Below are 72,089 nucleotides of genomic sequence, written 5' to 3'. Positions count from 1 at the left end.
ACATACTCTCTGGTCTTTTATAATCCTGCCCTCATCATGCAAAGAATATATTATTTTTTTTTGAGTGCTGGATAATTGTTTACTAATATTGATCTACATTTATTGAATTTTTCTGAAACAGGGCCTTGATATGTAGCCTAAACTGGCCTTGAACATAATCTTGTTGCCTCAGCCTGCTGAGTGTTAGGATTACAGGGGTGTGTGACCATGCTCAGCTCTAATTTAGCAATTTTATTCTTACACTTAAAACAGGCTTACAAATAAAACCTTCCAAGTATTCCTTCTATATTTTTATAGGCTTAGTCTATTTAGTAAAGTTACTTACTCTATTAGATCATATAGCACATTGGGTATATTTTAAATTTCTAAAAATGCTAGCTTGTTATTGTTATTGCCACTATATTCATTCTTATTTTGTGTATTTTTAAAAATTCTTTATCTTATTTTTCCTATAATATTCAATTTCTCTGAAACTTTTTCTATTAACTTGTTTCTTTGGGTGTGCATTGCATAGAGTGATGGGTTGAGTTTTATTTATAATTGTTCATGATATTGTCATGGGCTTGTTAGCTTATTTGAATAGAGTTCTCCTGTATATGGCTGGGCTGTGGCAGTATCTCTGCAGGATGATGCAGTTCTTTGACAATAAGATATAGCTATTACAAGGGCAGTATCTTCTTTCAGGATTCCTGTGTTGACTTCTTAACATAGGAGCTGTGGCTGTGACATAATACAGATGGAAAGGTGAAAGAATTCCTATCTGTTGTGATTTCAGTTATGGCGGCTTCCCATACAATGTGTGCCTCCTAAGTTTATGAAGATAGTTGTAGCTAATTGCAGTGGCTGCCAGTCTTTCTTTTAGGGAGACTTCACAGTTTCATATCCACCAAATTTCCTCTCTTATTATGTCAGTCAAATTGTTGTTCTCTTTCTCCTTTTCTATCTTTTTCTCCCCCACTGCCTTTGGTATGAAAGGTAAAATTAGTACCTGTATATTAATTAGTGCATATAAGGAAGCTGTGGCATTTTCTGTTTGTGGCTTCAGCAGGTATACAGTTACCCCTTCATACTGGAGTCTAAAAGCCCTTATCTGCCATTCTCACAGTCATGGAGCCCCAAGTGGAAAGCTCATGCCCTAGAGGACTAACTTCTTTAAGATGATTGTAGCATATTGTGAGAGAGCATTGGAATTATTGCCAACATCTCCTAAAATCTCCTAAAAGCTTAGGCTTTATTTTCATATTTAAGTAAATGGAATATATCTGAATGCTTCACTTCAAAGTCAGTCAAAGATTTTTGTCAGATAACTGTTTAGGGTCCTGACTGAAGTTCTTCATTAGCATGCATCGTTCTCACCAGTCTCTTCTAGCCTGGAATCTATGGTGATCTATTAAAAAAGATTTGGCAATTTCTTTTTTTAATTTTTTTGTTTATTATTTTTATTTATTTACTTGAGAGTGACAGAGAGAGAAAGAGGGAAAGAGAGAGAGAGAGAGAGAGAGAGAGAGAGAGAGAGAGAGAGAGAGAGAATGGGCATGCCAGGGCCTCCAGCCACTGCAGACGAACTCCAGATGTGTGCACCCTCTTGTGCATCTGGCTAACGTGGGTCCTGGGGAAATGAGCCTCGAACCGGGGTCCTTAGGTTTCACAGGCAAGTGCTTAACCATTAAGCCATCTCTGCAGCCCAGATCTGGCAATTTCTATTGCATCTAATTGCATTGTGTGACATGTGCCAGGTAATCCTTAGCTTCTGTTGCCACAATAGTGTTTCATATTAGTGCATCTTTCTGAGGCAATCCTTTTGAAAGCATGTTTAGTGACAATCTGGAATCTGAATTGAATGTAAATATCCAATGATAAAGCATGTGTGAAACCAAAGCAAATTTACGGAGTCAGGATCCAATAACAAGATTACCTCTACTTGGACAAGCTCATGAGCAGGCTGTGCCAGCTGCATCATGATTTACTTCTGAGACATTTTGAAGCATGGAGTGTGAAGGGTGTGTCTGAGAGTCAAGGGAATAGGGTATTTTGTGAAATATCTAGTATGCTGAGTGGAGAAGAGTCATAGGGTGTGCAGGGGCAATCACATGAGGCCACCTCTCTCTGGTATGATGTTTCCTGTGTTGGCTTCAGTCTCATGTAAGCTCTAAGCCTAACTTCTCTAAGATTCAAGTCTAGAGGAAAAGAGAGAAACTGTCCCCTCCAGCAGTTTCCACACAAATCCTGGGGACCCCGAACCTGGTCTCTTAGTACATGGTTTGCTTTCACTGGTCTGGAATAGGGTACCCTGGTCCCCAAAAGACATAGCTTTAAGAGTTGAGGTAGAGGAAAGAGAAGTAGTTCTCCAAGGAAATGTGTGCAAGCCAATAATTGAAAATAGGAGATGGGTATTGAGAACTATGAACAAATAAATGTTTTATAAACATGATTGTGTTTGAACAAGGCAGAAACCATGGGCTTTGAAGGTTTTAGCTCCCAATAGTAGAATTTGAATGTGCCTATAAATATCTGTTTTATTACAGAAAAAATATCAAATTACAAAGATGCTTGAAAGTCTCCTAGTTTTCAGCTGGATGTGGTGGTGGTCCATGCCTTTAATCCTAGAACTCCAGAGGCTGAGATAGGAGTCCAGTGTGGGGCAACAGAGTGAGTTCTAGATCACTGGGCTAGAGTGAGACCCTATCTCAAATAAACAAACCAAAAGCTTTAGTTTTCTGTGATCAGTCTTGCATGGCATTACTGGTCATTTCTATAAGAACTTTTACTTAGGATCAAACTGATAAAAAAAAAATAAAGAAAAGAAAAGAAAAGAAATACCAAAAGAGAATGTTTCCTTAAATTGGTTTAAATGTAGTTGACATGTTGTATTTATTACGGTGATCTGCAAATCTTGACCTCCATTTCTCCATTCAACGCTGGTGAGCAGGTTAAACAAAAGTTAAAAGGGGGGGCTGGAGAGATCGCTCAGCAGTTAAGGTCCTTGCCTGTAAAGCCTAAAGACCTGAGTTTACTCCCCAGGACACACATAAAGCTAGATACACAGCATCTGGAGTTTGTTTGCAGCAGCTGGAGGCCCTGCACACCCATTCTCTCTCTGTCTCTCTTCTCTGTCTCTCTGCTTGCAAATACAATAAAATAAAATAAATAAAACTAAAAAATTAAAAGTAAAAAACATTATCTGCTTGGAAACTAGGGCTATGCAAAACAACATGGTTTATATTTCTTGAAAATCCTGGATTCAGAGGGTTGTTTTATTTTATTTATTTATTTAATTGATTTATTTGCAAACATAGTGGGGGGGGGGGCAGAGAATAGACATGCCAGGGCCTCCAGCCAATGCAAAGAACTCCAGATACATATGCCACTATATCTGGCTTCACATGGGTACTGGGAAATCAAACCCAGCTTGTTAGTCTTTGCAGGCAAGTGCCTTAACCACTAAGTTATCTCACCAACCAGGCTGTTTTTATTTTTAATCATAGTTTAATTACTTTTATTTACTGACCTACTCAGTGACATAAAATATGTAAATTACAATTGTGATAGTCTATCCTCAGAACTGATCTATAATACCTTCCCTTGGAGATCTTAGCACAAATAAAACTGGAAAATTCCTAACCAGCACAACTGTTGTCCTTTCCATAGCATCCTTCCTCCCACACCACAGGCTTAGGACAGAGAAACGCACAAAACGGAGCTGTCCACTGTTGGAGTTTAAGGTCATAACTAGGCAGTGAGGATATCCGGTGCTCAGCCTCTCCTCATTGACTTAGGCTATAATAAATGTAAATTCTAGTCTGTCTTCGTGGTATTTACACTATAAAAGGAAATTCTTGAATACTCTAACTTAGTCCTAGGGACAGTCTCTGGGACTGTAGGAAAAATGTTTTGGAATGTTCTAACTCCACGTTGTCTGTGGAGCCGCAGAATCACCCAAGGGCTTTCTGCTGTTTCCCTGTTCAGAGATATAACCTGGCTGCTGCTGAGTACAGCCTCTTCTGGGCATGTGTGTTCGAATGACCTAAACATTCCAGCATCCTGCCTCTTCCAGACTGAGAGAGGGGGAATAAATAGAGACTTGGCAGCAGCGGTAAGGCTGCTGACACCTGCTCAGGACAAATCCCAGAGCAATGTGCTTTTTGTCTTCTTTGCATGTTCTGCACGGAGGACTCAACTTTGTTTATCCTCCATCCAGCTAACGGGATTATATTTCATGGCCAGCTGCTTCCCTTTGAGGCAGAATTTGGCTCCTTAAATATCATACTTGTTTCAAGAAATGTTTAAGTTTGTTAACAAAGCCCATAAAATTCACTATTTCTTGCTAGTTTTCTTCACTTTTCATTAGTTTAATTTGAACTATTCCCATTTGTGGACATGTCTTTCTTTGCCCTCCCCACTCGAAAGTGTCTAAAAGAATTAAAGATTTTATTTACGTAGATTAAATTCCTTTTGTTTTACCATTATTCATAGCACTTTCTTCTTGAGATTCTGAACATTATCATAATATATCTGGTGGGTTTTGGTCTTCAATGAATGTAAACATCTCAACTAATTAGGAAAGGAGGACACATTTTTTTTCTTTTGGGTTTTTTTCCTCTTGCTGTGGTGAAAACTTTCCAAATGCATCCCTGCCACTATAGTCATGTGTGCTTAGAATTCAAAATTTAAATCCCAATAAACATTCTTGCAGAGCTTTTCTGCTTCTCAAGACCCATAAGCAGATCCCTGTGCTCCCGCCAATCGTCACGCTGTCTCCCACGGCGCCTTCTATGCGGGACGCATTCTGACGTGCTTGTTATTTGAGTGAAAAAATGTAAATAGTCTTGAATCATGTACGTTACTCTCACCAGATTAAAAAAAGTGCATTGTAATATCACCTCTTTTCATGAGTCTTCTATTATGGCTTGTTTGGACATTTATGCTGCTCATTTCACTGAGTCCTAACCCATCACTGTGGACTCGGGTTTCATGAATGCAGGAGACTCAGATGTGACAAAGCTTCAGACTGTTTCATTAGGGCCAGTCTGCCTAGTTTCACAAACAACAACAACAACAACAAAAAAAAAAAAAAAAAAAAAAAAAAGGAAAAAGAAAACGAGCTGGGAACTGCAGTCCCTGCAGACAAGAAGGCAGCCACCTTGAACCAAGCTAAATGAGACACCTCTGATTTCTCGAGCATGACTGAAAGGATGGGACCGTGGCTGCGCTGGGTGAATGCGAATGCATGGCACTGAGGCCATGTGGAGCTCTGGAGTCTGCTGTCTGGGTTCAGGACTCACAGTCCTCATGACTTGCTCCTGTGTTCTTTTGCACAAGTTACTTAACATGTCCAGGCCTCAGTTTCTTCACTTGTGAAGCAGAGATAATTACAGTGTCTAACTCCACAGCGTCTGTGTGAGGATCAAATGAGCCAGTGTGCTGGAGCTCACCCACAAGGCACCAATACGAGCTGCTCAGGCCTTCTGACTGCCACAACTACTCCTTGACTTTGAACTCCTAAAGCTCCTGGCATTCTAAATACTCATGTTGGCAGTAGATGGTGCCTTATTGCACCCACCTCCATCTACTGAAGTGATGGTAACCCCCCCTTAGATTGCTGAATATGCCTTAAATGGTGATTAAGAAAGGGACTGCCTGCCTTACGTGGCTCACAATTAAATTGACTTCTAAAAAGTATTTATTCAAAGCTCTTGCTCAATACTTAATAAGCTCCAGGATTTTGGTACTTCATGAATGAAGAGAAAGTGTCCAGCTTATTAGAAGCTCTCTGAGAGTCTTTATTGCTAGAATACTGGATTTAATGATCAAAATCTATACCTTCAGAATCCTACTGATAACAGGAGACAAGCAGAGAAGGGCAGTTAGAGGGGAAGATTCTAGAAACCCCAAGGAATGTGAGAAATTGTGGGAAGAACTGGACAATGCAGCAAATGAGAATTACTGTTTCTTCAGGACCTTTGGCATGATTTGCAGCCTTTAGAATCCTATTTGCAGTAAAACCCAAGGGTTGGATGTGAGGTTCTCATTGTCCAGCTTTGGCAGTCCTGATGACTTTGTTTCTAGGTCAGGTTTACCATCCTTGCCATGTAGTTCTTTGTCCCTAGAAGTTCCTTGATCTCCACTAGCTGAGCTTAAAGGAGTGCCTACCATTTGGCCAGAGGGGCTAAGTTCTAAGGAACTCACTCTAAACTCTCTTTCTGCCAGCCTCAGCAAGCTAGGTCAGTGGAATAGAAACAACCAGAGCTAACAGACTATGGCTCGCCACAGGGCATTGGGGAGATTGTGAATGGATGTAAAGCCTGGTTGAGAATAAGCCCCATCTCTGGGTCTACTATCTACTCTGTAGACTTCCCTGGTCTCCAGGCTTACTGTGAAACTTACCTTGCTCCAGTGATTTTTGTCATTTAGTTCATTTTAAGTTACCAGAGCAAGAAAGAGAAGATGGTTTCTCTACATTCCCTTCCACTCTTGTGCCTTACGTGCATTATATATTTGATACAGGGACTAACTATATAAATATGGACACCAAAACTGTTGGTGAAAGCCTCCCAAATGGCTGTCTCTTATAATCTGATAATTTAGACTATAGATCTACGTACTAAAGACCACCGCCACCAACAACAAAACACAATAAGGATAATTATTTTAATCTTATGTTTATGTGTGCTTCTAAGTGGATACCAGTGTTATTTCAGACTGCTCTTTGAAGGTCTTCCTCAGCCCCCAGCATGCTTCCATCCTGGAAAACCTTCCAGTACCCTGCTACCTTCACAATGGTTTAGCTGGGTGCTTCATATGCTTTGTGGACAGTTCTAGCATGCTGTTTGTTTATTACAATGATCTCCCTCGTCACTTTTTGTTTTGCATTTTTAGCAACAGCTAAAATTTACATAATTATATGAAATTTGTAAATTTTCATCTCACTTCTCTGGGGGGGGGGCACTGAGTTGTTTGGGAGCACATGAGACATGGTCTTTTCACACAGTTATTTTCACCAAGGCCATATTAAGCAGAGGTAATTTTGTTTCTGAGGTGGGGTGTTTTCTCTTGTGATGGTTCCTGCAGGTTTCGTGTGTTCTGTTTTTAATCACTGCTAAAGGGTGACAACAGCTGCTGGAGTTTGGTTGTCAGACATTTGAAGCAGTTTTCCCCTTTGCATGAAGCTGCTGTCGAAAACACCATGCTGTGTATATGTTGAGGTTGCCACCCGCTGGTGAAAATAGAGAATTTCCATTTTAATGAGTAATTGGGGGGAAAATGTTTTCTTTTTCCGAGAATGAATTTGCATGTTGAAGTTCCTTAGAAGAGAAGTTTCAAATTTCAGTGGGAGAATGAGGAATTTCATGACTGGAAGCTCATTCAAAGCTCTGTTGGAAAAATAAAACAGTGATAACTATAAAGCTATTTAAGGACCTTTATTTATATGTTTGGAACTTCTGTAACAAAAAGAAAGTGCAGAACCTCTATAGACTTAAAAGAGTCAAAGTGCTTTCAGATGTGGCTGTTGAGTACTCACATGAAATGGCCCTTCTTTTCACTTTTATTTAGAGAGAGAGAGAGAGAGAGAGAAAGAAAGCGAGCATGCACACACACACTTGCACCCTAGATAGTAGGCATTGCCTTAAAAGATAAATTTGAAAAAAGCAGATAAAAGCTTTTGTGAAAATTGAAATGTCAGTCTTTAATAATCATGTTTTATGATGTGTGGGAGAAAACTGTGCCACCTTAAATCAGTGCCACATTTAACCGAACAGATACAAAAGGAAGAGAAGCCCTAGAAGTGAGTGGCACCTTTCGTCACTCCACTATCACAAAGTGAAATTCAAATGACATGTGTCAGAACGTATGATGTGATAACACACAGCAAGGATCTCTGCTTCCCTCACATAGGACCCAAATGCATTCCAGATGTGAAGAATGAGAAACTAAAGCAATATCGATATGAATATTTAGGTGCAGCAAGAATGCTAAGAAGTAATTACAAAGAAAATGTAAAGAGAAATATCTTTGTTTGGATATCATTCATAATTTGCTCTCTTATCATTTATGCATTTTAAGCTTTTTGTAATGAAAATTCCAAACATTCAGTCTATTCACACTGATTTCTTTAAAATCAGTGTACATACAATGTGTGGGGTGCCACTTGGGCACATACATGTGTATATTACACACACACACAGAGAAATGAAAGTCATGTCTAATAAGCTATTATTATGTTCAAATATTCAATTATTAATTTTTTATCACAGGATGATAATTTCTTATGATTAAAGAATATAAGCAAACAAACCAGCATTTTTTGAATTTTCAGAAAAACAAACTCGCTTAGACATTAGAGTTTTTCATTAGCATATCCTATGCTTCAGAAGTAATTTTATTGATTATGTGAACTGTTAAATAGTCCTTCTGCAATGCAAATATAACTGTATTTTTAAGTCAATTTATTTTTCTTCAAGCAACTTCATAACTAAATTAAATAAAGCCTTTGATTTGAGGCAGCCAGGGTTTTCTGATAAAAGCTTTCAAATATCCGGCATGTTAAAACTGTGCTGCTAGGTATGTGAAAAATGATTTGAGACAAAGAGTGACATTGTCTCAATCATTTTTTAATAAAGGAAAATATTTAGCTTTCCTGTGCAGCTGAATTCTGCTTGGCTGGTGGGCAACACTAATATGTACTAAAAGATATGGTGAGATGGCCAGTCGTCACTGCGCTGTATGCAGACCTCTTGCACCAGTGCTCCTGCGTGACAGCTGGCTACATGGTCTGCTCTGCCCTTCCTTCCAGGCTCACCATCAACAATCCGAGCAGATAATTTTTAAATACGAATGCATGGCACAGAGCTCAAGTAGGAATGGAAATATTCATCCCCAGGGCATGTCATGAGTTGATTACAATAGAAATTGCTTAATTATTTATTGCTAGTTGTTTTCTACATGACTCACTTTGGTTTTGCTATGGGGGGGGGTTGAGCTGTGATGAGAGAGGAGGGCTGGAGAGGTGAAAAAGGTAAGGGTCATAGTGGGGAAGGGTTTGCAAACCACACAGATGCCTTTGACTTTATTCTGTGTCATGGAAACAGAAATCTTTTAGCAGGGGATGGAAGGTCAGATATTTTATCTGTGTGAGTAAGAAAACATGGGTGCAAAGGGATGAGGACAGTCTAGGTAGTTAAGACCTTAAAAGTCTGAAGTGAGATGTAGGGTAGCTAAGAAAAAAAAGATGGGGAGGAAGCCCACAAATAGAAGCAGGTAGGAGAAATGAAAGAATTTGGGAACTGATAGGCTATGAGGGCCAGAGGTAAGCGAAGAATTGAGTTTTCTGCTTCATAAAATTGGGTAGCGAGAAAAGCCTTTCACTGACAATGAAATCACAGGTGCAGTTGGCTATTAGATGGAGAAACCTAAGTGGTTGATTGACCTAGTTTCCTAATGGATCCACACCGTCACCCAGAAATTTCACAAGAGCAAATTGTATAGACAAATGAACAATATACAAGGACTGTAAAATGACAGACAATGCCCTCCAACAAAATCACAAAAGGCCAGGGAAACATAAGAACCTTTTCACGGAGCGGATGCCAGGGAGAGGGACAAAGACAGAAACAATTAGATTGTGTTAATTGTATTTGTCATGTTGCAGTGGGAGTGATTTTCCTCGCTTCACTAATGAGCTCTGGTATAATGGCATTCTCTTTGCACCTCACCTATTCATTCATCAGAAGGAGGTTTATTATTTTTTTTTCTTTCACAGAGTAAATATGCAATAAGATCAAATAAATTTTGATGATTGCCAACAGATGGTGAGGGGCTCAACTTCAGGACCATCTGATCTTGTGCTTTTCAGTTCTTTCCGGCTATTCTTTCTACTTAATTACCTTCCCTTCACTTCCTAATCCTTCCCATGTAATTCTATACCAAGATTGGGTCTAGCACTCTCTATTAATTTTCCACAGTGTATGCGCTTTCTGATAAGATAGGCTGTCTTTGTAGCTGCTAATGGATCTAAGCCTGGGCTCAGTAGAACCTTCCCATTGGACTCGAACCATGTCTTTGCTCAGTTTATTAATTCAGTTTAATGATGAGAATTTAAAACTCACTTTCACAATTTAATCTCATCACCCATCTGACTCTGTGGCTCAACCCCTAGTCACTTAAACAAAGTAAACAAAGAAATTTAACTGACCTGTCTCTTAAATCCTTCTCATAAGAAGCATTCATATTTTTTCAGCCACGGAAACAGATTTGCTAGAGTGATACATGTGTTTCAGTTAGAAATTTCCCTCCTGACTTGAAAGTATCTATGTATATTTTATGAATGAAAGTACTGCTGTGATATGTATTTTAACAGTATTTCAGGGAGGTGCTTAAAGCTTAGGAATTCACAGAAGTTCAGAAACTACCTCCTAAGACAATTTTCAATACCTTTGTGTGTCTGTTTACACAATTCATATCTACTTGGATTCTTTTCTCCTTAACAAGTACCTTTTTTTTTTTTTTTTTTTTTGCCTAGCTCAATTTGAGGAGGCTTTCCCATGTCCTGTGTAGAACTTGCTAGATGTCCTGTCTTTCCAAAGCAGATTCATTCAGTCCTGAGTGAAACACCCTATACCACAGACAGATACATTTTTGGTTTTCTTTGTGAATAATTTTTACATATATGCTTTTTCTTTTGATCCAGAAATTTCACAGTAAAACATATGTTCCTAAGTATTTCTAACAAAACAAGGCTTAATATTAAGGATTCTTATATTTTATGAATGCCATTTAAGAATGCAGAAAGATAAAACACACTCCCCCCTTTTCCAGTAAAACTCCTCATTCCATCATTGATGGTAGTTATACATATTTTTGCACATGCTTTCTGGATTCTATGCATATCTGTGTAAGAGGAAACATTTTACACAAACAACTTAAGTTGTATAGAATTAGTTATATATATAGTTGAGACAATGAGTACACACTGAATGCCTTTGACATATACTTTGTGTGCTAAAGATGCTTTAAATACATTGTTTAAACCCTCTGTTCATTTTTCTGTAAAATCAGCATGACATGGGGGTAGAAATTTGATGTTTTTTCACTTTCAATTTCTGTGTGTATCTTGCTCCAATGACTGATTATATGAAAATTATATATATAATACTTGAGATTTTCAAGTGTAACGTTGATTTTAAGTTTGTTCTTCTCATCATCTGCTGATTTGAAACTGTAACTTCTGCACTGGAACTAATTCCATTATACTCTACTGTTTATTTTAGAACTCAGTTATTAATTTTTTCTACATCATTAAGTATACTTGGAAAACATTCTAAATAACTGTTTGCAATCCATCATATGGATGTTCTATATCTACTTCAACGAGGGCATCATTATTATACACTTGGTTATTTGCAGTGTTTGGCATACATAAGATCATAACCACTACCTCAGGATGTGATGTACAGGACAGGTCTTATTTTTGCACTGCTGCTGGGGCTGCTTCTCTGTCTTGAAGATGCTTCACTATTCACATGCTAAGACATTATGGGATGGAGGGAACAGTGACTTCCAAGTAACATGGATGGTTTTATACACCCTTTTGGTATTTTTGCAGATTCTTTTCTGTGACCCTGCTCAGGGGGCTAGATTGGCATTTGACCTCAATGAGTGCATTCAGAATGTATTTACTGGGCCTTTCTGAGAGTTGCTATGTTCTGCTTCTTTCTGCAGGCTTTCTGCTGCAAAAATACCCATGGCATTTTTCAAAGTTAGAAGAAGTGGATGAGTCATGTGTGTCTCTTGCAGACCTGTACAGCTCTCCCCAAGTTGAGCTGCTAGACAGCTGGAGACAGCTTTGAGTGGCTCAGATCTGAGCAGTGAAGCAAGAGTCACAACGTTTCATAAAAACTCTTCACAGGAATACTCTGTATTCAAAAAGCTTTAGAAAAATCAAGGTTTCCTTCTAGATTTGTAAATGTGGAATTAATGCTGGTTAAAAGTAGAAGCACTTGAGATTTTGACTATATGCTGATATACTTTCCAGGAACGTTGAATCACTTGTTATTCATAACAATTGCATATGAAAGTGAGTTTTTGGCTAACTTCTTAACAGTATTATTACTTTAAATATTTTTTGTTTATTTTTATTTTTTTATTTGAGAGTGACAGGCATAGAGAGAAAGAGGCAGATAGAGATAGAGAATGGGCATGCCAGGGCCTCCAGCAACTGCAAATGAACTCCAGTTGTGTGCGCCCACTTGTGCATCTGGCTAACGTGGGTCCTGGGGAATTGAGCCTTGAACTGGGGTCCTTAGGCTTCACAGGCAAGTGCATAACCACTGAGCCATCTCTCTAGCCTAGTATTATTACTTTTTTGTTTGGTTTTTTGTTTTTGAGGTAGGGTTTCACTCTAGCTCAGGCTGATCTGGAATTCACTATGTGATCTCAGGGTGGCCTCAGACTCACAGTGATTCTCTTACCTCTGTCTCCCAAGTGCTGAGATTAAAGGCATGCACCACCAGGCCCAGCTTATTTTGACTTTTTAAAAGAAAAGCATAGCCAATAAGGCCATCTCTTCCCCTTGTTTCTTTACCCTCCCTTCCTCTTCTTACTTTTTTTTTTTTTTTGTCAGTGTGTTGCTATGTAGCAGCTCAGGTTAGCCTTGAACTTAGCGTCCTGTCTCAGCCTCTTAACACCTGGGCTCACAGGTGTTTCCTAACATGGCTAAATTATTCTTATTTCTGCTTTTTTAACTAAAGAATTTGCATTAAATTTTTTTTTTTGCCTTCTGTTTTGCATATTCTTTGTACCTATCTCCTGCAAGCTTAAAAATGTTGCTGAAGATGTTTTTTTTTTTATTTTAAATCTTTATCTAGTGAGGGCTGGAGAGATGGCTTAGCAGTTAAGGCATTTACCTACAAAGCCAAAGGACCTTGGTTCAGTTTTTCAGGATCCACATAAGTCAGATTCACAAGGTGGTGCATGCATCTGGAGTTCGTTTGCAGTGGCTGGAGGCCCTGGCACACCCATTCTCTCTCCGTCTCTCTGCCTCTTTCTCTCTCAAATAAATAACTAACAACAACAACAAAAACTTTATCTAATGAGAAAATGCTCAAACCTGGTGAAGAAAGACACATATTTTTTTCCAGAGAAAGAAGTGGTAGGAAGAGTATGAGACGAAGACAGGCAGAGCGCATTAAATGAGGTTTCTATTTTATCTAGAACATTATGCTTTTGTGATGCAGCTTTTACTAGGGATGTCACCGTGGCCTCCATGGCCTCCATGGCTCTTCCCTTCAATACTGCCCTGCCCGTGGCTTCCGATGACTAGGTGGTTATGTAGTATGACTAGGTAGTAACCCATGACTGTTATTGTTTTTAAATATTTTATTTTTGTTTATTTATTTGACAGAGAAAGAGGGAGAAAGAGAAAGAGAGAGAGAGAAAGAGAATGGGCGTGCCATGGCCTCCAGCCACTGCAGACAAATTCCAGATATGTGTGCCCCCTTGTGCATCTGGCTAATGTGGGTCCTAGGGAATCAAACCTGAGTCCTTTGGCTTTGTAGGGAAACACCTTAACCATTAAGCTATCCCTCCAGTCCAACCCATGACTCTTATTAACAGATGTATACTCAAAGTTTACCAGTCAGAATTTGTAAAATTGGCCAGAATCTCTTTCACAGGAGTTAGAATAGGGGAAGGAGAAAAAATAAAAGAAAAGATTATTAGTTAATAGAGCATCTGGAAGAACAAACATGCTGAAGGTGAATGAACCTGATTAATGGTGGGGATTATTGAGAAAAGAGTCACAAATTTCTGCCACAGGTCTCTGAAACCATGCTGGAGAGGTATCTAGTCATGCAGTAGCCTGAGCCCAAGCAGCTTGTCTCTCCCACCCTTGTTCACTTCTCTATATATGTGGCTGTTACTTGAAGCTTCTTGTGTGGACCCCTGTTATTTACAGTTAAATAAACATGACAAAAAGAAGATGGTTCTAAGCAATAGTTGGCTATGCATTTAAAACTCCATTAGTTAATATTACTGTATGAATAAATCCTGAGTTGTCAGCGTCAGGACTATAAGCTAGTTCTTTCATTTAACAAGTGTGTGACATAGTATCATTGAGTGTACTAATGTCTATATTAGTTGTTAGGCTACAAAAATGGATCAGACAATCTCCAGCAGCACCTGGTTCACTTTTCTATGTAGCATGGCTGTTCACAAGCACAGATAGTCAGATCAATGGTGACAAGCTGGTTGCTAGGCAACTTGAAAGACAGGAATACAGAGCAAATGCAGCTTCATTCTGACATGAATTCTTTGAAATGTTTGTCAGGAGCTGTGAAGGATCTGAAATATTCTGGACTCTAATGCTAAGATATTAGCCTGCCACAGTTTAATAAATGCTGGCACAAGACATGTGACTTCTGGGTCACAGATACGAGGGACTTTATTATAGGAAGGCAAGGGTAGGCTTCCTTAGTCCCAAGTCCCATGAGGGTAATGTAGAGTAACCCAAGTGGATATGTCACAGTTGAGTAACACCATACATCAGGAAACCAAATCCTTTACAATGTGCCTTGAGCAAATCTGCCTGGCTTGTCCTTCAGGGAGATGTTATCTTTAATATACTGGACAATCACTTACCCTCCACTCTGGTGAAAAAACACGTACTCCTTTTTTTCAAGGTTGTTTGCTATCATTATACAAACATCCTTGAATAGACAGTGCAGAATAAATGTTGTAAGTGTCTCCCTTTGCTAGCAAGAAATGACAAATGTCCATGAGAATTATCTCCCAACAATGCTCTTTCTCTAGGTGCTACTTTTTGAGCTATTTCAAAGTATTAGATTACTTGACATTCCTCCATTTCATTATCTCCTGTTTCTGTTTTATTTAACAGAAATTTGTTCTTTCTTGAGCAAAAAGGAAAGTTAGTGGAAAGATACTGAATCATTTTATAACTTAAGACTAGTCCCAAACTTAGTGCTGTTCATGGACCTCTGGTACAGAAATTGATAACCATCTGCAGAGTGCTGTTTATAGCAAGTCTTTATACTATGAGCTACATTATTCTCTGCCATTCTCCACTCCCACTTTTAAATCCTCAGGAGACGAAAGTTGAGTGACCTCGTTTGGCAAAGTCTTTCCTCTCTCTTTACACTTATGCCCAGGAGGGAAGGGTCACAAATGCACAGACCTTGTAAATCTTGGCTGTTCTCACAGAAGGAGGGATGGTTTCTTTGCAGCTTGGAGGCCTTCCCAGTTTTTTCTATTATATCTGGACTCATGTTGCTTAATATTTCATTGCTCACAGGAGAAATATAGTTTTTGTTTTGAGCATTTTTCATTTTATTTTTCAAATCAATTAAACATTGTTTTACCATGTCATTTCCTTGGCCATCTTCTGCCATTTCCCAATGTTTTGGAATCATTTTGTGAACTGATCTTAGGCAATTTAGTTAGTCAGGGTTTTAGGGTAAATATAAATAGTATCTGGTATGGAAGACAAACAGGATGATAAGGCTTTTCTTATCAGTCTTGTTACTGAGTGCTACAAGTAGAGCAGGACATAAGAAAAACTTTGATAATGTTAAATATCTATTAAATAGCCATATATCTTTAAGACTATTTTTGACAATGAAGGAAATTATTTTTTAATGTTTTAATGCAAATTGACAGCCTCTAGCATAGATTTCAATAATTTTATTTGAAATGCCACAGTAGCCACCTCAAAAGATGTGGGTTTTCCTAATTGGGATATTTCCAAGGTGACTTAATCAACCCTCTAGGGTGAACTAATGCTCCCTTACTGCTCTGTGCACATACACACAGAAGATCTCTTGAAGATGGACTTTAATAGTAAATTACCAGGCATATAATATAATAGGCTAAAATTTAAGCACTTAGTCATGCACTCTTGCTAATTTCCATACTCCTTTGTAATTAACATTCCTCCTGACTGGATTAATTGGGTTTGCAATAAGTAATCACATTTGTAATATTGCAACTCTTCCCAAATTAATTGCTCACGTGTTCAATGAGCCATTGCATGCTCTCTTTTAAAGCCTCGTAGATAGTCGACAATTCGAGAGCTCTGGCCCTATACATTTTGCAAAGAGTGACACAGAATCACTAGGAATATGATACACTACACCAGTGCTGTTCCCAGACTGAGGGTCCGTGAGAACTATCTTGGTGTCCTAATTAAAAATGCATATATATCTTGGTTTCACTTCTAGCCATTCTTACTTGGGAGATATTATGTGGGGTCTAGAAAATGTTTGTCAAACATTGTGCACTGTCTTCCTAGAAAAAGGCAAATACCTACTTCCAAATTTGCCAGTGAGCTGTAGGGAGGATTTCAGAGCCCCAGCTTCTGTTAAGATATGTTGTGTTGCACATGACAATTGCTAAGGGAGTTTTAAACAGTATTTCAGACCAATTAAATCATATTATGTGCAGATAATGGTATAGGGTGGCTAACTATCTGCATTTTTTCCAACTTGAAATGGAGATTAGAGAGTTTTGTTCCCAATGTTTCAATCTATTTACTTAGTTTCAAGTGGCAAATACCTCACAAATGTGATGCTAAAAAATATGAAATCCTGTAAATCTTACAAAGTACACTATTTGTGTATTGGTGAAAAGGCACATGATTATTTTGGCATTGATTGTCTTTCTTTCTTGAAGGTTCAAAGGATTTAGTGGACTTAGTACTGTTAGTGATAGATAGCTCTCTTGTTTGAGGGGTGAAAAATTAAGCTTCATGTTAAAATTTATATAATGTTCATGTGGCTGTTTATTGTGTTATCTTAGTTGAAGAAAATCTAAGAAAACATATGGATCTTAGATTTTTAATAACATGTTGAACAGTAACTAAAGTTTTTCTAGACATTATGTGAGGCAGTTTAAAAATTTTTCTTTTGATTAGTTACAGTTCCTATAGTGAGGAGCAATGTAGTAGACAGAAACCTTAATTCAGTTTATTGGTGACATTTTAGATATTTCAGACTTCTGTATTATAGTGGAAACCAGATCTATAATCAGTGATCAAAAAAGCATATTGAAAATAATTATAATCAAATCTTCTATGTTTCTTTGAAGAGGATACACTTATAATATTACTCATATAGACATGCAAGGCACTGACAATGATAGGTGATTTAATGATGTTTAAAACCCTTGAGTAAATTCATATAGGCCAAGTAATTTCCCTGAGGACAGGAATTTAATAATTACAATCATTTCTTCTGCTGATAACACTTGAGTTAGGATTTCCACTGCCAGAGCTTTAGAAAATCAAATTGTAAAATTCAAGTGTCAGACGATGGGCAGACATGTGTGAGTTATAGCTCATTTGTGTAGAAAAACTGGTTCCAAGTAAGCAAAAAGGACATTTCTAGGCTTGGGAACCATTTTCTTAAAATGAAATTGACTGTCCCCAATGGCAACCAGCTAAATTCAAGTCCTTTTTTCTTTTTAATTTTTGGCCCCACATGGAAATCTTTTTTTATTTTGTTATTTATCTTTATTTTTTTAGAAATTTTATTTTTTCATTTATGAATTAATTTATGAATTCAAATGATTAATCCTGTCACTTTTAAAGGACACGAGGTTGTGGAACTGGGCTCATCAAAGTTGGTAGCATTTGGAAGTTTGTAGGAATCCCTCCATGGTAGAAATTGATTGAGTTCTAGATGGGCCATGATTTTAGTGCATTGTGGCCTGAGAAGATGGTACCTGGCTGAAAGGTGATTGTTCTTTTTGGTGATGGAGCCTGAGGCACTTGGGGATGCTCCAGCTCCAGTCTGGTGGAATTAGTGGTAATAATAGTCCTAGTGGCTGGGTGCCTGGGTTCCTGCAGCCTGACAAGGTGCTCTGCGTTCTTCTCTCAGATCCTCTCCTAGTGCTAGCATTTTAGAGATGAGGATCATGGATGGGATTAAATGTAAAATAGCTGTATGTCCTAAGCCTTTGTTTTCTACATTATCTTGTATCTGTTCCAAACAATGGATGCAATTCGGCCCTAACCCTTTGCTTAAATCCTGGGGTAACCCCAGGGTAACATTTGTAGAGTTGGAAAGCTGTGTTCAAGAGGTCATTGTTTCTGGAACTTATTTTTGTCCCTGTGTGATTTTTGCTTATAAGCTACACGGTAGAGATATTCAAGATAGAGGGGCAAGTGAACAAGGGAGAACTGAGTACCCGGAGGTAGAGCAGTATGGAAGTTGAGAAGATGTGTTTGCGAAAGGTAAAGAAACAAGCCCAGAAAGCTGTTGTGTTGTCCCGCAGAACTGCATTGTCCTCCGATGATGTGCATGCGGCAGAGAAATGGCCGGGGTATTCTTTTAGCCAGCCAGCAGGGGGAGCAGTGAACTTGAAGCGGGGCGAGTCCATCCGCTGGGTGGAGTAGTGTGTGAGTAGGTGCTCTTACCCTGCCTCTCATTAGCAGATTCCACTGGTTATTTTTTTTGGTCTTCTTTTCATTCTGCTCGTGGTAATCACACCATGGACATCAAAACAATACTGTTCCATAAAATAATGCTTGCTTTCATGACATAAAATGCATTTTGTGTCTATGAATTTTTTTAAATACATGGTGATTTGAAGTCATAAGTTTATTTTTCTAGGTTCCAGGAGGATTGTTAATTTTGGCCAAAATTAACTTTCTACCTTGGGCTCAGAATAATAAGTTTGCTTAGGATTAAGCAGCTGAGGAGAGTGGGTTCTCTGGTGTTTGACAGTCTCTAGAAAAAGCAATTCTTGCCACTTTTTTTTTTTTTTTTTTTTTAAAGGATGGCCTGAAGCACACAGTTCTCCTGCCTCTGCCTCCAAGGCACTAGGATTATAGACATATGTTACCAGTGTGGTAATACCTTATAGTACGAGGAACTGCAGTCATTTTGTAGGATAACTCCTATAATTAAAAAATTACCAAATTCATATTTTACATAAAAGAGAAATCTTACTTCACCTTGAAAAGAGATATCTATCTCCATTATTTAGTTTGTTTGCTCTTTTCCTGTGTATGTGTCTGTGGTGTGTGGGAAGATATGTGTGCATGCTTGTGGAGGCCAGAGGAAGAGGTCAGGTGTCTTCCTTAGTTGCTGTCTACATTTCTCTTAAGACAGGTCTGTCACCGAACCTGGAGACCAATGATTCAGGTAGACTAAGCAGCCAGCAAGCTGCAGGGATCCCCTGTCCCTGTCTCTCCAGTGTGCCCCACAGTGCCTATGCCTAGCTTTTACATGGGTCCTGGAGATCTGAACTCAGATCCTCATGCTTCGTAGGCAAGTGCTTTGCTGAGTGATCCACCTCCCCAGGCACTGTTTGCTCTTCTTTAAAGAAGTCCCAGGAACAAAGACAGTCACAGAACACAAAGCTGGGTCATAAAGTATGGCTCAAGCTTCCTAGCGCACATGACACAGCTCACACCAGGGATGGGGAAAAATTAAAGTCAAATATCTGCTTTCATTTGGGCTGGTGCTGGTTGGTTGCCTCAGGCCTTATGAAAAGCCTTACTTTTTTTGCTCATGTGTAAGATACATGTTCTATGTAGAGGAGTATTATGCAAATTGTGTTTAAATTCTGGACTCTAATCTTCCTGTATCAGAGGGCTAGTAAGAAACTATTAAATCAAGATGCTACTGTGCATGCCTGGACGTTTGGGCCTAATGATGGCACGGGCTAGTGCTTGTGCTTTGCTCACGGCTGTCATACTGTCGCACATGCTCCATCAGGTCTCCCCAGGGCTTCTGCGACCTAGGTGGAGTAGGTGCCAATGGAGATCTCTGAGGGCAGGAATGCCAATACAATCTCAGATAGCTTGAGAGACTTACCCAAGGAACCTTGGTTTGTCAGCGGTGGGGCTGGTACTGCTGTTGACAAATTACATGCTCATTTCACTGACCTTCAGGCATAAGTCAATCATCACAGGTGTCTGTGGCCCCATTGCTGCACTGACTGGTGCTCCCTGAGGGAAGAGAAGTGTTGAAACCCTGGCTGATCCAGTCATAGGGTCAGAAAACATATTTTAGCTACAAGATCAGGGGGTTAGGAAGCGGAGCTAACAAGTCAGCATTAGCTCTCTCCTATTGGTGCTATAATGCCAACATATTTCAAAACAGATAGAGGGCTCTGGAAGGGTTTAGATGCATCCATGTACAAAGAAGATTTACAATGAGTTATTAAATGGGAGTTCTGAAGCTGGCTTCATGAGACGTTCCAACCTCTCTTTCTCCCAAATTTCCCCTGGTGCCACCGGCCAAGGCAAAGTGCTCATCTAGATGGATTGTTGTTCTGATTTAAAATGACACTTCCAACTTTTCTTATCTATAATCTAAGTTCTGACTTCTTTTTCAGTGATTCTGAGTATAATAGCATAAAAAATATCTTTTAGCTTGGAAGATGGTAAGTGCATTCAACATTGCTCTGGTGTCTTGTTTTTACCAGTGCATTTGCTGATATTGAAATTCCAAATGACTATATTAATGTCCCCTCCCCAGATCTTGGTTCAATTCCTCTCTCAGGCACAGTCCTCTTTTCTCTCCCTACCTGCATGAGACTGAAGTGGTTGACTTCCACTTAGCCTCCACTCAGAGAATGTCCCCTGAAGTATCTGGTGAATATTTTAGAAGAGGGGACTGATCATGGAAGGGTCTAGACTTTAAGACATAGCTCTAGCTCCATTTTCTAAGCAGAGAACTCTGCAATACTCTTGGTGGACATGTTGCTTGGTTAGTTACAGATGGTTCCAGGATGTGGCTTCCAGAGCAGAAGCAGTTAGTGAGATACCCAGCAAAAGAGGCAACTTGACCATATTGTGGGAGACTATGAAATTTTTCTGATAGCCCCTCTAAGTATTGAACAGTGTTTTGCTGGCTTCTCAGGACAATTGGTTTAAAGTCCTGTCCACACATGGATTTTCTCCAGCTTTGCTACTGTCAGAATCCCAAGCATGCTGCTCCTTGTGCATCTCTGTGAACTTCACAAGGCTTTTCTAGGTGGTTGGTCCCCTCAGGTGACAAGAACAGGATTTCCCTCCTCTTTCAGAGCACAGGTGGGTAGGAAACTGGACACCCTTTGCCTGGAGATGTCTATTCCCCCACCAAGATTGTTTTTACTTGTTACTACTAATTTATTCTCATAATGCTTTGAGTTAATTCATTGTAAATTACATAAGCAATAAAACCACAGCATAGCAAATTCAGAAAGTTTAGAGCTTAAAGTCACTCATAACCTTATTGCCCTAAGAGCACACACTCTAAGTGTTTTGTTTTTTTTTTTTTTTACTTGAATGTTTAATACAGTTCTAGTGACAGTATATTTCAACATCACAGTTTACAAGCTGGATATATCATTCTAAACAGTTTGTCTTTTATTAGTCATCCTTATAAATAATATTAAAATATCAACATTTTAAATCACAATTTGTCCTATTTTAATCTTTTATATAACATGTTTCTAAATTGTTAGCTATCAGCTATACCATTTATTCTTTAGCAATTTTTTCTGTTGTGGCACACTGAGGAGTGAATGATTGAGACTGGTGGTTTGGGAGTGTATTGGTTCTGCTTCAGTTATAATTATTCTAGCATGGTATTTGGCCCATAGTTATACCTTCCAAATGCTGCTTTCCCCCTTATATCATGAGCCTGAAACTATCTTTATATATAATCCAAATATTTCTAGGTTTTTGTCATCTAAATTTGCCCGCACTATTTCATTTATTAACTTGAAGGAGTCCTAGCATTCTGATTTCAGATGTCCACTTTATGTTGTTTGACTAGGTAATATACTTGTTTGACATATGGTGCTACAGCCATAGCCATAAAGAACTATGAAGGTAACATTATTGGGTGGTTCCCCAATTGGTGCAGGATTAGAATTTTGCATTATATGTGGAAATACTGAATCTTTGTGGGATCTGAATTTGGTGGGTGAGAATTGTGCACCTGTATTTTAACAAGTACTCCAATGTTATGATTCTGGTGGTAGAAGGACCACAATTAGTGGTTACCTTTTGGTTAGTAAACCTTGCTAACTTTTAAGAGTTAATGTTAGATTTTTTCATGTTCAGTCTTTTTTTCTTTAAAAGCTAATTGAATCTTGAGATGACTTATAACAGGAGGCAAATATTACAATAACAATTATGTTCTGCAATAGGAAATAAGTTCTAAATGAATCTTAACATTTTACTTGACACATTACTATGTTTAAGTGTGCTAAAGATGTCATTGAAAGGTGCAGGGGGGGGGAATGAACTTGATTTGGCAGGTAGGTGTTCATGGTACTATTATCCACAACTGTCTATGCTGATTGACAGCACACACATTATCTCTTAACAGGCTTTGTACTTATTTGCATCAGATTTAAGTATATGGTATTTTTACTGAATATTTTAAACTGTTTTAGTTAATAATATTAATTGTGCATCGACTAACCTTGAGCCACAGTTACAAAGTGCTTAGTGGAAAATAAACTGAATGTTTATATGGACTTTGCTTATAGAAAATATAAGTCAGTAATAACAGGTTGCTTAAGTATTATACATTGTAAGCTATGCAAATGCTTAAGAATACAGAAAATTAACTTTTACCCACTTTGTAAGTATGGAAGCTGAAATGGGGGCAGAGGTTCAAGACTACTTAACCACAAGAGGTAGAGCCATACTGGAACTTAGATCTTCGGTGTCCTTGTTCTTTGATCTCCCCCCATCCCACACCCCAGATCTTATATAATTTCTACCTAAGGAGAGGCTTTTGGTTTAATGGCTGGTACAGATGTATATTCACATTACAAAGACCATTGAAGCAAGGAATTTTACTCCATATTTTTTTCTTTTGGAAAACCAAACATGCTTTATTTCATTTTCACAATTTATTTAAACATCTCACATATACAAAATAGGTACAATTTAATTTTTCTGCTTGTCAAAGAAACAAGACTTTTTTGGAGCCATGGAAAAGAAAGAAAATGAGACTGGTAGAAAACAAATACTGAATATAAAGAAGAGAACAACTTGGGCAAATGATCTTCATACTTTTACTTGGGGATATGACGGAAAATACGGACACTGAATCAAATAAAAAACCACATGACACAACTCAGTACAGATGAGTATTTTCTAATTCTTCTAGCACCGTTGACATTCTTCAAGTATCTGAAATACTATTGATTAGCACCTTTGCACTGTGAACAAAACAAAACAAGTACCTCAGTTCATGTCTGTCCAGGTCCACACCTAACAAAATGTGTTGCTCTCATAGGAAAGTGTCTTGAGGTAGTTTAAACCTTTGGAAGTTTGGGTTTTAAACTTCCCTCTGTGGAAGATAGTCAGAAGCCACAAGTGGTGCAAATGTTCATGGTTATTTTTATTTTATTTTTCAATTTTTATTTTGGTTTTCTTACAAAGGTTGACATTTTCCACAACAGGTGTCAGAGTGTTGAAAAAAAAATTCAAAACGTTTGGGGGAGGGGAGGGGAGTCAACTGAATTGTATTGCACAATGCTCTATCAATCCTTCTCTTTTGCCCATGATTTAAGCAAGGAGATGTGCAGAAGAAATGGAAGGATTCAGCTTTCAGTTAAAAAAGAAGAAGAAATGGCAAAGAGAAAGTTTCTTTTTCAGGTTTCTGGGTTTTTGGCTTTTAATTTAGGTTGAGTTCATTTATTTGAAACACACTGGGCCAACGTCCACATAGAATTCTTGGTCAGCACCACCGATGTCCAAAGGTGCAATATCAAGGAATGGCAGGCGGGACGGTTTGTTGGTCTTGTACTCAATGATTGTCTTTCCCCATTCATCTGTCTTTTTCTGTTAAAAAAAGAGAGAAGGTAAAAGGATGCATAAAAAGGTCTATTTCTGCATGTGAACCTCTGCTTCATAGCTTGTCTATGCCATTCTGAAGATTTGGCTAGCAGATGAACAAGTTGCTTCTGAAATTACAGGCCAAGGGTATTTCTAGAGGCCAGGCTCTCACTATGCCTATTTTTAAATTTAATTTAATTATAACAAGTTATACTTTTATTCCATTGCCTCTGCTCCTTTTACCCTGGGGGCCCTCCTCAATGAGGCTGTGGTATTTCCTGTGGGGTCATGAAGGCCTCACATGTAGGGTGGGAGGGACTGCAACATATGTTTTTAGTACATTTCAACACATATTGTAGTAGCTTATTTCTATAATATCATTTGTGTGTGTGTTTGTGTGTGTGTTTGCAAAGAGGGTATTTGGCTTGTATGTAATACTTACAAATTCTAAATATTCTTCTACTTATAGCATCTTATAGAGATATACTTCTTATTTTCCTCTATATAGCATAATATACTTAAGCCTTTTAAAGCCCCCAATAAATTTTACTTTCTGGGCATATGTTACCATTTAAGAAACTTATATTAAAGAAAATAAAATAATGAACACATGGCCAGAGGAGTCATTTCAGTATATCAGAGAACTTCACAAGGGAATATCTGATAACAATTCTCTGGATTTAGCATATCATTTTCAGATGAACTGAAATATATTCATGAAAAAAATGCTGAAATCATTTAGATCTTTCATTCATCTGTTCATTTAATAATCTAAGCTGGAACCCACCACAGCCCCTACTTCCTCAAATGTTCCCCAATATTTTACTATTACTTACAGAGCATCCATCTACAAGGACAGTGTAAGTGAACCTGCTGTTGCCCTCAGCAACAAGTTCCACATCATTTGAGCCCTGTAGAATGACAGCCTTGTTCAGGCTGCCAGTCTCCTCATCCAGGTATGCAATGCTGTTCCTGCAATGGTAGGTGATGTTCTGGGAGGCTCGGTTGGCAAGCAGGCGCATGAAGGCAAATTGAGTAGCCATTTCCTTGGAGGTAACTCCTTCTACATTGTATTCAAACTGCAGAGAATATAAGATGGGAAGACCAGTAAAGTGGGAGACTCAGATATTAAAATCATATTTTAAACTTCTGGTATAAGGAGAAAGAATGAAGTCATATGCATGCCTAAGGGAAAAGATACTTTTAAAGGAAACTCAAGACACTGTCTTTTAAGCATCAGTTACCTTGATATTCATAAGATCTACTAGAGAAAGCGATGGTATCTAAAAAGTGCACTTGTTTCAGTTATATGTTAATGTGAATGCCACTTCATTCTATTAAGAAATCAATGCAGTAGAGAGTCAGGCCTTTTCATTTTTTTTCTGTAATTCTCCATATATATATATATATATATATTTTTTTTTTTTTTCTAGGAGTCATTCAATAACATTGGTGAAAGGTTTGATTAAAGATTCAGAAAGGGGCTGGAGGGATGGCTTAGCGCTCAAGGTGTTTGCCTGCAAAGCCAAAGACTCAGGTTTGATTCCCCAGCACCCATGTAAGGTGCAAATGTGCCAGATGCACAAGGTGGCACATGCATGTGGAGTTTATTTGCAGTGGCTGGAGGCCCTGGCACACCCATTCTCTCTGTCTCTCTCTCTTTCTCTCTCTCCGACAAAAAAAACAAAAAAACAAAAAAACATTCATAAAAAAAGGAAAGATTCAGAAAGGTTGCACCTATTCTAAAATGCACATGTATAGCTTTGGGCTAGCTGCTGGTCAGTGCACCATACAGAAAATAGCATTAGCCCCTTTATCTGGTAATTACCAATTACCTCAAATTTGAATGATAACTTTGAGTTAAATGAATGTGCCCAATCACTCCATATTTTTATGTGAAATCTAGGAAAGGATTACAGTTTCTCTTAATAAGCTGATTTAGGTAAGGGGTTAAAACAGAAATAAGAAAATGACCCTTAGAAAATAGTAGTTAGTAGGATTCCTCACCTGGCTGCCACCATTGATAGTTTCGCCCAACCAGATGTGCTTGTTGGTCTGGGAGGTCCTGTACCAGTTCTTGGCTGGGGGGTTGACAGGTTGGGCCTGGATGCAGGTTTCCCCAGTAGAGAAATCACAGAACACTTTGATAGCATCCATAGTGCATCCTTGGTTAGGGTCAATCCAGTAATAACCTTTTCAGAAAACAAGGCCAAACTGTAAACCTTCTACTGCAGAATGTTGATTTTAATAATAACTAGTCAAACCCTGGTTTCCAAAAGACATATTTTTGATGGTACTGATTCATGGTACTGTTATGTTGCCTCCTTTAGCACTAACCATTTCTTTTCTCCATAAAAAGAAATCAAGTTAGATTTTTACTACATGCTGAGGCAGGAGGATCAAAAGTTCAGGGTATTTCCTGACCAGAGAAGGAGCTTCCTGGACAACTTACTGAGACTTTGTGTCAAAATAAAAAGTCAAACGAAGACTCCGGGTGTGTTAGAGAGCTCTCTGTTAAGTACTTCCTTACCATGCATGAAGCCCTAGATTTAATCTCTAGTATTGAAAATCAAAATGAAACAACAACAGCAAACAAAGATCCTAAGAAATTTGACTGTGGGAAGTTGGATAAAGAAAATGATGCTTCATTAATCAGGTATGATTTCAAACAATGCAATTTTTCCCTCAAATACATTTTCATTCTAAACATTAGTGGAGCTTGACTTTGAAAAGCTCAGTTGGTGAGAAGTGTCAGTCTTGGGTAGACATTTTGACTTACCGCTGCTCCATTCTGGGTGACTGAGTCTTAAGTCCCGGCATGTGCGTGCTGGGTTCTTTCTAGAGCCTTCAGGAGTAAGAAGAGTCTCAATCTGGTTGTTGAGAGATTTCAGAGTAGCATCGACTTCATAATCCTTGGGTCTGAGAGAAGGTGGTGAGCGAGGCTGGTCAGCTCTGTAGAAATCTCCATCAAAACCAAAGTCATAACCACCTCCACTTATGCCAGGAGGTCCAGGGAGACCTGGGGGACCAGGAGGGCCCTGTGAAGGTAAGAATGAGAGAGCAGAGAGGTAGATAGATTTCAACTGGTGAAATACAACTGTGGCAACAGATGTTCTTCATACAAAATACTATAATCAGAAAAGAAAAAGATGCAAGTTTGTGTAAGAAAATAAATTATTCCCAGTGACATTTACTGGGATGGGCTTTCAAAACCCACTGTGTACAGATAGTTTTCAGATATCTTAGAACACATCTTATCATGACATTGCTTTAATGTGTTATCTAAAATCCATATTTTAGTCTGAAGGAAATATTGTCTTGATCAGAGATGCTCTTAGAGTTATCTCATCATACTCACAGCAGGACCTTGGCTACCCTGAGAGCCTCGAACACCAGCAGGTCCGACTGCACCAGGTTGTCCAGAGCGACCATCTTTGCCAGCAGGGCCAGAGGGACCAGCAGGACCCTAAGGAAGAATCCCACAAAGAGCATGAGCATGAGTGAAGTGTCACCGGCAGCAGGAGCCTGGGACTCACTGCCTTGACAGTCCTTTAGAGTAGAGATGAACTGTCCCTGGGATTTACTTACCCTAGGGCCAGCAGGACCCACGGGGCCAGGAGAACCTTGGTCACCATGTTGGCCCTTTAAAGAGGGAACAGAGAAATTACAGTTTCAGAACACGTGTTAGTAGATAGAGTTTTTTTTTTTTTTCCATATTGAATGGAAAACTTTAGTTTTAATGGACTCTGGATTGAGAAAATTGCAAATGTAAAGTGAGGCTCTTTTCTCCCATTATGCCTATTATATTCAATTACTTTTTTCCACAAGCTATTTCAACAGTGCAATATTAGTCATCCCTCTAATTCTATTTATTTTAAGTGGGGTTGAAGGACATTGTTGCCAGGAGACGTTAATATATGTATGTTTCTCTCTCCCTTAACCCTCACCTTTTGTGTTGGGATGTAACAGCATCCTCTCTGAGAGAAATGGAATTAGCAAAAGATAGGAGATAGGATGTTTTAGAAAAGTAATGATGAAAATCACAGGAAGGTCCTTCTGAACTGAAGGCCTTTAAGGTCAGTACACAGATGAGATGGCTATCATTTACTTACAGCATGGCCGGGAAGACCCTGCAATCCAGGGTGCCCCTTTAGTCCAGGAAGACCTCTGTGTCCTTTATCTCCAGGCTCTCCCTTGTCTCCTCGCACACCTTGAGGGCCCTGAAAAGAAGCCAGACAAAGAAGAGTTTTACCTTTTAAATAATCACACTCCTTCTCCTCAAACACTGTTTGACCATTTACAGAGATAACTTTGGACATGCAAAGTTCTTAATGGAATTCTCATATTGGCTGATAATGTACTTTACTGGGCTGCCCATGGAAGGTTCTATCCTTATGATTAACATAACAGGAGAAAATGTAACATAGATCAAGTTATCTGAATCATGTCTCATCATGGACTAAAACATGAAAGTCTAATTTACAAATTATCTTTTCTTAATAGTTTGGGATTATTCTCCTTAAATGTTAACTTGTATCATGTACATACACTAGGACCTCTTGGACCAACAGCACCAACGGGACCAACAGAACCAGCAGCACCCTATGAATGAGAAAAGAAAAACATGATTCACCAGTGACACTCTATATCCTTCTTCACCATCCCCAAGTGTCAAGTCAGTGAAACACAGGAGGATGGCAGTATTACAGGACTGGCATTACATACTTACAGGTTCACCACGGTTTCCATGTTTGCCAGCAGGACCCACAGGGCCATGAGGACCAGGTGCACCTGCAGCACCAGCGGGACCAGCATTGCCAGGGTAACCACGATCTCCCTACCAGAGACAAAATGAGATTTAGCATAGGTCTGTCTGTATTGTCATTAAATTAGAGGAAGATGAAAAGGTATACTGACCTTGTGTCCAGGTTGACCATCACGACCTGGGGGACCATCACTGCCAGGATTTCCCTGTGAGGACACCATGCAAATTAAAGCTCTTGGTAAGGCTCTGTGATCCCTCTGTGGACACCCTGTGTTTCAGCTACTCTGTCTTCATTAATCTCAATGTTCAACAGTGAATACATGTCAGATTATTAAAAATTAGAAGCAAGAACTTCCCAATTTAAAATTTTTAGAAATAATTTTAATATTTGGGCCCAATTAAAGTATACTAAAGTTCATTTCCAAGCCTAGGTAATTTATTTTCATATTTTTAAAACAAAGAGAGGTCATTATATAGCATTATGGAGAGAGACAGACTACCTTGATCAGATGCTTGAAACATGAAAACTTTAGTTCACCACACAACATTACATAGTGAAATCCTGTTGGTTTTATTTTACAAATCAAATATTGCACTCACATCACGGCCAGCTTCACCAGGGGCACCATTGACTCCAGGATTGCCCACAGCACCAGGAGGACCACGGGCACCAGGAGGACCTGAGATGCCCAGAGGACCAGGTTCACCCTAAAGTGACAGAGAAGATAAAGTAATACATTGGAGGGAACGTTAACCTCACTCTCTCAAAGCAGCCCCAAGGAAATTCCAGTTTAAGGAGAGAAGGTAAACAGAATCGGAATGGACTCTAGTATGGTATGAAGTATCAGTGCTGTCCTTATCCTCCTTCTCTACACTCAGGGTTAGTTGTGTGGTTGTGGAATGTGGCTACCATACAAGGGAGTCTGGTTATATCCAATATTCCAAATGCAGTGAATTCATGAAGTTGATAGAGTTTATGGAGATAGCTGTGAGTTGCTGTCGTGGATAAGGTTAAATGGAATGACTCAGAACTTCCAGAGCTTCCTTCTTCTCACGGAATAAATGATGCCAGCACTTCACATTGAAGGGGAGTAATGCAGTTAGAGCTTATATCATTCTTAAGCGTGTAAAAGAACAAAAATCATCCTGCATAATGCTAAGCTGTGTCTTTATAGTGTGTGTCTAAGTAAGGTGGTATTAAAGCTTCTTGGATAAGTGACATGTGATCTGTATAAAGAAAATGCCATGAATAAAAAATCTTAAGTGGAGTTATTCAGTGATCAAACTGTCACATTTGAAGTGCCAGCTTTTAAAATCTTTTATTATGTTAATTAGCATGAGAATGGTGTCAAACACTCACCAAAGCACCAGCAATACCTGGCAGACCACGTTCACCTCGAGAGCCAGGCAGACCCAGAATGCCAGGAGCACCAAGAAGACCCTGAGGACCTGGTGTGCCAGGGGGTCCCTGGATGAGAGGAGAAATACTGAGTGTTACTGGTAAGACACTAACTGATAACACAAATTGTCTTGAGGGTTGTGAAAGGAGTTGTTCTCAGTTTAGGAAAAGTCTAGTGATTTTCTACCAATGGGACACACCCTTGCATATCTTTGCTGTGGAGAGGAAAATTGGTTTGCATCACGGCATATATACTTTTTGATACCTGGTTCTCCTTTAAGACTAATAGCACAACATTTCAAAATATGTGGTTGAGATTAATGATATCACTTGGAAATGGTGGGATAGAGTTTTTTAGACTCTATGAGGGAAGTAAATTTCAACCTTGACCTCTAAGGTCTAATAAAGGTGCCTTTCAGAGCAGCACTAACGTTGGATAATGCATGTTTAAGGGACCAGCAGTACAATGATATTTATTAATTCACAGAAGGATGGCCAAAGCAATGGGATTCTGTTCTAATTATGATACTTAGATGTTCTTTACAGATAAAGAGCTATTGTGATAAAACTATGTTGCCTTACTTTATGTCATTTCTGTTATGAGTTCTCTGGGCATAGGTTAATACCATGACATCTTATCATTGTGTGATGGACAGATTCCCTGTCTCAACTGGACTCGACTTAAGAACCCACCACACACACCAACAAACATATACTGCAGGAAGATTTTTTTTCAGGGCTTTACTTTTTAATTCAATGTGAGGTATTAAGAAAAAGGACTTTGAAATCACTTACAGCAGTACCAGGCTCTCCAGAGGGACCCTTCTCACCAGTAAAGCCAGGAGGGCCAGATGCACCTGTTTCTCCAGTTCTTCCCACTGGACCTTGGTCACCACGAGGACCACGAAGCCCTTCTTTACCAGCAGCACCAGGAGGACCAGGAGGGCCAGTAATACCCTGAGAGAAAATAGACAATGTCATTTATATTTTTTTAATTCTTAGAGAACTGGGAGAGAGCAGCAGAGGTTCTAGATATTAAGATGAAAACAGTGATTCAACACAGTAATACCTGGCCACTTTGGGAATTTTAAATATTCTCATAGACAGAAGCAATCCTTGCCTTACTTCTAAGGTGGTAACAAAGAATTTTGTTCAGACAGAACATAGGGAACTTTTCAGTGATGACAAACATAACACTATACCACTGGTACTCTGGCACACTGGATTCAGAGCTATAAGAAATAAGACTTAGTTGTAAGTGAATGGGACATTGAAATATTGAGGACTCTGTCTACCTCTTGTCAAGGAAAGCCAGTACTGGCATTGTGTTCACAAGTGAGGAGTTGTGCGTGTACTCAATGCACTTTAATTAAATGCCTACAAGGAATGAAGATTGTTCTGTTATGAACCTGTAAAAGGATTCTAAGAAATCAACATCTTTGCTGTTTTTCCCCTGAAACTCTAACTGGAAGACTTAATCCTTGATAATTAATTAAATTCTCTTGAGTCCTGACAGGAGGGTCTGAATCAGAATTAAATTAGAGGCCAAACCACCTTTAAATTCAAAAATAATTATACTTAACAACGGAAGCAGAATGTTAGCCATAAAAGGTAATTAGATATAGAAATATGTGATGTGTGACTAAAAGTGGCCTATGTTTTTAATTCTTAAAAAGAGATCATGTTCCCCCCAAAAGGCCTGGCATTTGCATGAAATAAGCCATTTAAACTGATACCATAAAATATAATTTGTGATGATTTTGCCTTAGTGGTTCAGAAAAACCTGATTTTAAACAAGAATACTAGAAAACATTACTAATGTTTTTTTTTTTTTTGGGGGGGGTGGTTCTGAGGTTTCACTCTAGCGCAGGCTGACCTGGAATTCATCATGTAGTCTCAGGGTGACCTCAAACTCAGCAATCTTCCTACCTCTGCCTCCCGAGTGCTTGGATTAAGGGCATGAGCCACCACACCCAGCTTAATAATGTGTTTTTATAGAGTGTTTACTACTCGTTTCCTACCAGATGCTAGGTTTTATTGTGAGGGTAAATAGAAATATTTGTTTGGGTGATATACTTACACTGGGTCCAGGGGGACCAGTTCGTCCAGCAGCACCAGGGAAACCAGTCATACCCTAAGAACCAAGCACATTAAAATTCTACAATTAGGGCTGGAGAGGTGGCTTAGCAGTTAAGGTGTTTGCCTATGAAGCCAAAGGACCAGGTTTGTTTCCCCAGGTCCTATAGAAGCCAGATGCACAAGATGGTACATGCTTCTGGAGTTCCTTTATAGTGGCTGAAGGCTCTGACCCACCCATTCTTTCTCCCTCCCTCTCTCTCTCTCTCTCTTTCTCTCTCTCTCTTCTGTCTCTTTCTCCCTCTTTCAAGTAAATAAAATAAAAAAAAATCCACAGTCAAACTAATGCCATAGATTGGGATAAGACAGAAATTTCTCCTAGAGATGGGCCAAAGAAAAGGTAGCACACAGCTTCAGGGTGGGTGGTGGTTAACTAAGAGCCTTGAGGGTTTCTTTCCTTCTACCCATCAGCGTACTTTAAGTTGTAACACCCATATTTAACATTCAGATTTTGATGGTCTTTTCTGAAATATTAACATGCTTAGTGGTGGTTATATGAAGAAGAATGTGAGACACTTTTTTCCTTTTACATATTAGGATATACACATTAGTAACCATGTTAACCACTTGGTTGGGTATAAGGAATGGACACTGGATAAGTAGCGTTACTTATATAGGAGGGTACAATAGCAATCCAGAGCAGGCAGTAAGCTATCTACAGAGACACAGTCAGTGGAGCTCATTCCTCGGGACCTCTGGGTCTCTAGAGTTAGGGTGATAGCATTGGATGTAAAGGGAAAAGACCAAACCAGGCAGAAGTATCAAGGGCAAAGGATCATCAACAAATGATAAAGGGCACCTAAGAAATATTTTATCCATATCATAATTAAATGACCTGGTGTTGACTTTGGTTAATTCCTTCAAGTAAGGTGGTAGGAGAACATTTATTGGACTGAGTTGCATATAGGATTAAGTATTAGATATCCCATGTACTTGACTTTAACTTCAATACTGTAACTTCAGAATTGCTCTAATTTGAGTGAACTTGAATCTCAAGATTCTCCTCATTATAGCTCAAATTTCATAAAAATTTCAAAACTGTCAAGCTATCTGAGTAGGTACCAAAGAGAGAAAACTGATGAGAAGTCCATTGTAAATACTCACAGGGGGCCCTCCATCACCACGACCGCCAACAGGCCCAGGGGGACCATTTGGACCCTAAATGCAAACAAAAAGAGTGACTTAAAATCACAAAACAAATAAGTATTGCAAATGTAACTCTTTTTCCCCCCATCCTATCTATGCATTAAAAGAAATTTTAGAGATGAAAACTGATTATATGTGTTTTATGAAGTAAAAGCTTCACTCCAATAAGCACCCTCATGGGTTATTGAAGCATAAAAATAAAACAATATTTACAAAACTTTCATGAATTGTAAAGTGATATTCAAATGCAAATTCTTTTTAATCATGTATCTGTAATCTCTCATGGATAGCAGGCACTTAGTTGATGTATTAAATTATAAAAGCACATGGGTAACTACCCACACTGGGCTGACCACCAGTGAATTCAACTTACAGATGGCCCAGCAGCTCCAACAGGCCCGGCAGGACCAACGACACCATTTTCACCCTTAGGGCCTTTGGTTCCTTTCTCTCCTTTAGCACCAGCTTGACCAGCAGCACCCTGTTGAATTGGAATTGTTAAAGCTCTGATGTTCTGTCTCACTGGACTCCTCATCTTGTGATGATTTCAGTTCAACCTGTATTATGTGATACTTACAGCAGGACCAGCAAATCCATTGGGTCCAGCAGGACCAACCTCACCACGTTCACCCTAGGTGAGAGATAAAATTATTTTAGCAATTCTAGGTTAATGAATGTCTACAAATCATGAATTGTGAATGTACAAATGACCCAGAATTTGACTTACAGGGCTACCTCGAGGACCAGCTGGGCCAGCAGGACCAGCAGAACCAGCTTCACCCTGTAATGAGACCAAAGATGAGTTGGTTAATATGTCTCACACACATTCTTCAAGAACTGTGAGGGAGGGCGAATAGCAGTAGACAGAGGTTACTGTCAGAGTTTGCAGCAGCCTTGGAGGAGATAAGTAATGCACATCATAGAGTTAAATGGAGTGGATTTTTACCCTACTTAAAGGTTGAAGTGCTATTGGTTCTATACTTACAAAAACACTATCAATCAGTCCCCACAATACCAGGAGAGGACATTTTAATTTTTAGATGGACACAGGGCCAATCTATTTGCTACAATCTTTACAACACAATAATCCAGGCCTATTTTAAATGGACTGTTCAATGTGAAATGGGCACACTATATATTTTATTGATTTTTCTTTCTTTTTTTTTTTCTTTTTACAATTGAAGGTTTTGAGAAGGCTTAGTGCATTAGGAAATTGTTAATGGGGAGCAGAGAAAGTCTTTAAAACAAATGATAGGGATTAAACTACAGATCAGATAGCTGGCACATCTACAGAGAGGTAAAGAGAACTTTAAGTGCACAGCATTTGTTTCTTCCTGCCCTATCACACCAGCTGGGTTTTTAAATAAGTGGGCTTTAGATCAAGTCATAAAAATGACTTGTTAGGGCTCTTCATGACTAGGACAGACAGGAAAATTTAGACAGTGCTATCAGCTCGAAGTTAAGATCAGTGCAAATGCATGCTTACCCGATCACCTGTGGCTCCAGCAGGACCAGGGGCACCTACAGCACCAGGAGCACCCTGCATCCCCAAAGGAAACATGTCACATTAACAACCCTCAAAACCATCAACAATGATCCTTGTCATTTCCCACTGTTGTGCTTACATAGAGACAGAACAGTTGTATTGCCCACACTGGAGGCATTAAGGAAACCTGATACACATCAGTTCTAATTACTAAGGTCCCTAGAATCCAGTTTGCAGTAATCAAAGTTATGAAAATGTGAATGGTCAGAGTAGGTGAGGAATACGGGAGGTCTTGGACCCTATCCTTATAAACTTCCTTGGAAAGCAAATGAGTAGACCTATGTGGAACTGTGAGAACTGTGGGATGCAAAGGAAAACAAAAAGGACAAGGAATGTGTGCTAGTTAGCAACTGGATGGGAGCTCTGTGGCCCGGAGGAACCATGGCGCTGGTCCCTCAGGTCACCTGTGAGTTTTCCATGGCATTTACAACTAATCTGTGAGCTCCTCTCAGACCAAATTCTAGGGTATCTATGTGAATAACTGCAGGACCTTGTTAGGGATTTTGGCTTTTTAAAATGTAAGAGAATGATTGTTTTTTGCACAAGTCCTAATATTACTTAATACAGTCACTTAATGTTCTGTTAAACATAGAGCTTTGAATCTCTCGTCTGTAGCTGGAATATTTAACACTAAAGGAGGAAGAATATTCAAGATTTATGTGCAATTTAACTTTTCTTTTGGAACATGCAAACTGATATTATTAGTGATCTAGAAAGAAATGAATGGCTATTTTTCTAAACTTGGCATCTATTATTTTTTTTGTAGTTCTATTTTGGAAATCACAGTATAAATTGAGTAAAATGTGACCAAAAACCACACAAACAACAGTGTACTCACACGAGCTCCATCTCTGCCAGTGTTACCAGTTTCACCTCTGAGGCCAGTTTCTCCCTGAAAGTATAAAGCAAGAGCAACGTTCTGTTTTCTGACCAAATTATTGAATCAAAATTAATTACAACTTTTTTTTTTACAAAAAAGCCATAATGCATTTAATCTCAAGAGTTTTAGTCATTTTTCGATTTGTCATTCAATAGGATGTGGGATGAGTAACAAGGACCTAATAATTCAAAGGGTTTTCCACATTATGTTGCTAAATATATTTTCTAGTTTCCATACACCCTTCTGATGCATAATGAAGTCAGATACAAATTGATGTGGACAGAATTGTAAGGCAACATGACAATGGGCTGTGGTGCTTGAGCACTCTTACGGCATAACGAATGCCGCAGCACGGTTGACAGCTGTTCAATATAGCTTCTTCCATTAATTAGGGCAGGATGAGGCATTATTGTTAGTGGCATTAAAATGAGCCTCATGTATTACTCAACACCATCTGTTTGCGTGAAATTCCATGGTAGCAAGGAATTTTGCCAGATGAGTGAGGTTAGACATGCATAGGTACTAGGTTGTAGAGGGAAATGCACCTAGATGTCAAAATGCTACCAGACCACCTGCTAAGAACTGTGAATCAACAAGGCATCCTTGTGAAGCTTTCTTTGCTCTGGTGCAGGGCAGTGTTACCACAGGCCACCACTGAGAGGATACCTTTTCTCCCTTGCCTCCAGGCATGCCAGCAGCACCTCTCTCCCCTGGGAGCCCACCAGGGCCAGAAGCACCAGCGTTGCCTGGGGCACCGATGGCACCAGCTTCACCCTGAAACCAAACACACGTGAAATTCATTACTTCAGAAGTAAAAGAAGAAAGCAAAGAATCAAGCTCTTGAAAAATTCCAATTTAAACATTTAAGAGACAGCATTGTCACCTGCTTAGAGACACAAAGGGGGGCCTTCAAAAGGGGAAGGCTATAACAGAGTGGTACTGCTAAGGGCATGCTGACTGCCAGAAGAGGGGAGTGGGAGTGGGTGGCTGTGATTCTTTTGGAACTTGCACCTAGTCCTCTTATAGAAGACAGGCATCAAAAGGAGAGGAAGGACAATGGGAAGAGGAGAGTGAAAAATGTTTGTCCATAAACTGCTTTCAAAGATAAGTCTCTTAGCCAAGCCAAGAAATGCGAAAAGAGAATTTATCAACTGGGGACATGTTTGCCTCCTTAAGGGCAGAGACTCTAGCTTCCAATTGTATATAAATCCTCACAATGCAATGTGCTTAAGCCTGTTGGGTATCTTTTGAGATGAATAGATTCCTTTTGAGAGCATTACTGAATACTACCAGATTTTCTTTATTATTTCTTCTCTCCCTCATATTTTGTTTTTATTTTTACCCTGTGATATTCTTCCACATCATATGATAGCTTTGTTGTCACTACTCTTCACAATCTTTGTCATGACGGGTAAAATCAGAGGTAATATGAGCTACCTTCTCTGGCTGTGGTTAAAAATAATCTGATTTTCAGACATGTGTAATTTCATCCATTTTAAAGTCAAAACTACAGAATCTATCTTAGTACACAAGTTTTCAGATCTATGCTGTTGGGAGGGATATAATGTTTAGTTAATTTTCATTTCATAAGTTCTCTTATTAAAATTTAGATGACTTTTAGAAATTTTACTCTATGGGGTAGAATGCAGATAGTGCAGTGCCCCCTGCTTTTTTCCTGAAAACAATGTCCATATGTGTAGGATGGCTCTCTATTGAGATTTCCTGTCCTTCCCAAGTTTTCTCTTGGAACACTTCAGGTCACTGGAATGAGACTGCTAAACAGGAATTATCACAAAACTGGAAATAAAACTTTGAAAAGACAACCATTCTCCTGTTCGAAAGGGTCTATTTATCCTATAGCACCCTGACACATGTCATCTACATATGAAGTGTTACCTTGTTTCCATCAGGCCCTGGGGGGCCAGAGGGACCTCGGCTTCCAACAGGACCGGAAGGGCCAGCAGCTCCACTCTCCCCTGGGGGACCCCGTTCCCCCTGTAAGACAGCAGTTAAGAGATCACTCTCCCATGCCACACTGTTCACGTGTCTAGATTGTAGTCCTTCTTCCATGATTCTCCAAACTAGTATTTTTTCAGTTGTTTCTGATTTCTGTCCTGGTTTAGTGGGTAGGATGAGATAATCTCCAAGATCTCATTTGGTTGTAATATTCTGGGTGGACACCACACAAATGTGTTCCTTTCAAAGTATGACATTCAATCTTTGGAGTACCTTTACTTTTGGGGAAGTCTTTATAATGTACCCACAAATGAAAATAGATGCTAATTATGCACAGTAGTCTAAAGAGAAGATTGTGAAATTTTAATTGAATAGTAATGTCAGGAATAGGTAAGACTGTATTCTCATATCTGTGCATCCTTTATAGCATCATGTAATAATGGTGTGTCAGGACATGCAACAGAGGACATATATGTATATGGGTGTTCACTTGTACCTACTTAGCTGAATAGCTCTGAAATTGCATCTAAATGTCATATTAGCATAGGACTCTCAGGATCAGAGAATTTCTCCCATAGTTTCAGATTGCAGTTCTATCAAAGGACCTTGTTATAACTTTGTTCTATGTTATTTTTTTTAATTCTAATTTTGACTTTCCTAGGTGTAGATGGTAGCTAACAACATAGTGGAATAGTTTATTAGAAAGATTATTATTCTACTTATGCTAATATGCATAGGCAAAATATTTTCTTCCTAAAACTAGACTTTGGGTTTAGCAATAGACCTTGAATAAAAACATACATTACAAAAATTCATATTTCATCTCAGTATTATATTTTTAGTTTGTGTTCCACCTCTGTAATATGTATCTCATGCTTATCTATATAAGTGACTTTCTATAGCACATATATCAGTTCATTTGTGTTTCTTGTAACCATTTGGTAATTGAATAGGAAATAAGGAAATATGAGTAACTAACCAGAAAACAATACTAACAACTTAGAAATCTAATGTCGACAGATCAAATTTTAACACAAAAATGGGTCAGGAACTTATTATCAAAAAAGGTCATCAATGATAGGAGAAAGCACTTTGTTTAAAACCATATCACTAGAAGTTTGTAAAAGTTAAGTTGGGGGTGGAGAGATGGCTTAGTGTTCAAGGTGCTTGCCTGTAAAGCCAAAGGATTCAATTCTCCAGAACCCACATATGCCAGATACACAAAGTGGCACATGCATCTGGAGTTCATTTTCAGCTGCTAAAGGCCCTGATATGCCCATTTTTTTTTCTCTCTCTCCACCTGCATCTTTCTCTCTCTTTCTCAAATAAAATGAAAGTTTAAAAATAGTTAAGTAAAACTTACTCTAGGACCAGCAGGACCAGGGAGGCCAAATTCACCAGGGATACCCTAGGTCAAACATGACAGAAAATACACCATTATATATATAATCTTCTGAAGGACTGAAATAAACCTGCATGATTCTACCCATGTCAACACTTCAGCAAATAGGCTAATAAGTATAATAGAACCTTCAGCTCTCTATGGCAAGCTGCAAAATGAAAATTCCGTTGATATCAAGACATGCCTATGCTAAAACCTGGTATCAGAAAATTCATTTCCCATTATTTAGCTTAATGTTTTTTAAGAAGTGACAAAGCAGGCTTTTTCCTTGATCATATGACAAATGTTAACAATCATTATCAGACATTGCCCATTTTAGCTATATAGCAGACTGCCTTCTTAATAAACATTATCATATTCTATACATTCCCTAGTTAATGGTATACCCAAGTGTATCTCTTTTATTACTGACCAGCTGTCTCTTTAATGTGCCCCACTGTTGACAAAGGAGACTAGGCCACAGAATGTGACTAAATTGAGGCACATTCATCACAATTAGAGAAAATGACTCAGAACTCATGCTCTGATTGTGGAGAGCAGTGTCATGTCTGAATGCCAAGAAAAACATTAAAAGCAATTTTTCAGGGTCTGGTTTAATGGAAAATCAGTGCATTTATGTTTTCAGTATGGAAAAGGAAATAATTTGTATTTTAACATGATCAAGAACAAAACAAAAATTAAGGCTATTACATGAAATATTCATTGATAGGTTTTGCTTTCATAATGTGATGTTTCATTCAATGCATAAAACAAGGTAATTTGAACTAAACTAAGTCAGTTGTCTCATTCTCTCCTTCAATGCCAACAAGGTAGAACACTATCATTACTGTGTGAAATAGGAAATTTTGTTTTACATATTGTAATTGCATGACAGTAGGGAGTTGAGTACAAGGAAATTCTCAATTTAGATGCATTTATTATCTATCTGTTTACTCACCCTTTCTCCTGGTTTGCCAACTTCACCAGTGGTACCCGAGGGGCCAGGCAGACCCTAAGTAAAGAGACATACAAATCTCAATCTTATGGTTATACTCATGGGATATTCTAATAATTGAACCTAAGAAGGAACCAGCATCATATCAACATGTATACTATTATATTATATGTAAACATTCTGCAAAATTTGCTTTAAAAATATACCCTGTGCTTTCAGTTCTAATGCAAAGGTCTGTGTGGTGGTGATGGAGGGGGAGGACCCAATGAATTGGAGGTGTACAGTATAGCAGAAGTCAGGACTGTGTGTTTGTTGACTCACCTGGAAGCCTGGAGGGCCAGCAGGACCCTGGTCACCTTTGCCACCTTGGACACCCTGAAAGCAGCAAGACAGAACAAGTATCAAATCTGTTCCATTTATGGTCTAACATTTGGAGATTAAATTGAGATGGCTGTTGGGGAGGGGTGGTTACTCTAGTTGAGAAAGGCACAGAAGTGGGGAAAAGGCTCACCTGGGGTCCAGGAGGTCCCTGAGCACCATTATTCCCATCAGGACCTGGAGCACCCTAAAAATGTTTAACAGAAAGACTCGTGGTTACACACACACATAGGCAGTTGAAGATACTTTAAAGTGCTTGAAAGTTAATTCTTTAAGACAAATTTGTCAACTTGGCATGGATTAGACTCATCTTGAGTTTTACCAGATCCTAAATTCTACCTGTTAATTTTTGATATGTTTCAAAGGAACCCCACAAATTGGTGGCAGATTGGAAAAGGCAAAGATTTCTATTACATAATCATAATCTCTTAGTTATGAGGCAAACAAAAGATCAGATGCATCTGTATCTTTGACTCAATATACATTTGATTTGTTAGAGCTCATTGCTTTATCTGTGTAGTTTTTTAAAAAGGCAAGGACATTTTATAATGTTTGTAAAAGAATCTTAGAAGATGCCACCTTGGAAAAATGATGTAGAATGATATCTAATGCATGCTTCTTTGGTGATTCCTAAACCAACAAAATTGTAAAGAAGTTAGCACCTACCCGAGCACCAGCAAGACCAGGATGTCCTTTATCACCATTTTTGCCAGGGTCACCCTATAAAATAAAAACCAAAAAGAAAACAAAAGGCAATTTTACACATCTGGTATCTAATTTTCCAGGACAATTTTTAAATGTCGATTTTTCTTATGTTTTTGTGTTTTTTGAAATTGTTCCTCTTTGAATTTATTATCTAGTATCATGTGGCTCTGTATGCACTATGAAGGTGCCTGTGTCTGTGGGAGAAACTGACTCAGGTGATGGTTTCCAGCAGTGTGCCAGGACACACTGGAGGTAAAGCTCTAATGTAATCAGTGGCCTGCAGTTGTCCCGAATTGAAAGGACCTGCCTTGAGGTGAACTGGACTCACAAGCAGGGGAAAAATATTCAAGTTTGGGTGAGGTGTAGTAAGCAAGTGCAGAGGGAAGGAAGTCATGGTGGTTCTTACAGTGGGGCCTTTGGGTCCAGGGAATCCAATATTGCCAGCCTCGCCTCTTGTTCCAGCTGGGCCAATAGGGCCAGGTCTGCCATCAATACCAGGGAGGCCCTGAAAGTAGAGTTTAAAGTTTATACACGGTCTTCCAGTCTCAAGAGTCCAACATAGTCATGGGATGAAACACAACAGTTTTATAAATGCATAGCACTTCTTGTATAAAGTGTCAATAAATTATGAATCCATTTCTTTTTTCTCAGTAAGATGTCAGTACAAAGACACTGGTTCAATCTCATATGTGTGCAATTTCCCTCCGCCCTTCCCTTTCCCCAACCTTGTCACCAGCTTCAATTTCCCTAGCCATGGTTTTCCCGTCTCTGTGTTCATTTGGGTTCCATAATTATAGTCTATTATCGTGTATTCCCAGATGATGTAGGTGGCTGATATTTATTTTCAATGTGTTCATGTATAAATAAGCCACAGAATAGGCTTGATAAGGGTGCCATAAGTGTCCTTGAAAACATAATGGAAAATGAGCAATACTTACTACAGGACCTTCTTTACCAGATGGGCCGACACTTCCAGGGGAACCAGGAAGACCCTATAAAATAAATGAGGATACTTTCATGCTAGCACTTTAACTCACATACTCAAGGCTCAAATTAATTGAAACTTCACAAAGCCCTATTTCCTCAATTCTTGTTTGTTGCTTATGGTAAATCATTAGGGATATTAGCCACTAGCTAGAAGGTGTGAAAAGAACTCTGAAATTTTTCTTCCATCTTTTTGTGTCTTTTTTATTGAATTCTAGTGCAACTGATCCATTTACAGATAATGACAAGAAACCGTTAAGCAACATGCTATTTGGGCAAAACATATAATGCTATTTACCTCACAGGGAAAAAACTAATACTTTTAGTAAGCAATTTCCAAAGTGGGTTTTTATTGCTATATTTGGTATCTCTATTACTTGTTTATGGTGCAATTACAGTTGATATTCACCCATAAGAGATAATGTAGCAAAAAAATTACTGTATTGCTATGGATTAAAGTATCTACAGTTCTAAAGGGCATTTATGTATAGCTAGTGTGATGCTGAATACATTACAACACTTTGTGGCTGCTGGAAAAAATGATTTCACTTATGAATCTAATAAACTAATAATGTATAGCCCTAATATATTTCATGAACACCTTATATAAAACTCACAAATTAAGATAAAAGATTCGTGCTGATAAGAGAACTAAACTAATTTGGATATATTAAAATAAATCTGTTTTTTCACAAAAACCACAGCCACTGTATCAAGCAATAAATAGCAGATTTATGAACTAGGTAAATAGATAAAAATATGTATGGGACTTTGATACAGTTAAATTAAACAGGCAACTATCAGCAAATCTACTACCAAATTTGCTTTAGATGTTTTTTATTGTTATTGTCAGTATGAAGCAGCCTTTTCAAGAAGGAAGCAGTGTCAGATAAAATTTGCTGAGAATTGATCAGAAACTTACTCTGGGTCCCATGAGGCCAGGTTCTCCTGGGCGACCAGGATCTCCATTAGGGCCTCGGGCTCCAGCAGGGCCACTTGAACCACGACTTCCAGGGGGACCCTGTTAAAAAGAAAGGAGTGAGTTAGGATGGGACTAAGACTAAGGACACACCAAGCAGCAGAAGTATCAATCTATTTTCCAGGAAATAAGAGAAGAAGAGCTTACCATGACACCAGCTCTACCATCAGCTCCAGGAAGACCACGAGAGCCAGGACTGCCCTGCAGGAAAGGATAGGAAACAAGAGGGAATTAGAGAAAACCCTTGAATCTGTAAGGCAGAGTTAATTAATACAGAGTGTGAGCCTCCTAAGGGGGAGATATAGGAATATACCAAGCCAAAATGCTTCACCCAAATGCCAAGGGAATGCTTAGATGAGCATACTACAAAAGTAGGTCAACACTGTTTCCAGACCAATTTAATGACGTATAAAATTTACAGCCACTGATTTAACAAAACAGGTGGAAAGTAGAGTCTTCTTTCATCTAGAAAATTCACTCTTTTTGACTGATTCCCCAAGAAGGGATGTCATCATAGACCTCTAGTATGTCTTCAGTATTCTGAACTTACTCTCAGTCCAGCAGGCCCCACAGGGCCAGCAGATCCAGGTTCGCCAGGCGAGCCTCTCTTTCCTTCTTCTCCACTGGGGCCAGGAGGACCTTGGGGCCCAGCAGAACCCTGTTTAACAATAAGAAGAACAAGAAAGAAGAGTAGAAAATAAGTTTTATAATGTATCCAGTGACTAAAACTGGATTGTAAGAATGTGTAGACAACAATATCATTATAACTACTTACAGGCTCACCCTTGTTACCGGTCTCTCCTTTGGAGCCAGCTGGGCCAGGCTCACCCTAGGATACAAAACAAAGCAGGGGTCAAATGACAAACATTTGTCAAAACTCTTTTGCAGACAAACCTCTTAGGATAATTATGAGTTAAGGTACAACAAACAAACAAAACCCTCATATTCTCTCAAAAATTGTGCCTAGAGAAATGGTAGTGGTAGGAACATGAGACATAGATTATAGAATTTCCCTCATCCATCCTTGAATATGATTCTAAGCAGAAGGAGTGTGTCTGCCTGCATGTGAGGCTGAGGAAGCATCCATATGTCTGCATGCATTTCTATGAGACATGTAAACAACAAATAACATGAAGGAAAGCAGGAAAAACACAACTAAGAAATCAAGATACTGAGAAATGCTGGTACAGCCAGTACTCCCGGATGCAGACAGTCTTAGCAGTGACCACTCACAACAAGTCCTCTAGGGCCAGAGGCACCAGCAGCACCCACAGGACCAGGAATACCACGGGGTCCAGGGAGACCAGGAGCCCCAGCAACGCCTGGAAGGCCCTGTGGAAAAACAAAGCAGGTTCATCACAAGACAGTGAGGAACAGAGGCTGTGCTCACTACATGCTTCTAAATCCACCCATAACAGCATATAGGGAGGACCCAGGCATACTCACAGCAGCACCCTTGGAACCAGTGAGACCATTTGCTCCAGGATTTCCCTACAAAGGAAAGGAAAGGGAAGGGCCTCAATTAGTTGGAATATTTTTAGCCTTCTTAAAGCCCACCTTTATTCTCCACCTAATTGGGGCTAATAACAACGACTACTTACAGGAGGTCCAACAGGGCCAGAGACACCTGGAAGTCCCACTTCACCACGGGGACCAGCAGGACCAGAAGCACCAGGGTTACCAACAGGTCCAAGTTCACCCTAAAAGCAGAAAAGAACACAGAGGAATGAACCAGCAAATAATGTTACTCAGACACCAAGTTTTAGAGAATGTCTTCAGATTGTCACTTAGATTAATCTGGTTTGTTCCCACAAGATTTGAGGTCAGTCAGCTTCCTTATTTTTCTAGTCTAGCTTTTGCTATTTGAGCTGATCAGTACTTTCAGTCAGCTTCTGTCTCTGTGGATGATTGAGGCTGGTTTTCCATCATGAAGACTAGCTTGGGAAGCATATCTCACAGGGGTATCATGGAATTAGTTTCCATGTTGCCATTTCTACCTATGTTCATAGGGCTCAAGTACAGAGAGATCTATTTCAAATTGGGAGTGAAAAATCTGGTTGTTCAATATCCATTTTGAAGGGAGAAATCGATGTAGGTAATTGTTCTATAATTATCTCTCTCTGTGGATGGTTTTGATCTTTCACATCAGAGTAAAACGTTTATCAAGGAAGTTCGAATGATGATCAATGTTTTTACCTTGGGACCAGGTGCACCAGGGAAGCCAGGCGGGCCAGCAGACCCAATGGGACCCTGGAATCAAAGCAGAGGACGTAAGTAATTTCTTTTAAGTAAATTAAGAAAACAACAGCAGGAAATTGAGGTGGCTCAGAGGGCTTTGATCTGATTTGATATTTGTGAAGCACAAGTGGACAGCTAGTTATTAGCATTAGTGCCTATCAAGGAAAGACATTCAAAGTGTAATGAAGGTAGATTTTATAATTAATTTTCCCAGGTATTTATAAATCACACAGCTACTTACAAGTGGAAATTTCAAAAACTTCATAGAACATATAGAAAAGTGTTCAAAATATGTGATATCATAGGAGATTAGTGAAGAAGATAGCTCCCACCCTGTCCTTGCAACTCTTCCTAACTTCCCATTGCTAGAACTTACAGCAGGACCCACAGGACCAACACTGCCATCACTGCCACGAGCACCCTATGGAGGATACAAAGGCAAAAGTCAGGTAAAAAGGCAACTGTTGCCTTTGCAAGATGCTGTAAGAGCATAAAAAGAGGACAAAAATGGGCCACTTACAGCTGGGCCAGGAGCACCAACACGTCCTCTCTCACCAGGAAGTCCACGAGCTCCCTAGAAGCAGAAATGCTTTCCATAAAATCTAGAATATTAACCTTAAAAGTACAGGCAGCATTTGCTTTGTTCAATTTATAACACATGCATAAATCCATTAAAAAGAAAAGTCATGCTCTAACACCAGGTAAAAGGTTTCAATTAAATATGCAGAAAGTGATTAGAAAAAAATATCAAAGATTGTAATGCTGAGAGAAACGCAATTAGCAAAAACATTTCCAGAAGTTTCAGCATGCAGATTGTACACACTTAGATTATCAATATGGAAATCAATACTTACTGCTTGACCTGGAGTTCCATTTTCACCAGGGGCACCAGGTTCACCCTACATGGAGAAGAAAAATTGAATCTCTATTCATTATATGTGCCCATTATTTTTCTGATTGTACAGTTTTAACCCTATTATTTCAGGACAAAAGTATCCACATACAGATTATTTCTTAATTATTTCAGACAAAATTTTACAAATTGTTAAAATATGAGTTTTATTTAAACATACCATAAGTCAAGATACTAAAGAGGTGTTATTTAACTGCACACTGTCTCCAATTTCTTTTTTGTGTTCAACACATTTAGACTAGACTCATAGATGAATAATAACATAAAAAGAGGTGACAAAGAATACATCTCTTTCAACATTTTTACTCTATGCTCCATTTAAAACTGTTTGAACACTGAACGTTATCATTCTCATAAAATACATATCAAGGTTTGAAGAATTGTAATATTTTGTGGAGTTGTCATATTTATGTCCAAGCTATACCCTTGTTCTGAGAGTAGGGAGTGTCAGAGTGATTTCATACTACAGTGGAAGTAGAACTTTCCCTTACGATAATATATCTAGATACAAAAGAAGCGTGCTTGATGAGCCTGTGTAAGGACATCTTGTTTTTAGGATGTGTGTGGGTGGGTGGGTGTGTGCGTGTGTGAGCAAGTGGTGGGGATTGATCCCAAGAATTGCACATGCTAAACAGATGCTCTATCCCTAAGCTACATCCCCAGCTCACTTTCTAGGATTTTTCATAAAGTACATTCTTTGGGAATAAGTGGGCAAAGGGTTTCTTTAGCTTTTTTCTTTTAACCCCAAATGAATGACATTGTGCAAGTCACTAGCTCTGGCTAAACCTCAGTTTCCCCTATTTGCAAAATGAGGGAAGTCCTCAAAAGATTCTTTTAGCTCTAACATTTAAGTATATTGTGATTAGTAGTCTGAGCTGCTATGTTAGGCTCTTGGGAGAATGGGTTTGACCTTATCCATTTGTGTGGCAGCTGGAAAGTTAGAACAGATTCTCCATATTCATGTTCATTTCTGGTCCCGCTAGTATTCGTTACTCATTAATTTGTAATTACGTTGGTATTCACTTTAATATCACATTATCTCCTTAATAGGAAAGAGAACATTTTATAGTTGAAAATGCTGTCAGAGAAGAGCCTAGCCAAGAGATAACACACTTCTGAGACTTTAATTACCTAATTAAAAATTTTTTGAGTGTGCACAGATAAATCACAGGAAAGAGGTTGAAAAGTGTATTGTGACATGAATGTACCTATCTAATTAGTGCATCGCAAAAGAGAATTTACAGTTGAAAATAACACAATGTGTTCTAATATCTGATTATATGTTTATTTACTTTTGTTTTGGCTGTAGAGACTGACTGAAATTATGGGAGGAGGAAAAGAAAGGGAGGAAGAAACTATGCAGATTATTTCTGTCTTGATTGTTTAATAGACATTCAGTTAAATAAATATTAGTGATTGGACTTTTGTCATAGAATCTCACAATCCCTACCCTTTAGAGATTTGAAGTATAGAAGAGGAAACAAGATATTTTCTAAAGTGTGGGAACACTTCAGTAAAAATATCTTTTGTTGGTGGTGATGAGGAATGTTAATTTTTTTTTTTTTTTTGTCTAACTCAGTATTTACCTTCACACCTGGGGCACCAGCTTGTCCCTTCAATCCATCCATACCACTGTGTCCCTGAAAAGCAATGGTTACTGTTAAAATGCTGTTTCAAGACAATGTGTGGTCCAATCAAAACCTTCTGTCTTTGTAATGGCTTTATCTCCTGGGTAGATCCTTGGCTGCTAACAGGGAATAGAGGTCCTTCTCACACATGCCAGGTGAACTGGCCTTCCTGCTCCAGGTAAGCCATCTCACCTTCTTGTACTTGAGAAGAGAAGGATATCAGACTAGATGCTCCCTCACATCACTGCCGATTCTCATGATCTGACGATTGTCAAGTGGTCAGAAAAAAAAAACCCAAACAATGCATATTCTATAATTTCTCTTAATAAAAAATGTGCCCCACTTTACTTTCCAATAATCTTGTTCTTTCTCCCTCCCATTTGGCCAACTCCATGAATGTGAGGGTCAGGATGTGTCACCCAGGAATTTAAATACATCTAAGTTCTTTCCAAACAACAACAGCAACAACAAAAGAGTAATAGTCAGCATTTTCACTATTCTGTGTAATGAATGACTCACCCGCACGCCTTTGAAGCCAGGAAGTCCTGGAGTGCCAGGGAAACCACGAGCACCCTTGAGAGAAATACAGAAGAAGATGAATAAGGTTTTAATATAACTAAACAAGACAATTATTTCTTCTTTATTAAGTAGTTCTCATCAAAACACAAGTTTGTCATAAAAGCTGATATGTTTTTAAGCACCAAGCCACAGACTAATTGCTCTGATGTGTGCAATGAAGATAGTAATATTTACAGAAAGCACAAGTAAGCTGCTTGTATTCACACTGTCACTTCCATTATTTGCACAAATAAAATATATGCATTTTTCCCTACAGTCTTTCATTGGTGGGATGCCTTTAGTCAGCATTATAAGCATGAATGATATCTGTGTCATCATGGATGCATGTTCACTTATATTTTTGCTAGATTATATACTGTCATAGATATTCTCACCTGTGGTCCGACAACTCCTCTCTCACCAGGTCGTCCAGGCTTTCCAGGGTTACCCTAAACACGAAAGCATCATGGAATCAACCTTCACTTGAAAAACTGTTAGATAAAAGTAGGGGGCATCTTGGTTTTCACAATAGAAGAGAAAGGCACACATAAAAATGTGGACCCAAATACATGTTTAATTAGCAATTATATTTCCCCAAGTACAAGCAAATTAATTAATATTTCATTAAAAATAATACTTTCCAGATGGGGAGAGTCACGTCAGGCATATTGGATCTAGAAATTCTCATTGAAGCAGAAGCATTTAAATTTGGAAGTGCTTGAGAACAAACACTTACATCCTCACCAGCCTTGCCAGGAGCACCAGGCGGACCACGAGCACCAGCAGGACCCTAAGGGATTGCAAGACCATACTGTGGTTAAGGCTGCATTTATAAACCTCCCACAAAAGACACCTGTCATGAAGAGAGAAGATGTTCTCACCGTCTGACCAGGTTCACCAGGCTCACCAGCAGGTCCTTGGAAACCTTGAGGGCCCTAAGAACGGAATGATAAAACAATTCTCATTTCAACCTTTTATTTCTATTTTTTGCAGTGCTGGGCTCAAGCTCAGGTCCTTGCCCATGCTAGGCAAGTGTTCTGCTATTGAGTTATATCCTGATCCCATCACCTTACTTATTAATTCTTCCTCTTTTCACATAAAAAGATTATAAATTTTTGGTACTTACAGGGGCTCCAGCAGCACCAGGAGGGCCTCGGGGTCCCATTAAACCCTGTAAGGTGGAAAGATATGGTTAGCACTGACAACTTTTCCCATGGCTTTGGTTGGGGTTACATAAATTAGGTTGGATAAATTGGATTTTGATAAGACAGTATACTGTGCCACCCACATTTTACAATGGATAGATGAACAAAACTATCCTACTTTTATTTTAGAGATTCATCATTTCCAAGGTAGCATTTGAAAAGGCAAGTGTCTTTTGCTATTTTCTTTGTTTTTGCCTTTCCCTTTCCACCAACCAAATCTGCAGAATGAAATGAGAATTATATGGGTTTTCCTAGGTTCCTCAAGATTGGGCACCATTGGGCAACTAAAGATTGCAATTGGTCTTTGCACAAGTACAGAACACACAATTGCTTTCTCTACCGCTGACAGGACATGGACATTTGATCTGTTCCCTATATCATATGTCACCTCCCCCATGTCATATTTAGCTAAGAAATTGATATTTTTATTGCCACAGAGACATAAATTGAAAAAGATTAAAAGTCCTTCCTAATGATTAAAGGGAGGTTTGTTATAACCTGAGAGCTCTTTTAAAGCTGTTGGTGACTGATGAAAATGTCAAACAAAAATAAATGTAATGAAGGGTGAAGGAAATATAAAATATTGAAACAGCTTATCAGAGGAGTCTATCAGATGAATTCCAATTAACAGTAGATTTTCTCTTTGTTTTTTATTTTATAACACAAAAGTGAGGTAAAACAGAGGGTATGAGTTTGTGACCAAATGTACATTCTCAATTCCTTTCTGCAGTAGTCAATGCCTACATAAGTGTATCTGTAGGATCAGTACCTCAAAATGCTGGAAAGACTTCATGCACATGTCTTGAATAATTTGTTTATAACTCATCAACCCTTAGAACCCTGCATTTAAGCCTATCCCCTGTATTAATACGCATGTGAAACACTACACATTTTATTTCAAATGGGCATCATTTTAATTTTAAGAATTATTTGGTCTTAGAAATTGTTTCAACATTAAAATAAACTGTTTAGTCTCAGGAAAATATTTTTAAAATAATCATTAGAAATAATTTTCTTTGACATCATGAATTTTTAATTATATTTATTCATTTTCCATTTATTTGCAACAATTTCATTTACATAAATAGTATTTTACTTTGTAGAGGCTGTGAGATGAACTATAATTACTCATTAAATCAGAAACAGGCCCTGTGGGGTTTTATAGTTATTGATTTTCTAACATAGAAAATTATTTTAATACTTCATTGCTGCCTGTCTTCTCTATTTGGGAAACACATATTTGTTGATTACATATGTCTGTGCATGTGTACAGATGTGCAAGTTTAAATAATATTTCACTGATATTTAAAAGTAAAATATTCTGCTTAATAACTGAGAGAAAGAGAAAGAGAGAGAGAGAGAGATGCTAAAGACTGGGGAATCTGAAATCCACATTAATTTCCCCAGATCATCAGAAACTCTTAAAAATGACATTTGCTTATGTTTTACTTTGCACCCCATCATTGCTTCTTCTTGAGAACTGAAACAGCTAATTTCAAATATTCAATATATAAAAAAAGCCAAAAGAGGTGTTCCAATTTTTCATTTCAGATATGAGCATTTTAAATTACCATAAAAAGTCTAGAAATTGAAAATCATCAATTAAAGCTACATTATTTCATAAGTGAGAGTTTTAATTTACAGAAAATATTATCTTGCCCTTATAATGTTTTAGTTTTTGCGGACCATTAGCTTCAGTAGAACATCTATTGAAGATAGAGTGTTGAAGGCACAGACCAGGTAACATTTGTATTTTAATGACTGTGTTAACTCTGGGCAGATAAATGTCTTTGGAAAAAAAGTAATTAGAATTACCAAATTTGTGTGTGTGTGTGTGTTTGTGTTAAGTTCTGTTGTACTTAATAAATCCAATGTTTTTACTTCTAGTATATTTTAATTCTTTTTTATGTAAACTAGTATACATTTTGCATGATCATATCCATTTTTTTTTCATCTACTACATTTCAATAACATTTGGTAAAGACTTCATTTGTTAGCTAGGCTATTAGGTTATGCACATGGAGTTTTTTTCTTATAAATTGCTATGCAAATGGTAGGATATGTTCCTGGATATTGATATTGAGTGAAGTAAATGATAAATTTGAGTTATTCTCTTCCATATTTATTTTTAATAAATACACTTAAAAAGGAATTTTTATCAAACTGGAGAAAAAGTATTTCGTCTTTGAGGGAGAGTTAGAATCTGTATTTTCCTTTTCTGTCTTTCTCCAAGTGTACAACGTAGCTAGAACCTGATGGAGGCACCTGGAAAATATTTGTTACTAAGGGCATATTCTATTCAACAAGCAGATATATGAGACATGATATTGTCTAACATCAGCCATCTTGTTTGTTGGTTTGTTCTGTCATTAGCTATCTACACGACCTTTGGAAAATGGCTTAAACTCCTCAGGGGCTGGACTAGATAGAATTTGCTGATTCTTTCCAACAAGTTCAGGGAACTTAATAGATAATTCAATGTTTCTAAGTGCTGTTTCACATTCTAAGAACTGTTAAAGAATAAAATATTAATTAGCAGTACTATTTTGAATGAAATTGATTTACCTAAGTTATGGTTGCTATTTCAAATGATCATTTCTTGACATAAATGTCTGACCTATCTTAATGAGATATGTTTGTGGAGAAAATTGAAATCCATAACCAGGTTTAGGTTCTGATATATTTACATACAGAAAGAAGAGTTGTTTTTATTTCCTCTAAGTACTGAGTGTTAACCTATATAGCTAAATAAGTAACATTGTAAAACAAAATAAATTCTCCACATTTTTAAGATAAAAAGATAAACATACCATTGGCCCAGGGCCAAGTGAAACTCCTTTCCCATCATACTGAGCAGCAAAATTCTAGAGGGTACAAAAAAATATATGTACATATATTTATTAGTCATATGTAATTTTCCCATTCTGCTTATATTCTTCCGGTGCTATTTAACAGAGATTAGTGTCTTTAATATTCATTTGCAATTCAGTCTTGAACTAAAAATTCATAAAACACTAGGAGAAATAGTTTTAAAGTATAGTCCACTCCTAGCTTGAAATGAGGAGTTTCCTTCTCTTTTTTTTCACATTGTATATCTGGTTTTACATGGGTACTGGAGACTCGAACCTGGCCTTCAGGATTGGCAAGCAAATGTCTGTAACTGCTAAGCCATTTCTCCAGGCCCTCTCTCTTACTTTTGAGACTTGCCACCCACCTTGTTAGATCTGTGAATCTGCCCCCACTCTCTACCTTGCTTACTTCAATAAAGGGCAGCTTTCCCAATTTTCAGAGGCCTTGAGAGCCCCTCTTCCCCCAAATGCAGCAGAGGTGGAGAAGACAGGGCTGCTCTTCCCAGGTTGCCCTTGCCCATCAGAACTCCACACAATGACTAAGACACCTTTTCTTTCTTGCTGTAGTTTCAGAAAGGATATAAAGAGTTTTCAAGTTCAGAGGAAAATTAAAATGCCCCTTGGAAGATTAAACTTTTAAAAAATAGTTCACAGTAATAACTTTACTGTTAAAGATCTCTCTTAGAGTGGTAGCTCTATTAAAGAAGGTGCTTTTTAATGCACTCGGTAGATAAGCAATCATAATAAGATCTTTGGGGGAGAAAGGTCTTATTTTACTGGCATACAGGCAAGTATTAGAATCAGGGTTCTGAGTCATAGTGTTAACCAATCAAGCAAATATGTTTTCTTTCCTGCAGTGAGGCCATTTGGCACTCGTACCATTGTCAAAGATACAAAGCTCAAAGAAGATACTAATGAAAAAGGGAAATGTACTTTTCTCAAATTAGTTTTGAGCAAATTAAACTTAAAACTGCTTTGAATGTTGGTTCAGCAGACTTCAGGCCAAGGAGAATAAAAAAGATAGGATATTTATGAAATTGCCTAAGATCAGGGATTTCATGTATGTAATTCAATCGAATCAAACTCTTTAATAATGCAACACCTCTTATTTGTGCCTTACTAATAAAAGATATTAAATCCCCAAATTAAATAATGGGAATGACAGCTACCTTCCATGAACAAAAGAGCCATCTTGTAATTGACAAGGCCTCACAAAGAAGACAGGTAAAGCAGAATCTTAAATGAAGCTAAATAAAATATACTAGTTTCCAAATAGAACTTAACTGCTGGAAGTCAATTCCATAATAAGCCTTTCCCAATAGTGGCATAAGACAGTAAAATCAGATAAAAGTTAATATTTAAGATATCTTACCCCGCCAAGACCAGGGGGGCCAGGAGGGCCAGGTGGACCAGGAGGGCCGTTGAGACCATCTTTACCATCTCTGCCTGGCGGACCTGGTGGACCCTGTTTTATATGAAGTTAATTAACACAGTGCTACACAGGCCCCGCAGAAACCCACACAGGATGTGAAAAGGCAACCCAAGAAAGAATACATGTGGTAAGATCAGATGTCTCAATGTAAGTGAAGAGTGAAAACTGAATATGGCACATATATTATTGACTGACATCCACTTATAACATGGGTTTAAAAAAAGAACCTTTAGTAACTGACATATAACAATAACACAGGGCAGTGAAGACAAGGTAGCCATTGCCTATTAATTCATAATGGAGCTCCAGGATTAAAATTAAGCTTAGAATTATAGTGAAAGCATATGATTCTCTGAACCTTATATTCATTATAGTACATGATGATGTACTATATATGTTGACAGTTTCTGACTTTGATGAATAAATTCAATTGTTTTGGCCTGTAATGAGTGAATAGGAGATTAAGTGATAAGGTAATTTTATCATAGGATAGAAAATTTTGAACTAACACTATTTAAGTTGTTCAAATAATTAACTGATATAATTCCACCTCTAAATAATTAAATAGTTAAGACTTCATGAGAGATTCAAAATATGGGTGCTTATATACTGGAAAATGTACCATATAATTCAAATCAAGTAGTTATAAATGTCAAATGGGCATAGCAAGGAGATCTAAGCATGCCACAAATAAAGTATCATCCTGGCTTGTACAAGTATGAGTTTAGATGGAGAAACATAACTCTTATTTCACTGATTTCTCCAGTAACATAAGAGATTTTATTTCAAAAGAAGTGAAACATACTATAAAGAGGACTCAGTGGATGCAGGAGATGTATTTCCATAATGTATGCATTGGACAGGTCAAATAAAAACAAAGATAGATATACCATGCAAAGAATTGGCTGTCTGTAATACTGTTTCTTTTTCAGAGGGATAATCTTGGCTGAAAAAGAACATTGATTATATTTAATAATGCCCATTCACCTTTTCTATATGGCATTTTCTTTTTAAAAAGTGGTGCAATTGCCTGGATATATAATATTATTATGAATTGTCAGTCTTCTGTGGTTCCTACTATGTAGTTAAGAATCAAAGCCCTTCAATAGTTCAGAATTCACATACCCTTTCTCCACGTGGTCCTCTATCTCCAGTGGGGCCCTACAAAGAAGATATACATGACAGTAATAAATGTTAAAGTATTTTCCAGGAAACAAGCAAGCCATCTTTAAAGATAGCTACCTGTTAAGACTTATCTACCTATAATATTAGTAGTAGCTAAACAAGACTGGTACAATGTAATGTGGCTTTTATTACAATTATATGTAAAATTTTCAAAATCGAGTCTACAATGGTTTCTATTAATTAAACCAATATTGTATATAGTATTTTTAGTATGAGAATTACTATAAATACAATGACCATTTGTTACATCTTTCACAACCTATATATCGTCAAATGATAAAATGAACTTTCCTGCCTATAATTATCATAATCTACACTGCACTCTGAAATAAAAAAAAACAAGCTCCTTTTAGTTTGAAAATCACCAATTTGTATAGTATAAATATAATCAGAGATGATTCCGGGAGACAACAAAAGTTTGTTTCCTCAAATATCAAAGATACTTTATTTTATGGTTTAGTTAAGACAAATTCCTTTGGCAAATCCCCATAAGTTATTGTCCTCCTATGATTTAGTTTAAATCTTATTTAATTAAAATTATCTCTGGCAATTTTAAATGTTTATGGAGAAGTATTAGAATCTTACCTTTGTTAGAATTCCCTAGAAATGGAAAGAAAAGATTATTATGAGAATATATATAATATACATTTGAATATACATAGATGCATGCATATATATATATATATATATATATATATATATATATATATATATATATTATAGCCATGTTTTTATTTTGATATCATATACAAACATATCTATACACTAAATCATATTACCCATTTACTATCTCTTAATATAATCCTTCAAAATATAGTGTAAAATTTTACCAATAAAGTCAAATAAAATATGTCAAAACCAAAAGTATATACTTATCTGTAATTAGATTGCAAGTTAAACTCCTGAACTTAGAATTTGTTCATAATACATTTGCAAGTGAGTCCAAGGGAGATATAAAATTCTCCAGCTCAGTGAAATTTGTGTTTCATTGTATGTGACCCTAAAGCCCAAACTTTCACTGGCTCACTTATTCTCTATTTCTTATGAATATTTTATGAAGCTGGCCTGACTTAGCACCACCCATTTTGGAAAATGGGGTGGGTACTTATTATGGTAGCCAGAAAGGATTGGCCTACCATCACCCATCACAATTTTCTTGGAAAACCACTTAGGACACCTTCCCTAGCCCCAGAAAGCCAGTATTGTGGTTAAGAAAATTGACGTATGAGGCCTAGAGAGATGGCTTAGTAGTTAAGCTGCCTGCCTGCAAAGCCAAAGGACCCAGGTTTGAATCTCCAGGATCCACATAAGCCAGATACACAAGGTGGTGCATGGGTCTTGAGGTCATTTGCAGTGGCTGGAGGACCCAGAGCACACATTCATTCCCTATCTCTCTCTCTCTTTCTCTGCCTCTTTCTGTCTGTCTCTCTCTCTCTCAAATAAATAAGTAAAACTGTAAGGGAAAATTGAAGTTTAAAGTTTCTAAAATTACTTTTACTTACCTCTTGTAAAGCTGTATAAGAGAAAGGGGAAAGTAAAAGGTAATGGTTAGCATCATTTCATTCATTGTTAAAAGTAACTGAAAAATAGAAACATCTGTTTACAATTGTTTATAAAATAGAGTTAGCTGACTAAAAGATTCATTCTTTTCTCACTAAGAATATTCTAATGCCTTGAAAGTTATGCAGGTCAAAAAGATAACAGAGATCAGTAGGATCACTTGTTTACAGTGTTAATATGTAAGTATATTTTGAATTAAATGGCTAATTATTTACCATTTTATAAATGCTGTGAAATATTATTTTGTCTGGGAGATATTTCTAACGCTTCACAATTTTGTTGGAAATTGAACTACTATGAGATAAGGCCAGTAGATTGGTGAGGAAATGATTTATGATTTAGATCATCTTTAATACTCAAGAATCTAAACAAGTAAAATTTAGGAAAGTGTATTACCTGGGGTATATTTTTTAAAAGAATATTAAAGTTACTTAGTACTTTACTGAGTTTTTACCATTCTCAATGCTCTTTTACCAAAAATCTAACTGGTACAGTAACTGTAACTGTAAAAGTGGATTAATTCAGACATCTGATTTTTTGCTTTAAATTAGTTCATTTAAATTAGGTAAAGTTGGGCTGGAGAGATGGCTTAGCGGTTAAGCGCTTGCCTGTGAAGCCTAAGGACCCTGGTTCGAGGCTCGGTTCCCCAGGTCCCACGTTAGCCAGATGCACAAGGGGGCGCATGCGTCTGGAGTTCGTTTGCAGAGGCTGGAAGCCCTGGCACGCCCATTCTCTCTCTCTCCCTCTATCTGTCTTTCTCTCTGTGTCTGTCACTCTCAAATAAATAAATAAAAAATTTAAATTAGGTAAAGTCATTTTATTAACATGTATCACTTTTGTCCCTGAGAAAGGTTTTCTCTGTACAAATGGAAAACTGTAGAATAAGATCTTGAAAAATAATGGAAAAAATAAAGCCATATTCTCTGTCATAATTACTATAAAGTCCTTTGAAATTCTTTTTTTATAGTGTAATAATTATGGATTAATGTGGGATACCAGTGTGGCCAAGCTTGCAATAGGTTGAATCACCCCTAAAATTACTTTCATTACTTGGCCAAGAAGTGTCATTTGGAGTGAGGACATCTGCTGCAACAGACAGTTCATGAAGGTGGACCACATCTAGCACTGACATTTAAGAGCAGTTGATGAAAATTGCTGTTAAAGTAGAAAAATGATAGGTTTGGTTTAAGGTGCCCATCGGCAGGGAGAATAATTAATGCCTGATCTGATCAACAGAAGTTCTTTACGATATTGGAGATTTGCCTTTTAATTGCTTAGATGTGAGGCACTTTGAAGAGCATGTTTGGTAATGTTTCTTAAACTTCACATATCCTTTTGTCTGTTAGCAATCTTTTCTGTAGATGTCAACTCTTCTATTCTCTGAATTCATGTAAGCTAACGTGGGATGGTGGATTCAGTACAAGTGCTCCTAGTATCTTCGAAGTGTGTACTAAAGTGGGTGAAGGGCGCACAGCCTAGCAACTACTCAGCGCTGGACACCGTGGCATGTGGGTGGGGCGAGGTTTTGAAGTGCTGGGTGTGGCCGGCCAGGCCAGGCACCCTTCATTCCCCATCAAGCCAACATCTTTGTCTAGTAAGTAGGCAGCCATTTTCAAGATGAAAACCGACAGATTTTCTTCATTCTATCTTGGCATTGAGGTCTGGTCCTAAAAAACCTAGAAATGGAAAGTGGCCTTGGAGTCAGTTCATTTAATTTCCTGCTCCCATTTGAAATAAGGCTCAGTTGGTTCCCACCAGGTCACATGGTAAACCAGTGACAAACCTTTGGGAGGAACTAGTTTCAGGTTGATATCTCCCAGTCGTTTCTTCCCTGCTCCCCCATTAGTGTCTGGTTGTCATTGAGAATATGTTGAGGGGTAATCAACTAAATGCAGATCTGATTTTAGTTAGAAGTTACCATTTCCATGAGCAAACAATGAATTGAGAATCTTATTTTCCTTCTCAAAAGTAAAAGTAGCCTTCCAAATAGCACTCTTCTCAGGATGCACAGACCAGCTACTGGGAATGATTCCAACTACAAATCTCCATCAATCCACAGGACTGTGTTTTCCTTATCTGGGGATCCCATTAGCTCAAGGCCTGGTCCCTTTGGCTTTCATTTTCTTTCCTCCAGGGGGCGCCTTTTCATCACCATGACCGTCAGTATCACCCAGACCTACCCCGAAGTCCAGAAGTGTGAAGAGGGGGCGAGTTTTGTATTGCTGAGTTAAAGCGCTCTCTAAACCAGGCCTCAAGTTTTACAAGGTGGGTGGGAGCACGGTTATGGGGCCTGCAGGGTGGGGGCCCTTGACGTCCTTCAGTGTCAGCTGTGACTGTCTCATCCATCCTTAGGCACAAAGATCCCCTTACACCCCCCGCCCCCCGAGCCTCACCAACCTGAGGTTCCTGATTAACTGTTTCACTTTAAGAGAAAAACTTCCCTAACTTTTGCCCACAGTTAAACCTTCTGTGTTTTCATGTTTTTTTTTCCTTTTTTTTTTTTTTTTTTTTTTTCAAAGCGCTTGTCTTGTTTCTCAAAGTAAGCCCTTCGTTGTTCCTCACTCCTGAGAGAACCTTCCCAGAAAGCTGTATGTGGAATTAAGGGCGAGGTTTTCCTTTCTGGCACCATGGGTGCCCACCTATCTAACATCTCTGGCCCCTCTCCCCAAACAAGCGGAAGGCACTTACATTGGCATGTTGCTAGGCACGAAGTTACTGCAAGCAGCAACAGAGTCCGCGTATCCACAAAGCTGAGCATGTCTACCACTTAGACATGCAGACTCCTTGTGTCGCAGGCCCTTGGGTCACCGGAGGCGGTTATCACCTGGCAGGCACCGGCATGCAGTCGTGGCCAGTCCCTCCAACTTAGCCGAAACCTCCTGCCGCCTTGATGCTAAAATAATAAAGCCCGGATCTGCCCTATTTATATGGCAAAAGTTCCCCTGGCTGGAGGGTGCCTCCAAAAGCGTCTCCACCAATGGGAGGGCTGGGGCCTGGGGCCCGGGACGCCACGCGGGGAGGAGACTGCGGGGGCGCAGAGGCGGGAGCGATGAAGGGGGGAGGGACGTGCCACGGGGCTGGCTTCTTAAATTGGTTCCATTCTTTTTGAGGACGTGGACACTTTTGAGGCTTTCGAGGGGAAACTCTGACTCGCTGTCTGCATACCTCCGCCCTCCCCATCCACCCCCACCGCCCTTCCCGCCCTTTCCAAGTTTGGAAACACTTTTTGGACACGTCGAGCCCTTCACAGACATCGACGTGGGCAGTTTGCGGATCTCCAAGGGGCGGTGGGACAGGTGTTGAAGGATCAGGTGGCCAGTGATCAAAGCAGGAGCTGTCCAGTCCTGCCTCACCTTGTGTCCTGCAGGCCACTTGCAGGACGGAGGGGACTAGCCGCGCTTGCAGGGGACTGGGGAGGAGGGAGCGGAGACCGACAGCGCGGCACCGCTCGCGGCCGCCCTCCAGGGTCGACGCCACCCTGACCCCCGCCCCCCTCAGCTTTTCTTAGCCTAGAAGCCTCTGCCCTCGCTTTTTTCAGTTCTTGTTCTCTCTCTCTCCCTTCCTCCCTCATTCCTCTTTCTCTCTCCTTCTCTCTCCTTCTCTCTCTCTCTCTCTCTCTCTCTCTCTCTCTCTCTCTCTCTCTCTCTCGTCTACTGTTGGCTGGGTGCTTGTGCTGTCACTTTCAGCATCAGGACAAACTTGGCCCTCTAGTCTAGATCAAGCCACGTGGGAAGTATTTTGACCTCCTGGCTTACCTCTCAGTCTCTTGTGAGGTGGCAGGAGAGAACTGCCCCTGCCCTACCTATTTGCAGCCTTCAGAAAAGTCTGACTTTGCCAGTCCTCTCAGTCTCGGCCAAGACAACATCGCAGTGAGCCCCTTTCCCCTCCTCTTGACTTTGCTGTCCATGCACTGACCCCTCTAATAGCCCTTCCCTGCACCTCTCTGCTTCCATCCTCACCCCTGTTCCTGTTAAGGAGAAAACATCTAGCTCTAGATTCAGACAACCTCCTCCTCCTCCTTCTTTTTTATTTTGTGTGAAGGGAATGCACAAGCTTTCTCCTTAACGCCCTAAGCAGACCCCTCCAAAGTGCGTGTTAACTCTCTTTGCATCCAACCTCTCTCTTTCCTTTTCTCTGCCCAGTTCTCTACTTCCAACGAGGGAGAAGATGGGATTTTTGACCCCGAAGCACTGGAGTGGGAGACCCTGGCTCCTGAGCATCAAGACAGGGACACACTGAGTGCTCTTTTGGAAAGTTTCTTTGGATGCCATTCCAGTCTCCAAGGCGTGGAAAGCTCAAGTGCCAGGCTTCTTCTCTGTCCGACAAACATCCCTAATGAGGCATCAGAATGTCAGTCTGTCCCAGAAGTTATCACAAAAGGAGCATCTTTAGATCATTTTTGTCTCCACCAAACCAAAGAAACAAAAACAAATGAGTTTCTTGGGAATCTTTTATCTTTCTTTTTCCCATCCCCTTTCTTGCTTTGTTGTGAGGAACAATTTCTGGCCAAGTAACTTAACTCCATCTGCAACTGCTATAAACCAAAGGGAATGGGGATTGCTAAACTGCTTGCTGTTCCTAAACCTAAAATAAAGAAAGAGAAATTAATAGAAAAGAGTAACCAAAACAGCAGTCAATTGGGAGATGGGTTAGGATGGAAAGGCTGTCTGATTAGCCTAAGCAGGTGTGTATAAGCAGGACGTCACAATCATCTTTGTTCTTGACTAGGAAGCAGTGTCTGAAGTCTCATAGGTTCTAGCAACAAGGGACTTCAACTTGAACTGTGTATCCTAAGGACATTTTTTTTTTTTTTTTTACTTTTTCCAAATTATTTATGTTACAAAATTAACCCCAAACTTTAAAAGCAGAACTCATTTTTATTAGAGAAAATGGAAAAGTAAAAAGCCAATGTTTTTTCTGCATTAAAGTTATCACAAGTTATCATTTTTGTCAGAATGTTTACTTGCTTCTACAGAGCATTATTTGTGCACTTGTTGATCAAAGATTAAGACTGAACATAATGATTCAGATAGGCAAGATGTAGATTTATGAAAGGAATCTTCCAAATGCCATTCAGGGGCTTCACTTGTCACCTGGGAATTCTCCTGGGTCAAGTTAGCCAAAATATTGGAAATGCAGCAACTATCTGAGATACTAGCTGAGACTGCATGAGGACTTTTCAAAACAAAAACAAAAAAAGTCTCAAGTCTTTGCAAGCCCATAAAAGAAAAAAGGAAAGAAATCTTTCAGCTAATTTTTAAGAATTAGAGAAGGAGCAGTTCAAGTGCACATACATAACAATCTCCGCTAAGGGCAGAAGAGTGAAGTGATAATTTGAAAAGCATTCCTGAAGACTGATGCAAATAGCAAATGCTCTGGGCTCCCTCCCTGCCGATGTGGCAGGATTTGAAGCAGGCAGGTCTCAGCTTTGGGTGGGAAGCCCTGGATTTAGGCAGAATGAAAGTGGAGAAAGCAGAATGGGACCTTCCTTTCTTCCTTTCCTTCCTCCCTCCCACCCTTCCTTCCAACCTTTCTTCCTCCCTCCTTCCCTCTGTCCTCCCTCTTTCTTTTTTCTTTCCTTTCCTTTCTCTCTCTCTTTCTCTTTCTTACTATCCCCTTCTCTTCCTTACTCTTTTCAATTACAGCCAACTTTTGTGAAGAATGTTGATAGTCTTTCTCTCTCTCAATAATCATTTATTGTGGAAGATAGTTGTAGACTTTTATTTTCATGGAGCAGTTTTTGATCTGGGAAAGATATACACATATATATATATATAATCTCCTCCAAACAATAAGACTTTTGTGGGGGTGGGGCTGAGGCAGTCAGAGAGCTGAGGCAAAGTTTGAATTGAGGGTCCTGGCCTAATGGTATGTGAGAAGGGAGGAGGGAAGGAGCAGAAATCGAGTGAGTGGAAGGAGGAGGGAATGGGGTTGTGGTTTGGTGTGCACATGGAGGGATGGAGGAAGGGAAGTAGAGCTGATAAAAGACTTCTACAACTTTATTGCTGGACAACAAAGCCCCAAGTTAATAGTCCTATATCATTCCCATGAGAGAAAGGCTCCAGTCAGCTTTCAACAATGCACCCATCTCAACATGGGTCACAAATTTTAGTATACCAAGGGAACTCATGACAGTCTGACTTATAAAGGGTGCAGAAGATTCCAAGACTATGCTGTCTTCTACCCCTATTCTTTTCTTTGATCAAAGTTATACCTCTGATGGACATCTCTCTTAACATTTTTGAGGGTATACTTAGAGGATACCCTCAGTGAAAAGCAGTGATCTGACACTATCTTGCTTTAACTCTCATTGAGTTGTGAGTCAAATGCCAAGAAAACATTCACAGATAATTAAGGTGGAAACTGGGGAAGTCTGACTTGACTTCTATTATTTGTTTAAAGAGAGATTCCTGCTCTTGGACATACCAAAGTAAAATATTCAGTTTCCACTGAGTATTTAATTGGAACCATAAGTATATATTTACTCATGCAGGATCCAGGATTATGATAGGCATTGTACTAGTTGGCAGGTAAATAATGGTGAAAGACAATGGCATGATCATTACCCTCAGGGGACTTACAGTCCACTAGAAGACAGAGAAGAGTGCAGCAAACATTTAGGAGAGGACTAAAAGGTGGCAGCTAATTTATATTCATGTTTTTGAATCAAGGATGGCTATTTGAAGGCTGTAAAATCTTGTTTGAGTTGTGTGTATGAAGATTTAAAAAATAGCAGGGAGATCCAGCATGTTGGTACACACCTGTTAAGGCTGAGGTAGAAGAATCTTGAGGTCAAGGCCAGCCTGGAATATATAGTGAGATACTGACTAAAATAAAAAGAAGAGCGAGAGTGGTCTGGACACAGAAGCTCTAGTAATTTTGCAGTATGAGTCATGAAAAACATTTTGACCTCATGTCATTAAGAGGGCAAAGGAAAAAGAAAGAGGATGGAGCTAAAGAAAAGAATAATGGGTTTAGTGGAGACCAGATTAAAAATGAACCTTTTAAGCTGTATTTTGTCATGTGTATTTTCTTATCTGCTTTGGGAGTATTTTTGGTGATTTTTAAGGGAGGAAAGTATGCTATATCAGAAAATGCTTTAAAAACAAGGACATTGGCTTCACTCTGGAGAGATGAGTAAGAGAGCACAGTATATGTGGGACATCAGTTAGAAATAATTCTGAGACATCCAGAGATGTCTGAATCAGAGTATTGTAGTAGAACTTGAAAGGAATTGCTGAGCTGCAGCAATATCTTAGAACCACTTTTATTTTTGATTATGGAAACTGAGGGGAAGAAAGGGTGGAATGTCCATTGAATTGGGAAAATGTGAGAATGTGGCTTGGGGTGAGTGAGGGAAAGACAAAGCAGTCAGCTTCTAGACAGATTTCGGTGGCTATGGACTATTTGAGTGGATAGGTCTCATAGCTCTATGTAGGTCTGGGCCACATGGTTTGCATTTGGTCTTGATTTATGGATAAGGGAATCCATCCAACTCTTCATGTCATGTTGAGGCCCTCCCCCAGGTTATGGGTATACAGAAGCAGAAAAATAATGAAAGCCAGGAAAAAGCCTGAAGAGCTCCTACCCATTAGGAATGGAGAGAAGAAAAAGCATTCAGGTGGCTGACATTGAGTGATCACATTGGTTGAGGTTAAGTTTAAAATTTGATTGTGACCTTTGAGATTTTGTATGTGTGAGGATAATTTCTACTCAGGTAACATGACATCACAACTACCTATTACATTTTGTGCAAAGTACAGTGGCAGAAACTTTAAATAAATTATAGCACACCACTAACAATCACTGAGTAGATAGATCTCCATGTAGCATGTTTTATACTTTCACTTTTACCAGGAGAAAAATTGGGATGCAGAGGTAAAGTGGTTGATCTGACTTCCTATGGGCCAATCTCCCCTATTGCACATTTCTAAAATTCCTTATTCGTCTAATATCTGGTATCTATTACTGGCCTAACTGATTTATTTACTAAAGAGCAACTTTTTCAATGGTTTGCTTCACTGGAATGCTACTGGAACAGAAAAATTACCCATTTTACTCACCTTCTACTCTTAGAGCCTGGTGGAGTACCTGTTGAGTTAAAAAAATATCAAACACAATTTTCTTTTTTGACATTACTATTATTATCATTATATGTTGCATGGATACATCATGTGTTGATGCACCCTCTTTTCTCTCTTCCCTTCCCTCATTCTCCTGGCAACCCTTCTCAGTGGGGTTGCAGGTATTCCTCATGGGGTTGTAGTTTATGCATAAACACATATTTTTCTGATTAATTAATACTAACTTGGCATGCTCTAACTGCAGAATAAGAAGTTCCTATTAAAAGAAAAAGAAGTTCTTATAAATGCTAGTTGTTTTCTTCAATGATTGTTTATTATTTAGCCCCCACATTAAATGTTTATATGTGTTCATTTATTTGTTCCCAAGGAGAGAGAGAGAGAGGAAGAAAGAGAAAAAGAAAAAGATTGGGTGTGCCAGGGCCTCTAGTGGCTGCAAACAAACTCCAGCTACATGTGCCACTTTGGGCATCTGGATTTACCTGAATATTGGGGAATCTAATCAGGGTCATTAGGCTTTGCAGGCAAGTGCCTTAACTACTGATCCATCTCTCTAGCACTAAAAATTTTGTTGATAGTGAGCCAATCAATATGATAAATTTACTTGACTAATGTGTATTTGTATTTTATGCAATTAACCTAAAAGAGAAAACATGAAGGGCATGTGACAAGCCAGTTTATCAGAGATCTGTTAATCAGATGGCTGATGTCTTAATTCTAGTCTCTGCCTTTTTCCTTTGAAGTTTAAATTAAAATACAATTTAGAATTAGAGTAGAAAATCCAGGCTCAGGAATGATAAAGGTTTTCTTCATATACATGGCTTTTCAAGTATGGTTCCTAGACCATTAATATATTAGATTTTTTTTGTGTGTGTGTGGCTTTCAAGGTAGGGTGTTGTTCTAGTCCTGGCTGACCTGGAATTCACTTAGTAGTCTCTGGGTGGCCTTGATCTCAGCAATCTTCCTACCTATGCCTCCCAGGCACTGTAATTAAAGGCATCTGTCACCATACCCACCTTCCATTAATATATTAATATTACCTTAGAACCTGTTAGAAACACAAATTCCCTGAGCTGGAGAGATGGGTCAGTGGTTAAGGTGTTTGCCTATGAAGGTTAACAGCTTGGGTTTGATTCCCCTGTACCCACCTAAATCCAGAAGCACAGAGTGGTGCATGCATCTGGAGTCCATTTGCAGTAGCTAAAAGCCCTGGTGTGCCCATTCTCTCTGTCTCTCTTCTATCTCTTTCTTCTTGAAAATAAATATATAATTTTTTTCTTAAAAAAGAAACACGAATTCCTTTGTCATATCTCAGATCCAGACCCAGTGAATTAGAGACTCTGGGTTGCCAGCTATTTATGTTTGAAGAAGCTCTCCAAATGACTCTGAACATGCTACAGCCTGAGAATTAGTAGTGTTGGTAAATAATTTTACAATTACCCTTGGATTTAAATAAATCACTCCAATAGCATTATAGAGAGTAGACTGGAGTAGAAAATAGAAATCTTGAGAGTCCAGTTAAGATAACTCTTGTTCTTTATTCTCCTTCATCTCAAAGTCCCTTTTCTGTCCAGTTTAGCTCATCCTTCATGTATCACTGACTTTCTGCTTCATTTAAAAAAAAATATTTTGGGCTTGAGGGATTGCTCAGCAGTTAAGGCACTTTCCTGCAAAGCCTTAGGACCCATGTTTGATACTCTAATACCCACGTAATGCCATATGTGCAAGGTGGCATATGTATCTGGAGTTTGTTTGCAGTGGCTAGAGGCCCTGGCTTGCCTATTTTCTCTTTCTATCTGTCTCTCTCTATTAAATAAATAAATAGTGAAACATTAAAAAAAAATTATTCTATGTTTAAAGCATCAAAAACAGAATAAAAAACCTACCAATTATATATGCTGCCTCAGCTCCTCAATGGACATATTAGTTATCCCTTTACCTCCTCTAGGATCCTGGAATTCACCACAGTGTGGAACCAGGGTGTAATCCCTTGATATATGTGCCTTGAGGTATAATCAGTGGTAGAGTATGTGCTTAGCATGTTTTTTTTTTGTTTGTTTGTTTCTCATGCTTTAAACACAAATAAAATTTTTTTAAATGTTTCACTATTTATTTATTAAAAGATTTTATTTTTATTTACTTATTTATTTATTAGAGACAGAGAGAGGGATTGAGAGAGAGAGAATGGGCACACCAGGGCCTCCAGCCACTGCAAACGAACGCCAGACACATGCGACATTTTGTGCATCTGGCTTACGTGGGACCTGGAGAATTGAACCGGGGTTCTTAGGCTTTGCAGGCATGTGCCTTAACCGCTAAGCCATCTCTCCAGCCCTACTATTTATTTATTTAATAGAGAGAGGCAGATAGAAAGAGAGAGTTCTGGCTTAATCTCCATCATGCTTTCAGATTTTATGTATTAATGTGATACACTGATCACAATATTATGGTGGCCTTTATTTTTCTTGAGCTTCAATTTTCTCCTTTTAAAATAAGGGTTAAATATTTCAAAATATTTTCCACAAATGCCAAGTGGCCTCTTCATTTAAATTTTAAGATTTTTTAAAAATTTTGTTTTTTGAGGTAGGGTCTTACTTTTGCCCAGGCTGACCTGGAATTCTCGGGCTAGTCTTGAACTCACAGTGATCCTCCTACCTTGACCTCCTGAGTGCTGGGCTTAAAAGCTTGCACCACCATGCCCAGCCTTAAATTTTAAGCTTTAAAGAGAAGAGACAGAGACTGCAATTAAAATATTAGCTGTCTGGTTAACAGACCATGTGCTGTCTAGTAATATGCCCAACATTATTATATATTGAAATAGGTATAGTCGCTGTTGAGTGTTTAAATCAGGCTAGTACACATGTCTATCAGTTCAAACATATGCCACTTCTTTGTGATAAGAGCATTAAAAGTCTTCTTTCTCGGGCTGGAGAGATGGCTTAGCGGTTAAGTGCTTGCCTGTGAAGCCTAAGGACCCCGGTTCGAGGCTCGGTTCCCCAGGTCCCACGTTAGCCAGATGCACAAGGGGGCACACACATCTGGAGTTCGTTTGCAGAGGCTGGAGGCCCTGGCGCGCCCATTCTCTCTCTCTCCCTCTATCTGTCTTTCTCTCTGTGTCTGTCACTCTCAAATAAATAAATTAAAAATATTAAAAAAAAAAGTCTTCTTTCTCTTGTTATTTTGGAACATGTAGTACATTATTACTAACAATGGCTACCAGGCTTTATTCCTCCTAACTGAAGCTGTTTACACTTCGACTGCTGTTTTCTTCCTCCATCATTCTTTGCTTCTATCCTTGGTTATCTTTGGTTCTAGTGACTGGTGGCTGAATATTATGAAGGCCATTAATTGTTCTTAACTTACAGTACTTGTAATGTGACAGGAAAACCATTTTAATTCTTTGTTGATGTTTTTGTTGAGGCCAAGTCTCTCTGAAATTATTTGGGCAACAGAATCTTGACAAGGAAATGTGAGTACGCTGAGTGTTTGGACTGATGGTTGGAGCTGGTATGAATGAAGACTCAGAAGCCCCCTCAGCTCCTCAGAGGACCTGTTTATTTCCCCCTGTTTATTACCACAGTGTGGATCTGGGGTATAATCCCTTTGTACCAAACAGATCAGGCAAGGCAATAAGGATTCATGTTTAACTGTGCGAGCCTATCACTCATTCTAGAAATGCCCTAAAGGCCCAGTTGCTGCCTTGGGGTATCTTATTAATCTATTGACCTCATAGTCACATGCCTTTATTCCTTATAGCTCCCATGTCATATGTTCATACCTAAATAAAAATGGCATTTCAGAGCCCCCAAAATGGACTCTTCTTCAGAAGAATCTAAAAGAATAACAAGTAGATTCCCCCACTCATAACTGAAAGTTGTGCAAGATATTGAACTAAAACAATCACTAAAGTTGGTGCTTATGCCCACAAGTCCCTCAATTTCCTAACAGGAACCTCAGTTTACAGCTATGGCCATTGTTGCATACCTACAGACTCTAAACAGGCCCTTGTATAAGATAAAATTTAAGAGTCTCCAGCTAGAGCCAGCATTTTCTGAGTGTTCATTGCATTTTACTTTATTATTTTTATGTGGTTAGGAGAAAGAGACAGACAGAGAGAGAGAGAGAGAGAGAGAGAGAGAGAGAGAGAGAGAGAGACCAGCAAACAGACTTCAGGAACAGGCACCACTTTATGTATCTGGCTTTGCATGGGTATTGGGGAACCAAACCTGGGCCAACAGGCTTTTCAAGCAAGTGCCTTTACCACTTAGCCATCTCCCTAACTGTAATTTTAAAAAGCACATGCACTTTATAATTCATTTTAATAATCTATCTTCTGTTCTGTCTTGTTGCATTTAAGTTTTTGCTAATTTTCCTAGCTCTTCTGTGTGATTGGTAAAGCCAATCACACATTCATCTATCTGTTTGTCTTGTCAATCCACTTATTATTGTCTTGGAAAGACATGTCATGAGAAACTGGACTTCTTGGCTGCCCACATTTTACTGCCCCTCCTTATAGCCTGGAAGTGAAGATTCCCTAAGCTTCAATGTCATGTCTGTATGTTCTTGTCCCTTGCTGCTGAAGATCTGCCTGTATAATAGCACTTCCCTAGGGCTTTGTGTCCCAGCATGTTCTCTAACACCTGCATCCTTCCTGGCAGAACCCTCTGGCTTATCATTTTCATGTTTTCTCTGCCTCTAACTTCCAGTTGTTGGCTGCAACTGAGTTCATCCCTCCTGTGCCTGCTCTCAATCTCCACTTATTTCTGCTGATAGATGAAAGTGAGCTTTGTTAGTTCCTTTTGCCATATCTTGCTTCAATATATTCAATAAACATTGATGGAGGTCTAATATTGTGTACCAAGTTAGATGGGAAAGATAGAGGGAAAAGGTTATTTCCAATCTCAAGAGATTACTACAGGTATAGTAGATGTTTCCCCATTGTGAGAATAAGGAAGTTTGTGCAGCCTGGGTATATTAGGAGGAAAATAAAATTAGGAAGGGATTAAATACAAACTCTTATAGATCTTTCTTGTATTATCTGTAAAATAGAATCTTTAACACAGCATGCTAAAGAACTGGTATCAGTGACATTTTCATGTTTTAAATTAATAATAATGGTTATGGTACAATTGCTTTCCATTCACCACTGCTTGCTAAATAGAAATTTCTCAGAGCTCTCTTTCCTGCCCTTTCAATGAAATACCCATAAATTGGCTTTGCTTTGTTGAGAATGATATGCATATGAAAAGATCTTTTCCCCTGTATCTAGTTCCACCTCCAAATGTGCAAAGCCTTTCTGATTTCAGAATTTGGGATTGTTGACTCTTGCATCCTCAGTCCCACAAAGAACTCCCCAGTGCTCCTGACACCAGGCCCCTCTTACACAAATACTGCTTCCTTCTTTCCTTGCAGCTGTGGGAGTGCCATTTTAAGGTCTTGGTTTATGTCTCCTCTGATTCCCTTATTTCCTAAAGCCTCAAGGCAAAAAAAATCTCTGCTACTGCCATGCCATCTGCTTTACTTTTCTTCTTTATTCTCAGCAACCAATTTCTTCTTTCTCTAATTATCCCCAACAGGAGTGATTCATAATTCTTATATATTAGAACTGAATTTTCTTGTGGCTAGGAGAAAGTACACAAAACTAAATTTGCATTTATTGAAATCCCTTGTTCCCTAAAATTTGAAACAAGGGCAATTCAATAATGGGGAGAGATTTATTTACCTAACCTTAGAAAATAATTCATTTGTTGCTCAAGACAGAGATTTTGTGTTCCTGCAGTGAACAATGGATACACATGGTCTGAAGGATTTTTTAAGGAGGATGAAGAGTAAGTGTTCTTAAGGACAACTGGTTCTGCTTGGAAAGTTGAGGAGGCTTCTGGGAAGAGGAGATACTGGAACTGAACCTTGAATCTGTCCAGGGGAAAAGGAAAAAAAAACTCTAGGAAGAGGATATAATCTATGTGGAGAGAGGGGCCATTTATCATAATTCACACTTAAGTAATTAATGTTTTACCACTCTCCTCTGGAGCAGTGGTTCTCAGCCTGAGGTGATTTTCTTCCCTGGGAGACTTTTGACAATATCTCAAGACACTTGGGATAGTCATGACCAGGAGCAGGAGACTTTTGGCATTTCAGTGTCACTCTTGCCAATGCTCTGTAAGATAAGTCTCCCAAGAGATGGGACTTTGCCTCCCTCACTCACCTCTGCATTTGCAGGATGTGGTATGCTTAGAATCAACTCTGGCACTTATGGAACATTTGTTGAGAGAATAGAGGCATGAGAGAGAAAAGCACATTTAGGGAAAAGCAATTGATACAGAGTTAGTAGCTGAGTTCTAGTTAAGGGCACTTGAAGACCTCACTCTGCAGAGGGACTGAAAGAAATTAGATAGTGTATACTGTGCCATATTAGGAGTCTTCCTTTACTATATAGTCCCTAGACACCCACTCGGAGTTTTATGCAAGAGAAGCCTACTATCTGATTTATGATTTAATAAGTCAACCAGGCAGCCATAAAAGAGGTGGACCCTAGGCATCTTAAGAAGGGATTATTATATTGCAGACCAGGGGTGGGGAGGACTCAATCTAAGGCTCAAGCAGTGAAGACAGGGGTGTATAGGAGGCATGACCAAGAGTTATAATTGATAGGACTTGATTTTCAGTTAAATCTAGAAGATGGGATGAGGTTTTTGGCTTAGGTATTGGTATTATTACCTGGGTTGAGGAAGACAGAAAGAGAAACAGAATTTGTGTGTTTGTATATATGAGCTTGCCTTTGAACATTTGATAAAATATTAATTTAGATCTTTATACTCAACAGACACTTTTATTTATCAAGGTAGGGTCTCACACTAGCTCAGGCTGACCTGGAATTCATTCTGTAGTCTCAGGGTGGCCTTGAACTCATAGCAATCCTCTTACCTCTGCCTCCCTAGTGCTGGGATTAAAGGTGTGTGCCACCAAGCCCAGCTTCAACAGACTTTTGATTAATCCATTATTCAGGAACTTACTGGGAATATCAAGACAAATAATTACATCTCTTAAGCCATGTTCACAGAAGCCTTGTTCACAACAGACAAAGGTAGAAAGAGCCTGGATGTCCATCAACAGGTGAAGGGATAAATAATATGTATAGTGATACAATGGAATTTTATTCAATCACTGAAAAATATACAAAATTTTGAAAATACTATGCTAGAGACAAAGGTAAGATATTGATCAGTTCCATTTACATGAAATAGCCAGAAAAGGGAAATCCATAAGATAGAATACATGAGTGGTGGCTAGGAGCTAAAGGGTGTGGAAAATGGGAAATGATTGCTTCATAGGTACAAGTTCTCCCTTGGCTATGCATAAATGTTCTGGCACTAGATAATGGTTATGGTTGTATAGTACTATGAATATACTAAATGGAATGGAACTTTACACAT

General features: G+C 38.8%; 1 protein-coding gene across 1 annotated transcript; it reads right to left on the bottom strand.

Moving 5' to 3' along the window:
* Positions 1-22,847: 22,847 nt before the first annotated feature.
* Positions 22,848-59,458, bottom strand: Col1a2 (collagen type I alpha 2 chain). Its single transcript, XM_045160265.1, has 52 exons — positions 59,264-59,458; positions 56,518-56,528; positions 55,601-55,615; positions 54,956-54,991; positions 53,771-53,863; positions 52,360-52,413; positions 49,471-49,515; positions 49,226-49,279; positions 49,081-49,134; positions 48,740-48,793; positions 48,306-48,359; positions 47,745-47,798; positions 46,100-46,144; positions 45,766-45,819; positions 45,622-45,666; positions 45,204-45,257; positions 44,609-44,707; positions 44,454-44,498; positions 44,241-44,339; positions 43,783-43,836; positions 43,558-43,665; positions 43,155-43,208; positions 42,951-43,049; positions 41,983-42,036; positions 41,451-41,549; positions 41,006-41,059; positions 40,473-40,526; positions 40,283-40,336; positions 39,965-40,018; positions 38,989-39,033; positions 37,566-37,664; positions 36,336-36,443; positions 35,628-35,681; positions 34,730-34,783; positions 33,971-34,024; positions 33,821-33,874; positions 33,617-33,724; positions 33,202-33,255; positions 32,042-32,095; positions 30,757-30,918; positions 29,923-30,030; positions 29,163-29,270; positions 28,715-28,768; positions 28,527-28,634; positions 28,346-28,399; positions 27,910-28,017; positions 27,386-27,439; positions 27,156-27,263; positions 26,577-26,835; positions 25,805-25,989; positions 24,634-24,876; positions 22,848-23,803 (listed from the first exon to the last, which is right to left on the bottom strand). The coding sequence occupies exons 1-52, from the start codon at positions 59,331-59,333 to the stop codon at positions 23,657-23,659; spliced, it is 4,101 nt and encodes a 1,366-aa protein (XP_045016200.1). The 5' UTR covers positions 59,334-59,458; the 3' UTR covers positions 22,848-23,656.
* Positions 59,459-72,089: the final 12,631 nt, after the last annotated feature.

The sequence above is a fragment of the Jaculus jaculus genome, chromosome 10 (genome assembly GCF_020740685.1).
Source record: "Jaculus jaculus isolate mJacJac1 chromosome 10, mJacJac1.mat.Y.cur, whole genome shotgun sequence".
Taxonomy (NCBI): Eukaryota; Metazoa; Chordata; class Mammalia; order Rodentia; family Dipodidae; genus Jaculus; species Jaculus jaculus.
This window is presented reverse-complemented; position numbering and strand designations above follow the sequence as displayed.

Coding starts and splice junctions, on each gene's coding strand:
- Col1a2 (XM_045160265.1), bottom strand. CDS start 59,333: ATGCTCAGCTTTGTGGATACGCGGACTCTGTTGCTGCTTGCAGTAACT. Junction 30,919..32,041: donor CTGGTCCCCCTGGACCCAGT/GTAAGTATATCA, acceptor ATTTTCTCTCAG/GGTATTACTGGCCCTCCTGG. Junction 28,769..29,162: donor CTGGTGAAGCTGGCCGTGAT/GTGAGTGCAATA, acceptor GTGTCCTCACAG/GGAAATCCTGGCAGTGATGG.